This window comes from Palaemon carinicauda, chromosome 43 (genome assembly GCF_036898095.1).
Source record: "Palaemon carinicauda isolate YSFRI2023 chromosome 43, ASM3689809v2, whole genome shotgun sequence".
In the NCBI taxonomy this organism is placed as follows: domain Eukaryota; kingdom Metazoa; phylum Arthropoda; class Malacostraca; order Decapoda; family Palaemonidae; genus Palaemon; species Palaemon carinicauda.
This window is the reverse complement of record NC_090767.1, coordinates 11,339,998-11,396,683: the sequence shown is the minus strand read 5'-3', so window position 1 is coordinate 11,396,683 and position 56,686 is coordinate 11,339,998. Positions and strand designations below refer to the sequence as shown.

Sequence of the window (56,686 nt, the reverse complement as noted above, 5' to 3'; positions counted from 1 at the left end):
CGAATGACATAGTTATTGGCTCGCTATCCCATTTTCCTGTTATAAAATGACTAAAATATCCGTAAATAAGTATAAATTTAACTTTTGATAACCTATAAAAATAGTATGAATAATATACTACTTTTATATTGTATATATATTATAATTAAACTGATTATTCATTACTTTTTCATATTTTTCACTGACCAGCCAGAGACGCCTACCGGCAGCGCTCTCATTTTCAAGGTAAATTACCTCAGATTGAGTAATTTTGGTTGATTTTAAGGAAATTTCTAGATTCATGGCTCTCCAGGTAATTTTTTTCATTGGGTAATCTTTTGATTAAAGAGTAACAATGTTTATCTAAAATTTATCTTTAACATTTTTCACAAAATAGAGAGAGCTTTTGTTAATAATTATATAATTATCTTGCGTTTTATGAGTTTCTTTTTAGTATTTAAGGTATTTTTTCTAAATTTGAGGTAATTTCTGGGGTAATTTCCTAAACATCCGAGGAGAGCCCTGCATGGCGGGTTTCGGAGAAGTGTTTGAGACGAACCCAATATTATTATCAGTTTAATTCCTGCCCAGTTTATTATATTAACAGTTAATGATATGGATTAAAAACCTTAATTAACACAATTTCCCTTAATGATGTCTGCAAGATTCTTCAAATTTCCCTGTTCGAAGAAAGAGCTTCGGTTGGATATCACTCTTCAATGTGGCCAGGCTTTCAGGTATACGAGACGAGAAATATATTTAATCTTATTTATTCATTGATTTATTTATATCTATTTGTATTCACGATTAGATTGTGTTGTAATTAACGTAAATATTTATATGGCAAATTCTTGATTTATAGTTCTAGCCTATAAGCTGTGTACCTTAAGCTGGAGACGTTAGTCTGGGGTCGGTACCCTAGGTAGGCTGAAATTGCTAATCATCTTGCAGGCTAACCAGCCTATATTAATCATTACTGCAGGCTAACCAGCCTATACTAACCTTTATTGCAGGCCAACCAGCCTATATTGACCAGTATTGCAGGCTAACCAGCCTATATTAATCATTATTGCAGGCTAACCAGCCTATACCATTATTGCAGATTAACCATCCTATATTAACCATTATTGCAGGCTAACCAGCCTATATTAATCATTATTGCAGGCTAACCAGCCTATATTGACTATTATTGCAGGCTAACCAGCCTATATTAACCATTATTGCAGGCTAACTAGCCTATATTAATCATTAATGCAGGCTAACTAGCCTATATTAACCATTATTGCAGGCTAACCAGCCTATATTAACCATTATTGCAGGCTAACCATCCTATATAAACCATTATTGCTGGCTAACCAGCCTATACTAACCATTATTGCAGGCTAACCAGCCTATGTTAACCATTATTGCAGGCTAAACAGCTTATACTAACCATTATTGCAGGCTAACCAGCCTATATTAACCACTATTGCAGATTAACCAGCCTATATTAACCATTATTGCAGGCTAACCAGCCTATATTAATCATTATTGCAGGCTAATCAGCCTATACTAACCATTATTGCAGATTAACCATCATATATTAACCATTATTGCAGGCTAACCAGCCTATATTAACCACTATTGCAGGCTAACCAGCTTATACTAACCATTATTGCAGATTAACCATCATATATTAACCATTATTGCAGGCTAACCAGCCTATACTAACCATTATTGCAGGTTAACCAGCCTATATTAACCATTATTTCAGGCTAACCAGCCTATATTAATCATTATTGCAGGCTAACCAGCCTATATTAACCATTATTGCAGGCTAACCAGTCTATATTAACCATTATTGCAGATTAACCATTATTGCAGGCTAAACAGCCTATATTAACCATTATTACAGATTAACCATTATTACAGGCTAACCAGTCTATATTAACCATTATTGCAGATTAACCATCCTATACTAACCATTATTGCAGGATAACTTAGCTTTAATAACCTACTGCAGGCCAAAGGTTAAAGTTACCGATAGGTTCGCGCATATCCAGTTTGGTTAGTAAATACGTTCAATATCGCCACTCATCTTGCAATCCCGTTTTCTATATCTGCTGACTATTTGTTCGAGGCGAAAGTAAGTCGAAGGGATCGCACTACCTCGAGGCACCCCAATACCTGCCTTGACCTATGGGGTTACACCCCTGTACCCTAAGCCAATGTTTTTATTATACTCGTAAATATTCTAATAGTGAATGTAACATTGAAAAAATTCTATTATTAGTATTACCAGCTAAGCTACAACCCTAATTTGAAAAGCAGTATGCTATTAACCCAGAGACCCCAATAGGGAAAAATAGCCCAATGAGGAAAGGAAATAAGGAAATGAATGTTGGATAGAAGTAATGATTAATTAAGAATAAATATTTTAGAGACATGGAGCCTTTGTATATCAGCGGCCATTTCCTCACACATTGATTAAAAATGGACATCAACTAACCTAAACTTTCCCCCCTAACCTAACCTACAAGCTGTGTCCTTACCTACTTACCTAACGGGGGGGGGGGGGGGGGGGGGATAACGCCCCCTGCTACCCTCCTTACACTGCTGTATTCTAAGTTAGGCATACAGGTGGCTGCTATCGTACATACACCCCAGAAACATTAAAGCATATTTCATTTATAAACTATAAAGAGAGACTTATGTCAGCCTGTTCAACTTAAAAACATTTACTGCAAGTTTGAACTTTTGAAGTTTTACTGATTCAACTACCTGATTAGAAAGATCATTCCATAACCTGGACACAGCTGGAATAAAACTTTTAGAGTACTGCGAAGTATTGAGACTGCACACACTTCTCCCAGTAGTTCTGCCACTGCTGGTAACATCGTCTTGATGTTTGCAGTGTCATTTCAACATAAGATTCACCTTTTTTATATCTATTGACGTCATCGACTTCGCATTTGTATTCCGTCTTGTTAGTGATGAAGCGTTGTAATAAACGCCACACACTGTCAGGGTAACTGGAGTGGTTTGGAGGACTGACCCACAATGTTTTTCTTTTCTAAAGCTAATTCTTTGGTATTATTACATGATTTTATTAAGGAAAAGTTTATTATTTCATTGATATTTTATTTACTTTTTTATAAAATATTTTGTGTTTATAGGATAAGAAAATGTAATTAAAAAGGGTACAGAACCTAACAAACCCACCTAACCTAACCTAGAAGTTCCCAGGTGCCAAGCCCCCGGACCCCCTTCCCAGGTCACAACCCCTATCCAAGGTTTTAAATATATAAAATTTACCAATGACATAAAAGTTTTTATTACAACATATGTGTTATATGGAATCCATATGTTATTATATTTAATCAAATAACTTTAATATTAAATGCGCTATAGTATAAATAAACATTGTGGGTCAGTTCTCCAAACCACTGGGTCAGTTTTACCAGAGATTATGGGTCAATCCTCCGCCTGGGTCAGTCCTCCTGTTACCGTGACGAAGCGTTGTAATAAACACGACATTGTCAGTATCTGCTCGCTATTATATACCCCAAAATACTTTAAAGTTGTATTCACGAGCCCTTAAGACTAACCTGTTTGTGTTGTTTGATAAAAATAAAGTATATTCACTTGAACAGTCTCATTACTGCTCAAGTTTTTGAAGGGAAACTTCCCGAAAACTCTTGGGATTTTTAAGGTACTGTATTACAAAGTTGTTTTTTCATGTTGTAGCTTAAAGTATGGCAATTTAGGTTAGGGTGAAATTATAGAATAGTATAGTAATCCTTGCTCCCCCGGCTAGGGCTTGTGACCTGGGAACTATTAGGTAAGGTTAGGTGAGCTTTTTAGGTTCTGTACCATTTTACAAATCTCAAAAGAGTTTAATGATGACGTTTTGTTTTCGCACATGCAGAATCACAAGTTCTCATTTGTTTCCATTCAACCATGACAGTAGAACGGCTTATTTGCGGTAGAAATAAATGTCAGATTCATCGAAAGCGCATCATTTACTGTAGATAAAGTTATTTTTTTTCTCTTAGAAGTGTTGACCTGTGTTTTTCTGTAAATTTACCGGTTTCTGATGAGAGTAACTATTCCTCAACCCCTTCTTATACGAAGTTAGTGCTCTCTCGATCTTCTAAGAGGGCCATGCGCTTGCTGGGAGACTGGTTGGAAACCAAGAGAAGTCTGGGAAAGTCATCCTTTGCTTTACCTCCTTCTAAGCTAGCTTCTCGTTCGAGCGTCTGGTATGACACGGGAGAAGTTCTCGTCTTGGGAGTGCCTGCCTCTGCCCAGGGAGACTTCTCAAGCCTGGTAGACTCTCCTCGTCGTCTAGCCATGAGACGCTCCAAGATTTTGTGGACTTCTTCAGAGCTTGATCATCTACTTAAAAGGAGTCTTTCGTGCTTTTGAAGTTTTTCATTTTTTGGATTGGTCGTTGGGGGCCTTGAGTAAGAAGGTGTCTCCTCCTAACCAGATCATTTCGTAAAAAAATGCGCAAACAGGTCGCCTCATCGATCAGTTACTGCTTTGGGTTCGGCCCTTCAAGGATGAATATACTAAGATCCCCATGGTACCTTGAGTGCGCTGAAGAAGTCTCCTGTGACATAGAAGTTCAATCTTCTCTTCCAGGCTCTTCTTCTCCCCTGGAAAGGTTCAGACATTGCTCCATCCTTTCACCTACAACCTGTCTTTCCAGGTAGAGAAGAAAAGGCAGAGAGCATCACAGAATTCAGGGACCTCCTGTACCTTCTGTGAACAGGGACGTTCCTGTCGGTACTTTGAGTGACTCGCCAACAATGTTCCAAACCTGCTTGCTGATATCGCCTGTGATCGGCCAATTGAAATTCACCCCCTAAAGGTAGGAGCTCTTTCAAGAAGGTTTTTACAGACTCCTACTGTCTACTTATACGGATGGAATACTGTACTCTCGTCGACGAGAAAAGCAGACCAGTCATTGGCCTCTATGCATGATTCCCCTAAAGCCATTCAGGATAGGTACAGATAGCAGCATACAGTCCATCATAAGAATGAAGTGTGCTTCCATTGACCTGGAGGACACTCTTACCCTCACGGATACATTCTCTTTCTTACAGGAGGTTCTCTCCATTGCATCCTTGGGATAAGAGGTTACCACTCTAAGTGTTCATGTTAGTCTCTTGAGCACTTTATATCTGCATTCATCCACTAACGGGTCTCTACCCTCCTTCAGAGGAATCACTTCAGCATCGAGACAGACTTACTTCCTCCTGTCTCGGTCTGCGGATTGAGATGTATCGGAAGAAACTCTTTAGGAGACGGAATATCCGAAAGCTACAGGGAAACTCCTTGGCAAATTATCGCAGCAAGAGAGTCGATGTAACTGTTGCGAGACTCAACGTCGACAAGAAAGCTACTGCACGGACGCCTTCTAAGTTTTTGCTCCAACAGCTCCTGAAGCTTCTACTGGGTATCAACCAGCGTTCCTCTTACCCTCAGGTGGGGTGGCATCAAGAATACTGGATTTTCTACCCTGGTAGCCTTATGACAAATCTCATTGCGAGTCCTCCTCTCCTTTGAGAAGCTGCTGTCCACAGTAGATTCATAGTAGGGATGAGTTGTCAACTTGAATTTCCTTCCATCTAGAGGATGTGATATACGTAAGGACTGCAGCTGCCTTTCAACCTACCAGGAATGCTTTCATAGAGCACTACAAGCCTTGGAATCTTTCCAAAGAGTTTGATAGAACACTTGGTATGGATAATGATAGACAATGCATGTGTGCTTGATCAAAGTTACAAAGGGTTCCCAGTCACAAACCCTTCTCAAAGAGGTGCAGTATTGGGAGTAGGAGATACGATAGAGCTCTGCGCTGTTTGATTGAAAATGTGCTTAATTGACAGCCTCTGTGTTACCTGTACTGTACATCATCTCGTTGCAGGAAGGCTTTGTTACTCGCCATCGCTCGACCTGCACCCCATGCAGTTGAACAAGAAACTTTCTGATTTCTCCTTGTCGGCAAAGTTCGAAGATGTCTTCCAACATCACTGGGGATCCTAGATGCTTGCGTCTTTCCTACCCTCTTTTCCCTGTTCGTCGATTTCTCGACAGGTGGTTGAAAACATCAGGATTTAATTGGACCCTGATGGGTCCCAAGCGACGGCACGTGAAATGTTCCCTGATCTGCTGTTTGTCTCATTCCTTCGTGGGAGAAGCTCCCCGATTCCAGCGGTAAATCTGCCACTCAGTCCCCAACTTGGATTCAGACTTGAGATGCGATAGGACGCTTGAGGTAACCTCGACCTCCGTGTGAATTCAAGCCGCACGTAGTGTTTCACGAGTTCTCAGATCTATAGGGAACTGCTCGAGCCCGTGGTAGCCCTGGCGAAGCGAGTAGGAAATGGTATATCTTATCTTGTGTGAGAAGTCAATTTGGTTCAAGAGCTTGTGGCAACAAGGACGCCGAGTCCAGTTGTTCACGACTTCAATATTCTTCATCTCGTCCCTTCAAAAGAGGCGACTAGCGGTTGGCCAGATTAGGAAAGATACCCTGAAACTGTGTCTTCTTTCTGGCTGCAACAGTCGGACACAAGGGGATGACAGGACTGCTCCGGATTCGCTCATACAAAGACTGAATATCATCAGATCCTGTCAGAGGTGGTTTTCATGAAGACATTGATCTGTTAGTAATTGAAGACCTCCGCTGCCCAGCACCTACGGGAGTACCCACAGGTTTATGGGTACGTTTATCCTCGAACCATTGATAGGGGCTCAGGTAGCAAACCTTTCTCCTTCACGACACGAGAAACGTCCGAAAGTCCAGAATGAGATGTAACATTTACTGGGATTTTCTTTGTTTTCTCCTCTTCCTTTGGGGCACAGTAGTCAGCCTGTTGTTTGTTGGACCGGAAGATAGATGCAGCTAGGCCGTATGATTGGGGAGGATGGGAAGATGTATGCAACCCATGTTCTCTTACGAACACATTCAGACAACGTATAATCCACACGGATGTAGTTTCTTCCCTGATCGTCTGACAGTCCCTGGTAGTGGCTTATCCCATCATCTTCCTCATCTTCACGTCCAAGTCGTTGGGAGGTTGATAGGCAGGAGCCGTCACTTCCGCTCCTCCACAGGACCAAAGTGCTTTGGCATTTCCCGGGAAAGTAAACCGTCCGGTTTAATCAGAGGGAATTCCTCCCTCCTAAGGATAATAAGTCTCCTATTGAAGAACGGTGGTTTATATAGTTAGGGAAAATATAAATTACTTTTAAAACCTGGGAATTTTATTTGAGGTAACTCTGCGAGACAGTTGAGATCTATTTGATAGACTGCCATCTCTTTGATGTTTTGATTATGAGCAATAATGTCTTATACATTTTTTTTATATTCTTCAATGGTTAAGAAATGTAAAGCAAAAGTACTGCCACTTAACATACTGCCACATATTTTGTACTTTTTAAAATGTATGATTTTATTAGGAAGAAGGAATGACTATATACAGTGTTAGCAAAGATGTGGGGTTCCTTTTTGGGGTTTATAGTGTCTAAGAGGTTTTGCAACTCTCTGGAAAACAGTAATGAATAAATAAGTGTGAGGTTTGATGGTGATGAATGAGAAGAGGCAGTTTTAATAATACAGTACTGTAGTGTCATTTCTGGTGTCATAAATTGATGAAAATGTCAATACTTTACACAACATTTGGCGTTTCAGATGGAGGGAAGCCGTCTCTGGGAAATGACACGGCATCATTGGAAACCACGTTTGGACTCTGCCAAGATGACACCGGCATCCTCTATCAGACCCACGATGCACCGGAGCTTCCGCTGCGCGACGGCGAAGAGCCAGCGCCGAAAGCGAAGAGACAAAAGACCGAAAGAAGCAAAGTTAACGGTAACTCTGATTACCAGTCCGGTGTGATCAGCGAGACAAAATGCCAGAGACTCCTGAGGGACTACTTTCAACTGGACTTCTGTCTGGAGGAGATGTACGCCCTCTGGTAAAAGGCTGACACCAACTTTGCGGCCGTGTGTGTCCCAGCTTCCCGGGCGTGCGTATGCTAAACCAGGATCCCGTCGAGAATGTCTTCTTTTTCATATGCTCGTCCAACAATAATATAAAAAGGTGATTATTCCTGTTACTTGTAGAAGGTAATGGAATCTTTAAATTAATAATTTTATGAATAGTACTTAGCCTACCTGGCAGTTATATATATATATAGCTGAGTCTCCGACTGCGGCAGAATTTAATCGAAAATCGCAGCAACCGCCTTATGGTGGTTGTGTGGTTAGATGGTTAACAACCCTTACAGGGTGGTACTTGAAATCATTCCCGTTTTCTGTTCCTCAGATTTTTTCTGCTGGCCGGATTGACAACATCGTTGGTCCGCCATTTAGAGTTTTTTCGGATCGCTTTCCCTTCATCGCCTTTTTGGACTTCGTTTTTGGTGAAGTACACTGTGTTGGGATTTGGCAATCGTGTTTGTTTTTTGTTTTTTGTCTTTTTTCCTTTCTTATCATGAGTGAGAAAATTCATTTTCGTATTTGTGTGAATGATATTTGCAAGGTGAGGTTGCCGATTGTGTCGGTTGACCCTCACACTATCTGTATGGGTTGCAGGGGGTTTGAATGTGCTCTAGATAATAGGTGTAAGAAATGCGAGGTTTTAAATGATGATAATTGGTTAGCTATGAAGCGCTATGTGCGCAAACTAGAGGTTGATAGAGTTAGAAGAGCTAAATCAAAGTCAAAGTCTGCGAGTGAGCCTAGCTTAGATTTATCTATTGACCCTTTGCTTGTAACCCCTTTGGAAGTTATTCCTTCCCCGAATGAAGTAACTCCTGCCCCTTCTACAGGATCTGTGCCTACGGATGACCCTGGGTATGCTAAATTAGCTGCTGAATTAGAGGCCATTAAAGCACAATTGGAGGCCTTTAAAGGTAAGGGTGTAAGTGAAATTAGTGCTTGTGAAAGTGCAGTGGAGGTGGCGACTGATCGAATCTGTCATACCCCTAGGTCTAGACCTCTACCAAGCTCCCAGGACCAAGGGAGAAGGTACGTTGAAAGCTGAAAGGGGGTGAGAGGTGCTTATCCTCGGTCAGTCGTCGCCTCAGACAGTCCTGTTGCGATCTCCCAGGCTGCTCTTGACCGCCGTAGAAAAGGCGTGTCGGATACGATTGTGTCTTCGCCTGATCGTTCTCCCAGACGTAATTGGCGTTACGAATCAAGACCAATGAAGAGAGGGTGGAATCGGGATGTGCAGTCTCGCTCTCCCTCTCCCGGTTCGAGTAGCCGAGATCCTGATCCTTCGGAAGACGATTTCGATGTTGTTCCTGTTAAGAGGGCGAAACAGAGAGTCCTTAGCCCAGTTAATCCTGCTAAACTCCCTGCTTCTTCTGCCAGTCAAGCTGTACGACAACTGCCGTCTTCGGCACCGCGAGAACCAGCGGAGGTTGCTAAAGCTTTCATGGTTGTTATGCAGGAACAACTTTCATCGTTAGTTCAAGCTTCCAGCCACCCTTCTCAGTCCGTCAGACGTAAGGACGTCTCTTTGCCTGTTAAGAGATCTTCTAAGAGAGATCTTAGTATCTCTCCCAAGAAACCTCTGCGCACTTCATCGGCCGTACGACAACGCACACCCTCTTCATCGGCACGCTGCCAGGATTTTCCTTCCCCCCTCTCGGCACCAGGACGATACTGCCTCTCGTTCTCGGCGCCGTGACGATTCCGTTTCTCTTTCGAAATGCCAGGACGTTACCGCCTCGTTTCTTAAGAAACAGGATGAATGCAGTCTGCATTTTCAAGGCGAAGGCAGCCTGCATCTTCAGGACGATTCCGTTTCTCGTCATCGTGACGATACTGCTTCTCATCATCGTGACGATACCGCTTCTCGTCATTGTGACGAAACCGCTTCTCGCCGACTGGATGTTAGCGGCGCTCGGCGCCAGGATTCAAACAGCTCTCGGTGCCAGACTGCTGGCAGCCCAACTCTTCAGTATGTTATCCTTGAGCAGGACCTCGAAGATATTTCGGAAGAGGAAGAAAAACCTGCCGACTTCTAGTGATTATAAGGTTCTTTCTCGCTCTCTTTTGGAACTTTATGGGGAGGAATTTCAACCTTCGGCCCCTCGTTCTCCTCAGTCTCAATTTACCAGGAAGAAAGCTACTAAGTCTTCGGCCTTCATCAAAATGAAACTTTCAATTTCGGCCAGGAAAGCTCTCGTTAAGGTGGATGATTGGATGAAGGAATGGAGACAAGCTGTCAAGACCTCCTTTTCTTTTCCACCGTCTCGGCTCGCTTCCAAGGCTGGTATGTGGTATGAGACAGGGGAACCTTTGGGGTTAGGAGTGCCTGCCTCCTCCCAAGGTGACTTCTCGGCTCTTGTGGACTCGGCAAGAAGGCATGCTTTAAACTCTGCCAAGGTGATGTGGTCCATGTCGGAGCTTGATCACCTCGTCAAGGGAATTTTCAGGGTTTTCGAGGTTTTCAGCTTCCTGGACTGGTCTCTCGGGACTCTGGCCAGGAAGTCTGAACTCCTGGAGGACACGAAGGACCTGACGAGTATCATGTCCTGCATGGACAAAGCTCTAAGGGATGGAGCGAATGAATTGGCTTCCCTTTTCTCAGCAGGGGTCTTAAAGAAGAGGGCCCTTTTGTGCTCCTTCACCTCTAGATCTGTGACTGTTGCCCAGAAGTCGGAGCTGCTTTACGCCCCTTTTTCACGTCATCTTTTTCCAGAAGCTCTGATCAAAGATATCTCCCTTTCTCTGGCACAGAAGGCTACTCAGGACCTTTTGTCTCGGTCTGCTAGGAAGACCTTACCTGTTGCTCCTGCTCCTCTGAAGAAGGAAGAGAAGAAGTTTCAACAGCCCTTTTGGTTTAGGGGGAGAAGACAAGAGTCAGGGCCAAGGACCAGCAGAGGTGCGTTTAGGCCCCGGTCCAAAAAATGAGATGGAAGTCCTCCAGACACCAGTAGGGGCAAGACTGTCTCGTTTTTGGCAGTCTTGGGAAAGGAGAGGGGCGGACACCTGGTCCCTCTCAGTCGTCAAGGAAGGTTACAAGATCCCCTTTTTAAAGAAACCACCTCTCTCAGACACTCCCCTAGCCTTAGTGGCTCAGTACACCAACGCGGGGAAACGAGAGGCTCTTCTGGAGCTAGTCGACCAGATGTTGGTCAAGGGAGCAATAGAGCCGGTTCAAGACCTCGCCTCCCCAGGCTTTTACAATCGCCTGTTTCTGGTTTCCAAGAACTCGGGTGGATGGAGACCAGTCCTAGATGTCAGCTCTCTGAACGCCTTCGTGGAGAAAACAAAGTTCTTCATGGAGACGACTCAGTCAGTGCTGGCTGCAGTTCGTCCAGGCGACTGGATGGTTTCTCTCGACCTGCAGGACGCTTATTTTCACGTCCCCATTCATCCGTCTTTGAGGAGATATCTGAGATTTGTGTTCCAGGGCAAGTGCTTCCAGTTCAGGGCACTTTGCTTCGGTCTCAGCACAGCTCCCCAAGTTTTCACCAGACTTATGGCGAATGTGGCAGGCTGGTTACACCAGGAGGGGATAAGGGTCTCCTTCTATCTAGATGACTGGCTGATCTGGTCACAGTCGAAAGAAAAATGTCTGGAGGACCTAATGAAGACGTATACTACGACTCAGGACCTGGGACTCATCGTCAACTGGGGGAAGTATCAGACCGAGCCGAATCAGACTATTCTCTATTTGGGGATAGTTCTGAATTCAGTTCTTTTTCAGGCTTCTCCCTCCCAGGAGAGGCAGACAAGGTGCCTGGACAAAGTCAAAGATTTTTTGAGGAAGCAGGAATGCTCAGCGAAGGAGTGGATGAGTCTGCTGGGAACTCTATCCTCCATGGAGCAGTTTGTCCCGTTGGGGAGACTGCACCTAAGGCTTCTGCAACACTTCCTCGCAAAGGTTTGGAACAGAAAGATCCAGGAGGACACTTTCTTTTCCCATTCCGACAAAGATCAAGGATCTTTTGATGTGGTGGCTGGACCCAGCTCTGTTGGGAAAAGGGATCTCCTTGTTCAAGAAGAACCCCGACCTAGTGTTATTCTCAGACGCGCCCGAGTCAGGCTGGAGAGCAACACTAGGGAACAAAGAGGTCTCAGGTATTTGGGAAGGGAGTCAGATCAGTTGGCATATCAACAGGAAGGAATTGATGGCCATTTTGTTAGGGCTAAAGGCCTTCAAAACCTCGGTGTCAGGAAAGACTGTGGAGATCAATTCCGACAACACCACAGCTCTCGCGTACATAAGGAAGCAAGGGGGAACTCACTCCCTCTCTCTGTTCACAACTGCGAGAGAGCTTCTCCTTTGGGCGAACGAGAACGAGATTCAGCTGTTGACAAGGTTTGTTCAAGGGCAGAGAAACTTCAGGGCAGACATGCTCAGCAGGAGGGGACAAGTCCTTCCTACAGAGTGGACTCTCAACCCACATGTCTGTCGGAGCCTCTGGAAGTTGTGGGGCAGACCTGTAATAGACCTTTTTGCCTCCAGTCTAAACAAGAGGATCCCCAACTACTGCTCCCTAGTCCCGGACGAGGAAGAAGCTGTTGCAGTGGACGCCTTCTTGATGGATTGGACGGGGCTGGACATGTATGCCTTTCCCCCGTTCAAGATCATCAATCTGGTTGTCAGGAAATTCGCTCTCCTCGATTCGAGACGAATGATCCTAGTGGCTCCATTCTGGCCTGCGAGGGAATGGTTCACCGAAGTGGTAGGGTTGCTGATGGACTTTCCAAGAAGACTCCCGGCAAGTCCAGATCTTCTCAGACAACCCCACTTCGAGAGATTTCATCAAAACCCCCTCGCTCTCAATCTGACTGCCTTCAGACTGTCGAGAAGCTCGTTAGATCTCGAGGCTTTTCGGCACAAGCGGCGAAAGCTATTGCCAGAGCAAGGAGGATCTCTTCACAAAGAGTTTACCAATCAAAGTGGGAGACCTTTAGAGCTTGGTGCAGGAGACACAAGGTTTCCTCGTCCTCTACCTCGCTAAGCCAGATTGCAGACTTTCTTTTGTACCTCAGGCAGGATGCTAAGCTGACTGTATCTACCATTAAAGGATACAGGAGCATGCTCTAAACTGTCTTTAGGCATAGAGGCTTAGAGTTATCTCAGAATAAGGACTTGCAGGACCTCATTAGGTCTTTTGAGACAACGAAGCAGGTGCAGTTAAGACCCCCTTCTTGGAACCTGGATGTGGTGTTTAAGTTTTTGTGCTCCAAGAAGTTTGAGCCTATCTCGCAAGCCTCTCTGCGAGATGTGACTAAGAAAACCCTCTTCCTTTTGACTCTAGCGACTGCCAGGAGGATCAGCAAGGTCCAGGCAATCGAGAAGCGTGTAGGCTTCACCCAAAATGGAGCGGTTTGTGCCTTGAGGTTCGACTTTCTCGCCAAGAATGAGAACCCTTCGAAACCCTGGCCTAGGACTTTTGAAGTCCCTAACCTCACGAATCTAGTAGGTCAGGAACAGGAAAGTCTCCTCTGCCCGGTTAGGGCTCTCAAGGCTTATTTGGCCCACACTAAGAACGTGAGGGGTGCTTCCAACTCCTTATGGTGTTCAGTGAAGGATCCTCAAAAACCCCTGTCAAAGAATGCTTTGTCCTTTTTCCTGAGGGAAACTATTAGGGAAGCCCACCTCTATTGTGAGGAAGAAAACTTCGCCCTGTTAAAAGTACGGGCTCACGAAGTAAGAGCCATTGCTGCCTCACTGGCATACCGGAAAAATATGTCAGTTAGGCAGGTCATGGACGCAACGTTCTGGTGGAGCAACTCTGTCTTCGCTTCTCATTACCTCAGAGAGGTAAGAGTGGACTATGACAAGTGTTATACCTTGGGCCCATACGTAGCTGCGGCTTCTGTATTAGGCAAAGGAGTTACTACCCCCACTCAACCTTAGTTTATGTACTTGTATATGGGTTTGTGTTTTTTATGGTTGTCTGAGGTCCTCGTCTTGTGGTACGGTTCCCTCAGTCCAGATAGATAGTTTATATCTATTTCTGCAAGGTTAGGTGGTTAGCTTTAGTAAGGTTGCAGGTTTTTTATAAGGGAAGGTAGTTTTCTGAAGTCTAGTCAAGTTATTGGTCCTACCCCTTTGACAGACTCGATTGAGTTGTTGCAGCGTAGCAGGTCTACTCCTGGCTGAACACTCCTAAGGGAAAGCGACTCTAGAGGCAGTTACCTTTGAAGTCAGCTACCTTTGAAGTCAGCTACCTTAGCAGGTAAGGAATCAAGGTGTTTGTTCTCCTACAACTCTTTTGTTGTTTCCCCAACTATGTTTTTCTGTCTGTTTCCCTCCTCCAAATGTGTGAATCAGCTATATATATATATAACTGCCAGGTAAGTACTATTCATAAAAATGGAGTTTTTATGATAAAACAAAGTTTTATGAATACTTACCTGGCAGTTATATATATATTTTAAAGCCCACCCACCTCCCCTCAGGAGACAGGTCGGGCAAAGATAATCTGAGGAACAGAAAACGGGAGTGATTCCAAGTACCACCCTGTAAGGGTTGTTAACCATCTAACCACACAACCACCACAAGGCGGTTGCCGCGATTTTCGATTAAATTCTGCCGCAGTCGGAGACTCAGCTATATATACATAACTGCCAGGTAAGTATTCATAAAACTTTGTTTTATCATAAAAACTCCATTTCTCTTAGATATTGAAGAGACCTATACAATTTGCTTACTCAGAAAACTAGGTATGCAGTTCTAAGCCTTGATTTCTCCATATGGTTCATTACTACACAATATTCTAGTCGTTTTATTCCAGCTATGACCAGATTGTGGAATGGTCGTCCTAATCAGACAGTTGAATTATTGGAACTTCAAAAGGGAAGTTTTTTATGTTGAAGAGGCTGACATGAGTCTCTCTCCGTAGTTTTTATATGGCAGGGTTGTGGTGACCGATGTGGTAATGTCCCTGACTGGTAAACACCAGACTGGGGATCGAGTCCCGCTCAAACTCTTTAGTTACTTTGGTCGCTGAAACCTCACCATCCTTGTGAGCTAAGGATGGGGAGTTTGGAGAAGCCTTTAGGTCTATCTGCTGAGTCATCAGCAGCCATTGCCTGCCCATTCTTGGTCCTAGCTTGGGCAGAGAGGGTGCTTGGGCGCTGATCATATGTATATGTGGTCAGTCTCTAGGGCTTTGTCCTGCTTGATAGGGCAATGTCACTGTCCCTTGCCTCTGCCATTCATGAGTAGCCTTTAAACCTTTAAAACAGATCTAGTTTAACATTGTTACTAATCTTAAGATATTAATTATTCATTACTTCTCGTATAGTTATTATCTTATTTCCTTTCCTCATAGGGTTATATTCCCTGTTGGAGCCCTTGGGCTTATAGTGACCTCCCTTTTCAACTAGGGTTGTAGCTTAGTAAGTAATAATAAGAATAATAATAATATTTACTTATTTATCAGCTTAATTTTCTACCTAAAATTATTGATAATATTTGTTTCTGTAATTTCCTTTAATTAAATCATGAAATCTCCTGTAACTCCTTAACCCTAATTTGCATCTCTTTTGCAGGATAACGATGCTAGTCGAAAAGTTGTGTACCCTTTACGGCCCTCCCCTAGCCGAGGTCGACGGCACAGTCTGGCACGCCTTTCCAAGCGTGTCCGCCCTGGCAGCCCCCGGAGTAGAGGCCACGCTTCGGAACAACGGCTTTGGATACAGGTAAGAGGAGTGTGGAACGAAGGCTATATTCTTTTGGTCCCGGGGTGGTAGCTTATAGGGTGGCATCCCAGACCATTGAGATGCGATACATGAGATACTGACTGTAAATACCAGACTTGTAACCTGTGGAACTGACTGTGCAGAAAATATGTCACTGGTAAAATTAAGGTGAAAATTTCCAACACTTTTAGGTTTAAACCAATCTGTCACCCATCTTCCTTTCATCTTGCACCTGACTCGTGTTTCATCATATATAGAAGCTGGCTTTGACGACCATTATTCTTTTAATTTTCTCCTCGAGATTATTTTTTTCTGGGGCGTGATTGAACCATGCCCATAGATCCCTCACCAGACATCTCCTTCATCAACATACCCTCTCTCTACCCCTACATCTCCCCACCCCCCATCCTCGTTCCTCCTCAACACTTGCGTTTGGTCAGACGCGTTTTGTTTTTCTCGTGTGCTTTGTGTTTTTTTTGGAAGATGTCCGACGTTTCAGAGATCCCTGCGTCCAAGTTGAGTATTATATTTGTCTGTTTGGGATTTCTAGGTAGCGACACTTTTTATTTTTAACCGTGTTCGGTCTGCTATTGCTTTGTAAAAAGAAGACAGTATTTACATCAGTATGTTACCGTGTGACGTACAGGAAGTCGTGAACAAATTGCAAAACTGTATAGGTTCTAAGAAGTTTGTAAATCAAATGTTAGATTTTCAACTGTCAACAAATAGTCGCGTTTCATATTGCAAATGTTGTCTTACTTACTGCGTTAAATTTTACAATATTGTTTTATCACATTTCATTATGAACTTTGATGCAATATCTGAAATTTCTGATTACAGTTTGATTTGAGTTTGTATCCGCGAATGTTTGTAACAGGACCTTCTGTATTTTGTTTTTATTGTGTGACGAAGAGACTGTTTTCCATGTTGGATCCCTTAATAGGGCTTAAAGCATCCTGCTTTTCCAACTAGGGTTGTAGCTTAGCTGGTAATAAAAATTTTGATAATATTAATGTTCATGTTTCTAACAGTAGTATCAAGCTGTTTATTTATAGGAAAAGAAAAATTTAGTAATTAGAGTCGTTTAAATTCGATTTTTTCCAATGTGGATCCGCGTGTTATTGTTGGAAGAGCAGGATAGTATAAGCCCTATAGTGGCTTCATCAGGGAAAATACCTCAGTGAGGAAAGGAAATGAGGAAACACATATAAAAGTGTGCCTGTGTGTACCCTGAATGTTGTAATTATAGAAGGTGGGCATCGGCTAACTGGTGTACAGTATGAACAGTGAGTGTAGTATATATTGGGTCAGAATATTAGAATAACTAGCTCTCTTTTTCATTATCCCTCCTCCATTAGTGTGTGGGAGTCAGCCATATGAACCTCGGGTGAAAGACATTGAAATAATCAGAATTTTGATGATGAAACTAAGATATTCACCTGAGGTTCTTATCGTACACTTTGCTTCTCCACAGATTAAGGGAAGTCTCCATCTATCTTTCACCAACACTCGATCTCTATCAATCTTCATACAACAAAATCTTCCTCCTCATCTCGAACAGTGTGCCAATGAGTCTTTCTCCAACACTGTCCCTCAAACTATTTCTCAGAGTTTCTGTTTCCCCAACAATCTATTTCCAACATTCAGTGTCTTCCAATCTTCCAACACTCCAATAATATACAACATAATATCCAACAATCTTATTATTGTCTCCAACATTACTTCAACACTCTATCTTTCAGTCTTTCCCCGATACTTATCACCAACACACATGTTCTATTGCTTGTTCTTCATCCATCTATATCCATCTCTCCAAATAAGCTTTATCATACCAAAGCTTTCTTATTGCCACACACCGCTGTATAAACTCAATTCTATTTATTAAAAGGAACGAAAATAGAATTCTTTTTATAGATTTTCGCAATGTCGAAAAGAAAGCAATTTTTGGTCTCTCTCTCTCTCTCTCTCTCTCTCTCTCTCTCTCTCTCTCTCTCTCTCCTCTCTCTCTCTCTCTCTCTCCTCTCTCTCTCTCTCTCATTCAAGGAAATTTTGAGTCCTACTCCACACGTCACCATAAGCTGGCTCATGTACTCTCAAAGCCACATGTTCTCTCTCTCTCTCTCTCTCTCTCTCTCTCTCTCTCTCTCTCTCTCTCTCTCTCTCTCTCTCTCTCTCTCTCTCTCTCTCTCTCTCTCTCTCTCTCGTTAGGTCCTCCCAATTAGGATGTATCGTTATATGGGACTCATTCTCCAATTCTACTTTCCACTGAAATCCCCTGACAGTTTATTAATCTCTCTTGGTAAAGCTATTAACACCAGAATCATTGCAAACACAGGAAGTGTTGTATCCTCATGAAACCTCAGGGAATGGTGGTAGTAAAGATCGTTACACAAAATCTTCAAAAGAAAAATAATGATATATATTCTGTTAATTTTGAGACGTACCGTGAATAGCATTTTGCAATTGCTTTAGCTATTTTTCAACTGGGATAGATATAGTTTATTTTTAAGGCTATTTTAGGACCTCAGAAACCATATCGCTCGCTTGCAATAACAAGGTCATAACTCAAAAAAATTTATTTTTGAGTTATCCATATAGACATATTCATCTTCAAATGCTGATTTTTTTGGCAAAAGTTTCATAATTGTAGCTAAAAAATTCATTGCTAGAGGCGCTAAATGTCCTAACGACATACATTAATATGAGAGTGTTTTAATTGATTAAAATGGCTCTCCTGAAAAATAGCTATTTTTGAGTTATGACGCCGTTGTCGCAAACGAGCGGTATGCTCTTAGCTCCAAGGTGATGTCTCAAATGATTCTTGAAATCTAATCAAGAATCATTTTAATCTGAGAAACCTGTTTTCATAACATTTAGTATCTATGAAACATGAAAATTGATTAAAAAGATTTCTCGTAGGTGTTTTGTAATGCCCACTTTTCCCTTTCAGAGCGAAGTACATCCAGAAGTCGGCTGAGATGATAGCGGCAAAGGGCGGGGAAGCCTGGTTGTATTCTCTGAAGAAGCTTCCTTACCCCGAGTGCCACGCACAGCTTTCCAGTCTTTGCGGCATCGGAGCCAAAGTAAGTCCATCGCTGATGCCTTATTTAGGGTCGATAAGCTCGTTTTTCTTTCGTTTCAAAATTGTTTGATTGTTTTCACCCGCTGTTGACTAAGTTCCCTTCAGAAGAACCTCCATTTTGAGAACTTACAAAAATGAATCACCTGTGTAATCAATGATATTAAAATTAAGTGATTGTAAAGGGAAATACAAATTAATACAAATAATTTTATTATGTAGAAACAGCTACATGAACTGTTGGTACATTTGTAGGCAGATGTCACGTCTACTGACGAGATGATGCAGGATGATTTGAGCTAATTATGTTCATCTTGAGAACCAATTTTGATTGTATTCATAGAGAAATAGGAATGTCTCGTTAGGACGAGACCAGAATATGTTTAGATTGCTTATCATGTTTATTATTTCTTAACCCTTTTACCCCCAAAGGATGTACTGGTACGTTTCACAAAACTCATCCCTTTACCCCCATGGACGTACCGGTATGTCCTTGCGAAAAAATGCTATTTAAATTTTTTTTTGCAATTTTTTGATAATTTTTTGAGAAACTTCAGGCATTTTCCAAAAGAATGAGACCAGCCTGACCTCTCTAGGACAAAAATTAAGCCTATTAGAGCAATTTGAAAAAAATATGCTGCAAAATGTGCTTGAAAAAAAAAATAACCCCCTGGGGGTTAAGGGTTGGAAATTTCCAAATAGCCTGGGGGTAAAAGGGTTAACTAACCTTTCTTCTTCCGAAATAAACTATAAGAATACTTATTAGTTATGTAATTACCTGTAATTTTAATAAAAATTTTTCCCTAGGGCTGTACCTTCGCTTGTAATAATGATGATAGCCATAACAAAGATCACTCGAAAATAGAAAAGTTCAGATATAGACTAATTGAAGCAATGAAGACTAAAGCCTTTCTCCTCCCCTTCAGATAGCTGATTGCATCTGCCTGATGTCCATGGGACACCTCGGGGCCATCCCAGTGGACACGCACGTGTTCCAGATCGCCGCCAGAGATTATCTGCCGCACCTGTCGGCCAACAAGTCTGTGACCGACAGAGTTTACAAGGAGATCGGGGACCACTTCAGGGGAGTGTTTGGCGAACACGCCGGGTGGGCCCATTCCGTAAGTGTGGCAACGCGAGGAGATTATCAATTTGAGTTACTTGCAATTGTGATATGTTAATCAGAATTATTTTGGCTGTCCGTTTAACCCTTTTACCCCCAGGCAATTTGAAACTTTCCAACCCTTAACCCCTAGGGGTTATTTTTTTTCCAAGCACGTCTTGCAGTACTGTATATATTTTTTTTAAATTGTTCTAACAGCCTTAATTTTTGCCATAAAGAGGTCAGGTTGGTCTCATTCTCTTGGAAAATGCCTGAAGTTTCTCGAAAAATTATCAAAAATATGCAAAAAAAAATGTAAACAGCAGTTTTTTGCAAGGACGTACCGGTACGTCCATGGGGGTAAAGGGATGAGTTTAGTGAAACGTACCAGTACGTCCTTTTGGGGGTAAAAGGGTTAAACTGCAAAGAAACATGATAAAAAAAACAAGTTGTTTTTATTCTCTTCTTTTGTCTTTGAGAAGTGTGCATGCTGTGTGAACAGCAATGGTTTTAAGACAACATATTCCTCTAATTGTGTTTCAACAGCTTTGCTGTAATCTGCAAATTTGAAAATTAAACCTTGAGGGTCCAATGATGCTCTTGGTACATCATCTGTTCGTGTGGCTGCATAGAAGATTTATTCAGCTTTCCAATGTAATTTCCTGTTTCTTTGTATCTTTATTCATTTATAAGTTACGTTACAAAACGTCGACGTAAATAGGGCGACGCAGGACGTCATTTCTCCCTGGCCAGAAGTCATGAGCCTGACAGTCATTTTGTCAGGGCCGAGGTCACCATAGGGTTAAAACAATTCTAAAAAGATGCAAACTTCTTCTGAGTCAATTATGTGGGTTATTCTTAGTCTCGTTTCCTACGATCAGACATTCGAAAGAAAAAGGAATTTGATTGCATCACATTACAATTGCTAATCAACCACAGTGCATGATGCACTTCACTACTCTCCTGGTTGTTACGTTAAGAGGACATATCCCTTACTCTCTCTACGATCTAGACATCCGCATTCACAATATACTATAAAAAAACTTATGTCAGCGTATTCAACACAAAAAACGTTTGCTGTAAGTTTGGACCTTTGAAGTTCTATAAAAAAAACTGATCTGTAACTCAGGTCCTCAAAGCTGGTGTATGAAAGAGACAAACCATTTTTACGGACCATTACCTTAGAGAGATTGTACTCGCAGGTCTCTGGGCACTTTCTCCTCAGGCCCTATTGTTGCAGCGCAACTAATAATTTAATCTTACACTCTTATGTACCTGTTTTTATCAATGGCACCAGTTATTCTCTGCGCTAGAAGATTATGTAAAGTGGATGAAGGCAGATGGACCTGAAGCCTTCATTTTTATATCGCCCTAATGCAAGTCAGAATCCCACATTTTTCAGTTATTTTTTATTATATATTGCACATATCGTTTATGTGACACATAATGTTCATATATCTTAACCCCCCGGCACAAGACACATCCTCTCGGATTGAACATACGGCCTTGCCTCTTTACGAGTTGGCAACAGTTCCAATTCATCCAGTTTTGACATTTCGCTATTACTTATTAGTAGTTGTATGTATTAGTCTGTCTTTTTTTGTTTCATTTGTTTGATGTCAGCTTCCCCCCAAAATTTGTTCCAACACGAATACTTACCTCAAACTACTTTCTTAGGAGTATCTGGGATCTCCTCTCCTCCCAACCGACCAGAGTTTTGTGTAGTTTACCCCTAGTTCCGTTTTCTATGAGGGGTAACCTCAGGTGGGTGAAACATGCCCTGAGGCTATCCCCCAGGTCAGAGAGCATGCTTGCTCAGGTCTCGATCTCCAGTAAGTTCTCTGGTCGCGCCGTGATAACATCTCGGCGCTCTCTCTTACCCAGTGCGACCCTGTGTCCCCGACCCCCCTTTTTGTGTCTTTCGAGGTCCCCACGTGGACTTATTATTATTATTATTATTACTACTATCCTAGCTTCAGCCCTTTTTGGAAAAGCAAGATGCTTTAGGCCAGGGGCTTCAATAACAGTGAGGAAATGAAATAGGAATTAATAGCTGAAGAGAACAATTTAACAATAAATCATCCTTCCTCCCCTTATCCTCTGTGTTCGTCGTGTAGGGGCAGCTTATGTTCTCCTACAGCCACGTGTCCGGAGTGCTAGTCCTGGAACGTAGTGCAGTGGGTGCGCTTCGGCACCAAGAGGAAGAATGCATCCAAGAGGTCTCATAGGAAGACGAGCCTCTCCTCGCCGCTTACTTCTCCCGATGCCTCGTCGATTGGAGCTTCTTTATACAGCCATCTTCCCCTACCCAGAGTAGGGGACGAGGTAAGTCAGTTGTGGGGAAGTGCCCATTGCTCTTCCCCAGGAGTTTGAGTGGGTGCGGTATAGCACCAAGAAGAAGTAGGCGACGAAGAGGTCGCCTAAGAAGACTAGCGCCCCTTCCCCCCTTGCTTCGCCGGGCGTCTCGTCTGACAGAGCTTCCCTACCACCCTCCCCTACCCAGAGTAGGAGACAAGGTAGGTCCGTTGTGGGGAAGGTAACTCCTAAGAAAGTAGTTCGAGGTAAGTATTCGGGTTGGAACAAATAAAAAATTTTAAGTAATTTTTATTTTTCCTAACATACTTACCGAGAACTACTTTCGGGAGTGTATTGGGAGACGGAGTCCTGGTGCAAGCAGGCCACGTCTCCTCTGATGACCCCATGTGGGGGAAAAATGTCCCTAATGCTTCTCCAGTCTCTTTGGCGTATTTTTCAGTCACTTCTGCAGCCGAGGACGTCGCCGAGAAGGAGCCTCCCAAGTCTGAATTGCAGCGTTCCCCGGACCGGCAGTCCAGGGATTTCTCGCCACGAAGGCCATCCTCCAGACGCAGACATGACCCTCGCACCCTGGCCGAATCAGCACAGCTGGTTCGGCCCTCGGACTTAAAGGAACGGTTCCCTCCGTCGGGGCAGCCCACGGGGATCCGCGTCCTCGTCCCCCCAGAGAGAATACGCGAACGGTAGTCCTCGCCGGCACGGCGATGCCAGTTCTGACCCTCGAACCTGGTGCGGAGGCTCCCGCCGGGGAAGACCGGTACCTCCGCAAGGGAGTGCCTGGTATTCCAGAACCGAATCGCCCGGTGGGGAGTGCCCTGTGACCCGGCTCCTCGGGATCAGGCCGTAGGTTCTGCGGACGGTAGAGAAGGTTCGTTCGTTACGACGGGGATGCCCGCCCTTCGACGTGAACCGGCATAAGCCCTCCAAAGGCCACCTAGCTCGGCACGAGCGCAGTGGACCTAGGACGGAGGCCCCCGTTCCGACGGTGATGCCAGTCGACAGGCGTAAGTCCGCGAAGAGTCCGGCTCCATCCGCCTAGCGGAGAGAGTCGGCCCTTCGGTCTGGCAGTCGAGTCCTGACCTCCGAAGGCCACCTAGCTCGGCACGAGCGCTGTGGACCCAGGACAGAGGCCCCCGTTCCGACAGGCATAAGCCCGCAAAGGTTCCGACTTCTCCCGCCCAGCGGAGAGAGTCGCCTCTTCGGACTGGCCGCCTTGTCCCAGCCTCCGGTCCTTCGATGGCCAGCCCTGAACGGAGGAACCAACCAGCCAGCACGGGGAAGCCCGTGGCTCCATGGACATCCGCAGGAGCTCCATCCTTCCAGCGGAGGTAGCCGCTGGATCGGCCCGGCAGCATGGCTTCCATACCCGGTACCACGACTGCTCCATGCAGGATTCATGTTCAACCGCTGGTAGGCCAGAGTACTCACACCCCACGGATTTCCCGGGAGGGGGTAGACCCATGATCCAAGCATTGGAGGTGGCCACTGACACACCCATGATGGCTCCCTCCGCTCCAGGCGGCTCCATCCGTCATAGAGCCAGGCGTGCCATCGTCCTGGTCAGTCCCATCCAAGCATTGGAGGTAGCCGCTGACACTCCCACCGGCTTCAAGACGGACACTCCGAAGTCGGTCCTAGCGACCTTGAAGGAGGAGGATGGCTGAGGTCCATAGGCCTCAAAGCCGTCTACTTCCAAGTCCCTGTTCATCCCTCCAACAGGAGGTTCCTAAGGGAAAATTGGAGTACCAAAACATGGCAGTTCAAAACCCTATGCTTCAGACTGTCGACAGTCCTCAGGGCTTCACGAAGGTCTTCCCAACAGTTTCAGGCTGGGCGTACGAACAGGACGTCCGCCAGATTCGGTACTTAGGTGACTGGTTGTTGCTTTCAGTCCCAGAGGAAGTACTGAGGGAACAAGAGGAGAAGCTCCTGCAGTTCCACAACGTCTTGAGTATCATCATCAACCTGGAGAAGTCCCGGCTGATTTCCTCCACCAGGATGACCTACCTAGGGTTGGTTCTAGACTCCCGGATGGCGAGGGCCTTCCCCTCCGCGGAGAAACTGGACACCCTGAAACAGATACTCCGACCCTTCCTGTCGGGCCAACCCAGGAGAGCCAGGGTCTGGCAAAGACTGAGAGGACTCCCCGCGCTAGATAGTCCTGGTGTCCCCAGAGACGAAGGAGGTCCTGGGGTGGTAGCAATCGGAACGAACACCCTCAAGGGAAGGCCCTTTTCTGCCGACCCTCCAGAGATGCTCCTGTTCACTGGCGTATCCAAGGAGAGATGAGGTGCTCATCTTCTCAACAAAATGGCAAAAGGTAATTGGGAAGTCGAGGAGACGAACCTGCACATATACGTGCTGGAGATGAGGTTCGTCCATCTACCCCAGAGAAGCTCCGGGTATCCGGGGTGCGACAACGCCACGGTGGTGGCCTACGTGAAAGAGCAAGGAGGACTACAGTCGAAGGAACGGTGCAGTCTCACGATGGAGTTCCTAGGATGGACTGAAGTGGAACAAATTAAATTTTTCAGCCAGGTTCTCTCCGGGGAAGAGGAACGTCCTGGCCGGTGGCCTCAACTGGAAGGGTCGAGTGGTAGGGCCCGAGTGGTCCCTACTCCCAGAAGTGGTCAAAACCCTCTCCCTGAAGTGGGGCTCGCCGGGTTTCGACCTCTTCTCCACGAGACTAAATGCACAGCTCCCCGTGTTCAATTTTCCTGTGCCAGATCCATCGGCAGCGTTCGAGGGTGCCTTCCAATGAGAGGGACGGCCAACCTGTGGGTGACTTTGGTAGCGCCCTGGTGGCCAGAAAGAGAGTCGTTCGCGGATCTAAAGGAACTGGCATGCCTTACACCTGGGACACTTCCAGACAGACCAGACCTTCTCCGGCAGCCTCACTTCCAGAGGTTCCACGAAAACCCTTGATCCCTCCTTCACATGTGGAGGTTATCGAGCGTCTCCTGAAAAAGGATTTCCGTCGAGGCCAGCATCAAGGATGGCAGGGTACCTGAAGAGTTCGTCAGTCGAGGTGTACCTGGCGTAGTGGGCTACCTTTTCTAAGGGGTGCTCCTCGAAGAACATCAGGCCATTAGGGGCCTCCATTCACGAGACAGCAGACTGCCTGGTCTATCTCAGGGACGAAGTGGGCATGTCCATCCCAAGTCTTCCTCCTGAAGGACATAGGCCTGGGTGCCTCCAGGTACATCTCGACGCTCTTCAGGAGCTTCGAGCAGTCGTTTTTCCCTCAAGCCGTTTGAGTGCCCCAGGGGGATGTGGCTAGAGTACTTGAAGTTGATTTTGGAACCTCCCTTCGAGCCTCTAAAAGACATTCTAGACAAGGAGCTCACCCTCAAGGCAGTCTTTCGTTTAGCTCTGGCATCAGCAAAGAATAGGTGAGATTCCGGGCCTGTCGTACGAGATCTCACACTCGAAGGGTTGGCGAGATCCTACTTTCAGATTCTTACCCTCCTTCGTAGCCAAGACTCAGAATCCAGTTGTTTGGGACCCCAAAATGAAATTGTTCCCAGTACCAGCTATCCCTCGCTCGGACAACCCGAGGGACTTGCAGTATGGCAGTATTTAGAAAAGACAGCTAGACTTCATCCCGAGATCAAGAGTCTGTTCATTTTCCTCAGGACTGTGAAGGACCCAGTCTCCAGGAACACTTTCTTCTTCTGGATAAGGCAAGTGATCGTCAGGCCCTACAGTAGTGCAGGGGTCCCCTTTCCAAGAAAGCCCAGACCCCACAGCATTAGGAGTCTAAATGCTTCTTTGACATTTGAGAAGAACATGGCAGTGGGCCAAAGACTGCGGGCAGGTACTTGGTCTACCAGTCGACCTTTACGGCTCACTACTTGAAGGACTACTCGAGAAAGTCCCTGGGCAGTTTCTCGCGCGGTCCCGTCTTTTCCGCGCTCCAAATGGTTTAAGGGCGTAGCCCCAGTGGTAACTGCGGGTAGCGAGTCCAAGAGACACAGGTTCCTTCCTGAGCCCTTGTTCTTCCTTCCCCTATTTCCTTACTGGAAATGGCTCTTGTAGCCCCCTGAAACTGCCATGGGATACACTATCATTAGAAGGACATGTCTCCTAGGATTTTTGCAGAAGTGAGTTATATAGACACTAAGATGGTTTTTTTTGCGTAGTTTTCCCTTGTTCTCGTGTTTTCTTTGAGGTCAGCAGAACCTAATCTCCTACCTAGGTTCCTCTTCTATTCTCGTCACGGTCTCTAGATCCTGAAGGACACTCCCACCTCCTAAGGTATAAGTCTCCTAAGAAAGTAGTTCGAGGTAAGTATTCGTGTTGGAACAAATCAAAAATTTTAAGTAATTTTTATTTTTCCTAACATACTTACCTCGAACTACTTTCGGGTAATGGCCCGCCCATCCTACCCCGAGTGCCTTGCTGGACTTCATAGATACCTAAGCTATCAAGAACTTACTGGAGATCGAGACCTGAGCAAGCATGCTCTCTGACCTGGGGGATAGCCTCAGGGCATGTTTCACCCACCTAAGGTTACCCCTCATAGAAAACGGGACTAGGGGTAAACTACACAAAACTCTGGTCAGTTGGGAGGAGAGGAGATCCCAGATACTCCTAAGAAAGTAGTTCGAGGTAAGTATGTTAGGAAAAATAAAAATTACTTGAAATTTTTTGATGTTTGGACTTCAGGTGTTTTAAAGATCGATTAGATTCAAAGAACAGAAGAGAGTGAATCACGTCACGCGATGGCCCCCCCCCCAATCAAATCCCTTTCTCTTTTGATTGTCAGGCTATTGAAAATATTAGGAGTAACCCATTTAAATGACTCATGTTTTTGTAGCTAGGAAAAATAAATTATTTAAAAAATTTGTAGTATCCAGTGTTTTCACGCCTTATCTCTATTGCAGGTTCTCTTTAGCGCCGACCTGCGGAAATTCGACAACCTCAAGAAGGAAGGAAAGGAAGAAAAGAACCAAGTCCCGAAACGTAAGAAGAAGTCGAGATGAAGAATGAATTTGCATTGAATGGGAAAAAGAAATGCGGAAATGGAGTGACATTTATTTTTAATTTTCAGTTGCTGAGTTGATGCATACTTTGATTCATTTTCTCTTAATGTTCTTTTATCTGTTTTTTATCTTTGAACTCTTTATTTGAGTGTTGGAATGTTTGAGTGAAATGCTAGAGTGAGAAAGAGAGATAGAGATAGAGAGAGGGAAAGCTTTATAATATATGAGGCAGCCATTGATTTAGTATGGACAGTACAAATGCAAAGTGCTCTCTCTCTCTCTCTCTCTCTCTCTCTCTCTCTCTCTCTCTCTCTCTCTCTCTCTCTCTCTCTCTCTCTCTCTTTTTTTCTTTTTTTTTTATAATTTCCCTTTGCTCACCAGATTCCTTAATAATCTAATTCTATTTTAGAAAACATATTTTGTAAACTTGAAGATTGTGCCTTACTTCCTCGAATTGATTCAAAGGACTTGTGTCTCTGAGTTTTGAACATTTTATTACGTATTACTTAACCATCTGAAAAGAATTTTTTATATTTGTCTCATATGTATTGTGTTATTTAATATATGGTTGATAATGTAAATGTATGTACAGGATATTTGAGTGATGATCTTTTGCCAGAAAATGTCTTAATTTGTTGTTAGAAGTCCTTGTGACTTTTTTGTTAACCCTTTTACCCCCGGGGGTTTTGGAAATTTCCAACACTTAACCCCCAAGGGGTTATTTTTTTCCCAGCACATTTTGCAGTATATTTTTTTTAAATTGCTCTAACAGCCTTAATTTTTGTCATAGAGAGGTCAGGTTGGTCTCATTCTCTTGGAAAATGCCTGAATTTTCTCAAAAAATTATCAAAAAAATGAAAAACAAATTTTTATAGCATTTATTTGCAAGGACGTACCGGTACGTCCATGGGGGTAAAGGGATGGCTTTTGTGAAACGTACCAGTACGTCCTTTGGGCGTAAAAGGGTTAATTGGCTTTTAATTGCATTTTATTTCTGGCAACAGGCATCTCTGAATAGTCCAGATAATTGAATCCAACAACAGATATTATATTAGTTGCTAGGGAAGAAGACCAGAAACTCAAAAGGTATTCTACTACACACGCACACGTAGTATTAATTTTAGTTCTTTTAATATATTTTATTTTTACTTTCAGTTCTTTTAAAATGACACTTTGAACTTGGACACGATTGCATGGATAAGAGGTGTGAATGATGTTTGTTAAAATGATGGAGTTTGTCAGTGACTCAACTTTTTTGGTGTTCTCTTAAGCCACCCTTACTGTGAGGAAATAACTGTGAATGTATTGTAAGTTAACCCTTATTTTATTTTAGATATGCCAGTAAATAGTCTTTTAAGATTATATATTTTTATATAGAATAAATAATTGTTAAATAATTTTTCATTGTTAATTCAACCTTATTGTTCCATTCAATAATTTATTTTCTTTATTGCAAACAGGCTGAAAAAAGTAAAAATTCCTAATGATTAAGTCCAAAGAATGTGGAATTATTATGTTGTTCTATGAGATTCTAAGTTAACACTCCTAACTCTAGATTTAAACATTTAAACTTACCCGCTGGTTATATATAATAGCTTTATGCTTCTGCCCAGCAGAAAAAATCAAAACTCGCAGCAATCGCATAGATATGCCAGGTATACACTAGCGCCACCACGGAGTTAGGTCGAACTATCCCTCCTAGTATCAGAGTTCCTTCTGCCGCCATACTGGCTACGTAGAGATGGAATTTGCTCGTGTTAACCCTTTTACCCCCAAAGGACGTACTGGTACGTTTCACAAAAGCCATCCCTTTACCCCCATGGACGTACCGGTACGTCCTTGCAAAAAAATGCTATTTAAATTTTTTTTTCATATTTTTGATAATTTTTTGAGAAAATTCAGGCATTTTCCAAGAGAATGAAACTAACCTGACCTCTCTATGACAAAAATTAAGGCTGTTAGAGCAATTTAAAAAAAAATATACTGCAAAATGTGCTGGGAAAAAAATAACCCCCTAGGGGTTAAGGGTTGGAAATTTCCAAATAGTCTGGGGGTGAAAGGGTTAAGGGTTTGAGCATTCGCTTATTGGGTGTTTGTTTGATATTTTATCGCTATGTTATAGCAGTACCAGCTGAACTCGGTTGAGTCCCTTGTTAGGCTGGGAGGAATGTAGAGAGTAGAGGTCCCCTTTTTTGTTTGTTTCATCGTTGATGTCGGCTACCCCCCAAAATTGGGGAAAGTGCCTTGGTATATGTATGTATGTTATAGCGTAAAAGATAGGATTGGAAATTTTTTCAACCTATTTTTAACTAACGAAAGCATATGGCAATAGGTAAACAACTCCCCTCATCGATGACGTCAGTCATTTGACGTAAGCCTGAGTACGACTTGCATTTTCTTTCTTTTTCTACAAAGAATGATAAGTTAATACTATCTTGCAAAATATTTAGTTATATAAAATAAAAGGATTATGTTATTTTAAGAAAATTTTTGTCCTTTTGGTATGCTTTCTTTGGATAATCTTCGATCTGTTTTAAAGATTATCTAGCGTTCAGTTTATTTATGCTACACAGTCCTCAGTCTATCGTTACAGTAATACTCTTTGTATCGATATTTATGAAAAGTATATTTGTTCCGTAACTGAAATACAAACCACGCTATTTAATATGGTTTATTACTTTCGGCATAGCTAAAATGACAAGCCATTAGAATTTTAACGAGGGTTTACTACCCCACCGCTAGTTAGTGGGGGGTAGGGAGGGTAGCCTGCTACCCAACCCCTCACACACACCTGTGATGAGCTCACTTTGCTATCGGCTCGGGTGGTAGTCAGACGTGTCCGCTCTCACCCTCGCCTCTTTGACAGCCATATTAATGCTTTTGTCTTTTTTACTTACTTTTTCTTATATTTGGAATATATATACAGTACAGTATAAACATTCTTTATGTTTATGTATATATTTCTGTATAGACATGTAGTAAGTTTTCATTTCAGTGTTTGTGCTGTGTGTGTGATGTACGACAACGACACTTGCGTAGTGCAAGGCCACCACAGTTCCACTTCGTGGGGAACGACCTCTCCCTCTGGTCCTTCGGTCTTCCCTTCGGCTTATTTCCGTTAACTCGGCCGCCGCGGGGGAACCGTCACGCCTGGACTCTCTTCATTCATCTATTATCTTCGCTTTGCCTCTTTTCCTATGGGAAACTTGGATTCTCAGCGAAGGGAATGTGGCCTTTTTTTAGATTGACTACGGTCTCTCTCTACTCGAGGTCGTTCACCCCTTATTACAACTACTGTACGTACTATTACGATAGCTCCTTTCCCGTTGCGGGTTAGGTTGCTATTTCCGTTGTTTGTCTCAATACAGTAATATTTTTAGTGAAATCTAATTGTGTTTCAACTTTTCAGCTTCACTGTGGGGAACACTTCCCTTCGGGGGGTCACTGGTTCTCATTTTTAGTGTATATTCTTAGATGATTTAGATAATTATAATTCTGTTTTTATTACAGCTCTCCCCCCCCCTTCTACCTTTGGATGTCATCTGGGGAAGGAGGACGCATACTTAATTCTTATTTTATGTTATTCCCCCGGGGTTTCTCATTGGAGTTCCTCCCTGGGGAATTTGTTAAAATAATTATTTAATTTTATTTTCCCAGTTAACTATGCAGTTCTTCTTCGTTCGACTAAAGAGTGCCAAGGCAGCAGAGCCTGCTGTCTCTGCCGAACTGTCCTGTTCATGACTGGGGAATCTGCTGTCGTTGCCGTCCCTCAGAGGACGTCGTCATGGGCGTTATCCCTTCTCTTAGAAGTACTCCCGTGACAACGTGCCAGCACTTCAGATCATCTTAGAACGCTAAAGGAGGTTCGCCTCCAGGGGTTGGACAACTTCCCTTCCGAGGGAGGTTTCCTCCCCAGGTGTGAGGTTTTCTCCCTTCAGAGGGAGAACTTCTCATACCTTAATAAATTCATCGCCTTCGACTACTGTTGCTGCCCTTTGGCCAGACTTTTCTCCCCCCTTGCTGAGTTTCTCCTCCTTCAGGGGTGGAGCACAGTCTTGGCAAGTCTCTTCTACGAAGTGTCACCTCTCTCGTTCGCGAGAGAGGCCACTCATAGAGACTCCTCTTTTGAGGATTGTTCCTGTTAAAGTCAGCTTGTTGATACTACGGCCCTAAGGGGCGTCACCACGAGTGTCTTCAGGTCTCTTATACGAAGTGTCACCTCTCTGGTTCGCGAGAGAGGCCAGCCATAGAGACTCCTCTTCGGAGGATCGTTCCTGATAAGATCAGTTTGCTGATACAACGGCCCCAAGGGGATTCAACACGTGTCTTCAAGTCTCTTCTACGAAGGGCACCTCTCTCGTTCGCGAGAGAGGCCAGTCATAGAGACTCCTCTTCGGAGGATCGTTCCTGATAAGATCAGTTTGCTGATCCAACGGCCCCAAGGGGATTCAACACGCGTGTCTTCAAGTCTCTTTTACGAAGGGCACCTCTCTCGTTCGCGGGAGATATCCCTCATAGAGACTAAAGCAGACCTGCTTACGGTCCTCATCGGGGGATACCCGCCCTTTTTTAAGGACACATCCCAGTTCCTGATCGTCCTGCTAGCTGACCCTTCAACCTAGCGCGTAAACGCGCTCGCTCGCCGATCTTCTTACGCGCGCGGGTACCGATGGTCTCCCGCGCGCAAGCGCCGACAATCTTCTTACGCGCATGGGTACCGATGGTCTCCCGCGCACAAGCCAATAGTCTTGTGCGCGGGCCGATGGTCTTCCGCGCGCGCGCTCGCGCCGATAGCCACGCGTGACAACATTCTGGCCCGCACGGGCTCTTCATTCTGATCCTGCACGTCAATCTGATTCCTGCATACTTTATGAAGTCTCGTGCCTGCACGTCCGAGCGCTCCAGCAGTCTCCCGCTCGCGAGCCCCGGGTATTCCCCATCGCGCGAGCGCCAGCGCAATCACAAAGACCCTCCCACTCGCAAGGCTGCCGGACAACACGCGGTAAGGGCGCCATCACCGCATTCCTCCCCTCTCTCTCTCTCTCTCTCTCTCTCTCTCTCTCTCTCTCTCTCTCTCTCTCTCTCTCTCTCTCTCTCTCCCCCCGCAGGCACAGAACAGCGCGCTTGCCGGTAGGGGGGAAGGTTCCAGAAAGGTCGAGGGACATTTCTTCCTTATCTTCCATCTTCTTACAGGCGACTCCTCCAGGGGGAGTGTCTGACAGCGCAGCCGACAGCCCTGGTTTGGGGCTCTAATCAGAGCGGTAGCACAAGCTTTCAAGCCTGTTCTCTCTGAGTTGGGCCACAAATCCTTGGCTGCATCTACTCCCCTGAAGAGGGAAAGAGGAGTTTCGGACGCGGTAACTTCTCCGAGGACGAAGCTGTCTCCTCGTAAGTCTTCGAGGCAGGCACCCTCCCCCCTCAGACTTTTCTCCCTCCCCTTCGGACGAAGATTTCCTGTCCTCAGGAGAGTCACGTGAGGTGAGAAGTTCCCCCATCACACCATTGAGGTAAACCCCACCTCGCGCGGTAAAGTCTTCTCGAATAAGGGTGGAGAAAAGCCTGCCTCCGTCGTTGTTGATGTCCTGCATCCCTCCCAGGAGGGAGTCAAAGGACTCCAAGACAACACCGGGAGGCCCCTAGCACCAGAATCTACAGGCTCAGACATTCCTCTGTTATGAAAACGAACCGGTTTGAGCCTAAGGACGTGGAGCAGGCTGCTGAGAGGTGAAGGAAGTCACCAAGACTCCCTCCTACATAGGGCTTTGACATTCAAGCCCTATAAACCTCCAGCACCCCAGCAGCCACGTCCCACCAAAATAACGAAAGTGAAGACAGTGGTGTCTAAGCCCTTTCTGGTCAAGGACAAGAAAGGCAAGAAGTTCTCCAGGGGAGGGAAGAATCCTAGAGGGAGCAGCCGAGGCCGCAAACGCTAGGATTGGCAGTCCCCCTGCAGGTCTGCAGTGGGAGGATGCCTACAAGGTTCCGCAGACAGGTGGCAGCAACTCGGGGCCGATTCCTGGACGATTTCCGTAATCAGTCAGGGATATCGCGTCCCATTCACAACGTCTCTACCTCCCCTGAGGATGAATCCAGTGTCATTTAGCTCCCTTGCCATGGGATCAGCAAGGGGCGGGCCTTTAGGGCAGAGGTCCAGATTAAAGCAAACTCCGTTCAGCATGGCGACTGCAAACACGGTCAGTTTTGCAGTGAAGCCACAAGACTTCATGTGTATACTGGATCTGAAGGACAGGTGCTTCCAGATCCCAGTCAATCCGACTTCAAGGAAGTACTTAGGATTCAGCCTAGACCACAAGGGGTACCAGTTCAAGGTGCTGTGTTTTGGTCTCTCCACAGCACCACAAGGTTTTACCAGAAGTGTTCACCCTGATATCATCATGGGCACACAGGATCGGCATCCGTATCCTCCGTTAACTGGAGCAGACTCGGAGTCATCCCTTCTTCGACTCCGAGACAAACTTCTACGACTTTGCCAGGATCTGGAGATCATGGTAAATCTCGAGAAGTCCTCTCTGCTTCCCACTCAAAGACTGGTTTACCTAGGCATGATTATAGACACCAATCTCCACAAAGCCTTCCCATCAGACGACAGGATAGCAAGGCTGAGAAGGGTCGCAAGCCCTTTCATCAGTCGAGAAGAGCTTCCAACCCAATCGTGGTTACGTCTCCTCGGTCACCTTTCATCCTTGGCTCGTCTAGTTCCCAACGATTGCCTCAGGATGAGATCTCTCCAGTGGTGGCTCGAGTCCCGATGGAATCAAGGTTGCGATTCCCCGGACGTCATGATCCCATTGGGTCCTGCGGAATGGACGGACCTCCAGTGGTGGGTGACAGACGAGAACCTACGAAGAGGAGAGGATCTTCTCGTCCTTCCCCCGGATTTAATGCTGTTTCCGGACGCCTCAAAGAAAGGGGGGGGGGCCCACGTTGTGTACCACAGAAAAGTGCCTCCATATAAATCATCTAGAGATGAAGGCCGGTTTGTTGGCCCTTCAGCAGTTCCAACAATACCTGGCAGGTCACTCTGTGGTGGTAATGAGCGACAACACCACAGTAGTGGCTTACATCAACAAGCAAGGAGGTACCTTTTCGAAGCAGTTATCCCATCCTGCAGTAGAAATACTGAGATGGACCGGAGTCCGCTCGATTCTACTATCGGCGCGTTTCATTCCAGACAAGAGGAATGTGCTCGCCGACAATCTGAGCAGAGCGTCTCAGATAGTGAGTACCGAGTGGTCTTTGGATCCTCAAGTAGCCAACAAAGTCCTGACTTTGTGGGGTTCCCCGACTATGGACCTGTTCGTGACAGCGCTGATCTTCAAGATTCCACCATACTTCCCCCCAGTCCCGGATCCTAAGGCAATCTGACAAGATGCCTCCCAACAACGGGGGGACGGCATCACCGTGTACGCCTTTTCCCCGTTCTGTCTGATGAGGAGGGTACTCAACAAGACCAGAATATCGGTCAATTTTTCAATGACCCTCATAAGTCTGCTATGGCATCACGCGGAATGGTTTCCGGTCCTTCTGCAATTCCTAACGGAACTTCCGAGAGAATTCCTTCCATGACACGATCTACTCAGACAACTACATGCCAGCATCTTCCACGAAGCTGTAGCTTCGCTACGACTTTGAGCGTGGTGACTATCCTGCATCTCCTCTCTGAGAGAGGAATTTTCGCAACAAGTTGCGATTAGGATGGCTAGACATCTGCGCAAATCATCCGCATCTGTCTATCTGGCAAAGTGGAAAGTTTTCGGTGGTTTGTATCTTGGAAGGGGTATCTCTCTACTGGATGCCACTATTCCAGCAATAGTGGAGTTCCTCGTGTATTTGCGGGAAGAAAAGGCGGCTTTCTGTCTCGCCGCTGAAAGGCTATCGCTCGGCCTTAAGTCTAGCCTTAGGTTCAAAGGAATGACCTTTTCTTCCTCGCTGGAACTTTCCCTACTCATACGAGCTTATGAATTTAGCTGCCCTCCGTCGGATGTGAGACCTCCTTCATGGAACGTAGTTCGGGTTCTCAGGTCTCTTAAGAGACCTCACTATGAACCATTACGCAAGCTTCAGTTCGCCACCTAACTTGGGAGACGGTGTTCTTACTAGCTTTGGCTTTGGCCAAGCGAGTCAGTGAACTTTCATGGTCTCATATGACATCGCCCATGCAAGGGTATGGAGGGGAGGGAACGTTTAAACTCGTCCCTGGGTTTGGTGCTAAGACTCAAAATCAGGGGGGGCCGGGCGCTTGGTTGGACCCCTTCCGGATTCGAGTCTCCGTTCTGTAACAGATGTCCCAGACCTTCTCCTGTGCCCAGTAAGGAGTCGGAGGTTATATCTCAGAAGAAGTAACTCTCCATTCAACATGACATTCAACTTTGCACCACCTTCCCTTCTCGTACATCTCATAACCTTACGCTTACCCACATTAACTCTCAACTTCCTTCTCTCACACACACTTCCAAATTCTGTCACTAATCGGCCAAGCTTCTCTTCTGTGTCTGCAACCAGTACAGTATCATCCGCAAACAACAACAGATTTACCTCCCATTCATGGTCATTCTCGTTTACCAGTTTTAATCCTCGTCCAAGCACTCGAGGATTCACCTCTCTCACCATTCCATCAACATACAAGTTAAACAACCATGGCGACATCACACATCCCTGTCTCAGCCCCACTCTCACCGGAAACCAATCACTCACTTCATTTCCTATCCTAACACATGCTTTACTACCTTTGTAGAAACTTTTCACTGCTTGCAACAACCTTCCACCAACTCCATATAACCTCATCACATTCCACATTGCTTCCCTATCAACTCTATCATACGCTTTCCAGATCCATAAATGCAACATACACCTCCTTACCTTTTGCTAAATATTTCTCGTATATCTGCCTTACTGTAAAAATCTGATTCATACAACCTCTACCTCTTCTAAAACCACCCTGTACTTCCAAGATTGCATTCTCTGTTTTGTCCTTGATCCTATTAATCAGTACTCTACCATACACTTTTCCAACTACGCTTAACAAACTAATACCTCTTGAATTACAACACTCATGCACATCTCCCTTACCCTTATATAGTGGTACAATACATGCACAGACCCAATCTACTGGTACCATTGACAACACAAAACACACATTAAACAATCTCACCAACCATTCAGGTACAGTCACACCCCCTTCCTTCAAAATCTCAGCTCTCACACCATCCATACCAGATGCTTTTCCTACTCTCGTTTCATCTAGTGCTCTCCTCACTTCCTCTATTGTAATCTCTCTCTCATTCTCATCTCCCATCACCGGCACCTCAACACCTGCAACAGCAATTATATCTGCCTCCCTATTATCCTCAACATTCAGTAAACTTTCAAAATATTCCGCCCATCTTTTCCTTGCCTCATCTCCTTTTAACAACTTTCCATTTCCATCTTTCACTGTCTCTTCAATTCTTGAGCCAGCCTTCCTTACTCTCTTCACTTCTTTCCAAAACTTCTTCTTATTCTCTTCATATGAATGACCCAATCCCTGAGAGAATAAAGTGGATAAATAATGTACAAATGTATGACGAGCATATTTGAAAACTACAGGAAACAATATGGAGAGAGAGAGAGAGAGAGAGAGAGCGGGGGGGGACTTGTCCCTTTGCTTTTGTTGCTTATCCAGGCATAAGATTGACGATTGAAGATAAAAAGAACCCATTAGAATATTCAGTATTATGTAGCCATTTGAAATGAAATAATAGTAGTATTAATTGTTTTTTTTACTCCACCATTTGATTAATATCCCTACTTTTAACTATAAATACGAATTATAAGTATAAAGAAATGATATTAACTTTGAAAAATTGTCATTAGTGAAATGACCACTCAGGGCCAAAAAAGCGTGACGGTACGTTAGCAGCAACCTGGTCCAGGGGGGACGCTTAACAGGTTAAGTAGTGTTTGAAAAACACTCTTGAAGATTTCCATCCAGTATAGGCTTGTAAACCCTCAGAAGACATATACTGGAAGAAATTTAAGAAAGAGGAACCTTTTCTAGGATCATGACCTGATGGCTTACCATCCGGATCTGCCCTTCTGATAAAATAGGTGTTTGGACTTCAGGTTTTTTAAAGATCGATTAGATTCAAAGAACAGAAGAGAGTGAATCACGTCACGCGACGGTGGCCTGCAATCAAATCCCTTTCTCTTTTGTCCGGCTGTAGAAAACGAGATTAGGAGTAACCCATTTAAATGACTTGTTTTTCTAGCTAGGAAAAATACAAATTATTTGAAAATTTATAGTATCCAGTGTTTTCACGCCTTACCTCTATTGCAGGTTCTCTTTAGCGCCGACCTGCGGAAATTCGACAACCTCAAGAAGGAAGGAAAGGAAGAAGAAAACCAAGTCCCGAAACTTAAGAAGAAGTCGAGATGAAGAGAAGAATGAATTTGCATTGAATGGGAAAAAGAAATGCGGAAATGGAGTGACATTTATTTTTAATTATCAGTTGTTGAGTTGATGCATACTTTGATTCATTTTCTCTTTATTATGTTCTTTTATCTGTTTTTTATCTTTGAACTCTTTATTTGAGTGTTGGATTGTTTGAATGAAATGCTAGAGTGAGAAAGTGAGAGAGATAGAGAGAGGGAAAGCTTTATAATATATGAGGCAGCCATTGATTTAATATGGACAGTGCAAATGCAAAGTGCTCTCTCTCTCTCTCTCTCTCTCTCTCTCTCTCTCTCTCTCTCTCTCTCTCTCTCTCTCTCTCTCTCTCTCTCTCTCTCTCTCTCACCAGATTCCTTAATAATCTGATTTTATTTTAGAAAACATAATTTGTAAACTTGAAGATTGTGCCTTACTTCCTCGAATTGATTCAAAGGACTTGTTGCTCTGAGTCTTGAACATTTTATTAGTATTACTTAACCATCTGGAAAGGATTTTTTATATTTGTCTCTTATGTATTGTGTTATTTAATATATGGTTGCTAATGTAAATGTGTGTACAGGATATTTGAGCGATGATCTTTTGCCAGAAAATGTCTTAATTTGTTGTTAGAAGTCCTTGTGACTTTTTTGTTAACCCTTTTACCCCCGGGGGTTTTGGAAATTTCCAACACTTAACCCCCAAGGGGTTATTTTTTTCCCAGCACATTTTGCAGTATATTTTTTTTGAATTGCTCTAACAGCCTTAATTTTTGTCATAGAGAGGTCAGGTTGGTCTCATTCTCTTGGAAAATGCCTGAATTTTCTCAAAAAATTATCAAAAAAATGAAAAACAAATTTTTATAGCATTTATTTGCAAGGACGTACCGTTACGTCCATGGGGGTAAAGGGATGGCTTTTGTGAAACGTACCAGTACGTCCTTTGGGCGTAAAAGGGTTAATTGGCTTTTAATTGCATTTTATTTCTGGCAACAGGCATCTCTGAATAGTCCAGATAATTGAATCCAACAACAGATATTATATTAGTTGCTAGGGAAAAAGACCAGAAACTCAGACACACGTAGTATTATTTTTAGTTTTTTTAATATATTTTATTTTTACTTTCAGTTCTTTTAAAATGACACTTTGATCTTGGACACGATCGCATGGATAAGAGTTGTAAAGGATATTTGTTAAAATGATGGAGTTTGTCAGTGACTCAACTTGTTTGGTGTTCTCTTAAGCCACCCTTACTGTGAGGAAATAACTGTGAATGTATTGTAAGTTAACCCTTATTTTATTTTAGATATTCCAGTAAATAGTCTTAAGATTATATATTTTTATATAGAATAAATAATTGTTAAATAATTTTTCATTGTTAATTCAACCTTATTGTTCCATTCAATAATTTAATTTTCTTTATTGCAAACAGGCTGAAAAAAGTAAAAATTCCTAATGATTAAGTCCAAAGAATGTGGAATTATTATGTTGTTCTATGAGATTCTAAGTTAACACTCCTAACTAGATTTAAACATTTAAACTTACCCGCTGGTTTATATAATAGCTTTATGCTTCTGCCCGGCAGAAAAAATCTAAACTCGCAGCAATCACATAGATATGCCAGGTATACGCTAGCGCCACCACGGAGTTAGGTCGAACTATCCCTCCTAGTATCAGAGTTCCTTCTGCCGCCATACTGGCTACATAGAGATGGAATTTGCTCGTGTTAACCCTTTTACCCCCAAAGGACGTACTGGTACGTCTTTGCACAAAAATGCTATTTAAATTTTTTTTTCGTGTTTTTGATAATTTTTTGAGAAAATTCAGGCATTTTCCAAGAGAATGAGACCAACCTGACCTCTCTATGACAAAAATTAAGGCTGTTAGAGCAATTCAAAAAAATATACTGCTAAATGTGTTGGGAAAAAAATAACCCCCTAGGGGTTAAGGGTTGGAAATTTCCAAATAGTCTGGGGGTGAAAGGGTTAAGGGTTTGAGCATTCGCTTATTGGGTGTTTGTTTGATATTTTATCGCTATGTTATAGCAGTACCAGCTGAACTCGGTTGAGTCCCTTGTTAGGCTGGGAGGAATGTAGAGAGTAGAGGTCCCCTTTTTTGTTTTTGTTTCATTTGTTGATGTCGGCTACCCCCCAAAATTGGGGAAAGTCCCTTGGTATATGTATGTATGTTATAGCGTAAAAGATAGGATTGGAAATTTTTTCAACCTATTTTTAACTAACGAAAGCATATGGCAATAGGTAAACAACTCCCCTCATCGATGACGTCACAGTCATTTGACGTATGCTTGAGTATGACTTGCATTTTCTTTCTTTTTCTACAAAGAATGATAAGTTAATACTATCTTGCAAAATATTTAGTGATATAAAATAAAAGGATTATGTTATTTTAAGAAAATTTTTGTCCTTTTGGTATGCTTTCTTTGGATAATATTCGATCTGTTTTAAAGATTATCTAGCGTTCATTTTTATTTATGCTACGCAGTCCTCAGTCTATCGTTACATTAATACTCTTTGTATCGATATTTATGAAAAGTACATTTGTTCCGTAACTGAAATACAAACCACGCTATTTAATATGGGTTATTACTTTCGGCATAGCTAAAATGACGAGCCATTAGAATTTTAACGAGGGTTTACTACCCCACCGCTAGTTAGTGGGGGGTAGGGAGGGTAGCCTGCTACCCAACCCCTCACACACACCTGTGATGAGCTCACTTTGCTATCGGCTCGGGTGGTAGTCAGACGTGTCCGCTCTCACCCTCGCCTCTTTGACAGCCATATTAATGCTTTTATCTTTTTTACTTTTTCTTATATTTGGAATATATATACAGTACAGTATAAACATTCTTTATGTTTATGTATATATTTCTGTATAGACATGTAGTAAGTTTTCGTTTCAGTGTTTGTGCTGTGTGTGTGATGTACGACAACGACACTTGCGTAGTGCAAGGCCACCACAGTTCCACTTCGTGGGGAACGACCTCTCCCTCTGGTCCTTCGGTCTTCCCGTCGGCTTATTTCCGTTAACTCGGCCGCCGCGGGGGAACCGTCACGCCTGGACTCTCTTCATTCATCTATTATCTTCGCTTTGCCTCTTTTCCTATGGGAAACTTGGATTCTCAGCGAAGGGAATGTGGCCTTTTTTTAGATTGACTACGGTCTCTCTCTACTCGAGGTCGTTCACCCCTTACTACAACTACGTACAGTACTACAGTATTACGATAGCTCCTTTCTCGTTGCGGGTTAGGTTGCTATTTCCGTTGTTTGTCTCAATTATGTTTAGTGAAATCTAATTGTGTTTTAACTTTTTAGCTTCACTGTGGGGAACACTTCCCTTCGGGGGGTCACTGGTTCTCACTTTTAGTGTATATTCTTAGATGATTTAGATAATTATAATTCTGTTTTTATTACAGCTCTCCCCCCCCCCTTCTACCTTTGGATGTCATCTGGGGAAGGAGGACGCATACTTAATTCTTATTTTATGTTATTCCCCCGGGGTTTCTCTTTGGAGTTCCTCCCTGGGGAATTTGTTAAAATAATTTTTTCAATATTAAACTTACCCGATAATCATGTAGCTGTCAACTCCGTTGCCCGACAGAATTCTATGGAGGGATACGCCAGCTATCACAATACTAGAAGGGGGTGTACTTACCAGCGCCACCTGTGGCCAGGTACTCAAGTACTTCTTGTTGACACCTCCTCAATTATTCCTATGTCGTGCTTCCGGCAAGACGTTCTGGGATACGCTTATGGTCTTCGAGTATTTTCACGGCTAATTGGTGAAGTATTCTCTCAGATTAACGGCTGTCGCTTTACTGGAAACCTTCTTATATTAGCTAGATAGCTTTTATATAGTCCTGATTAACGGTTAACGAATTTTTGCTTGATTTTGGAACCCCCTTTGGCTAACTCTTTGGATTCAAGATGTCTGACATTTCGCAAGCCCCCTCCCATAGACGATGTAGGTCTTGCAATAGGCGTATTCCGAAGGCCTCGGTAGATCCTCACACCGCTTGTTCTGACTGTAGGGACAGACCCTGTCAGTTAGAAAATCGATGTGAGGAATGCGCCGGACTTTCGGAATTGGAATTTGTCCGTCTTTTGAAATATTCAACTAAGTTAGAGAGAGGTAGAGTTAGGAGGAGTTCTTCTCACTCTTCACTGTTTTCCTCACCTCATGATCCCCTACCTTTTCCTACCCCTGTAGTGGCTACCCCCGAACCTACTGTTTGCCCTCCGCCTGATATGTCTGTTGTTTTGCGTGCTATTCAGGCCTTAGGCGATAAAGTAGAGTCAGTGGTAAGTGACCATAAGTCTCTGATGGCCGAAGTAAAGGAACTTAAGGTCAAGAGTGCAGTGGGTGGAATTAGTGCCAGTGCTGTGACGAGTGCTAGTGTCAGTGCAGTGCCAAGTGCTAGTGTCAGTGCCAGTGTGGTGCGTGAGGATATTTCTGTGCGAGCCAGTCGTCCTCCCAGTCCGGGACCTCTTGCAAGCTCCCAAGCCCAGGGGAGAAGCAATGTCGAAGGGCATAAGGGTTCGGCAGGCCTTGTTAGGCGCACAGAAGTATCCTCGGTGGTTGCGGGCGTGTCTTCCAAAGACCGTCACTCCCACCTGCAGACGATTGAGCCCGTCTTTATCTCGTCCGCTGATCAACTGTCTGGGAAGAAACGTTGGTCTCAGGTCTCGAGACCGCTTAAACGCAGAGTCCAGTCCGCGAGTGCTCAGCCAGGTTGCAGTCATTGGCTCAGCTCTGACTCGCCTCAGTCATCTGTCGACTGCACTCCGCCCAAGAGGAGTAAGGTTCTGCCACAACAGAGCTCGACTGTTAAGGCTTTTCCTCAGTCTGCTGTCGTTTCTGCCGATCCCAAGTGGACTCTTCTTCAGTCCATGCAAGCACAGCTTTCGGACTTGATGCGTGAGTGTCGGGCTGAGAGTGTTGCGCCTCCGCCTCCGCCTACACTCCCTCCGCCTGCTCTCGCTCCGCCTGCGTTCGCTCCGCCTACGCTCGCTCCGCCTACGCTCGCTCCGCCTGATCGCAGTACCACCTGCCAGGCGTACGATGTTGAGCCACATTCTGAGTTTGCTGTTCCCAGTGGTGTTCAGCCTACGCCTTCGTTAAGGCAACCTTTGCTTTGGGATCAGGAGGATTATTCCTCTCTTCCTCCGCCTCCCCTTGCTGCTCCACCAGTGGTGCAACTCTCGGTTGAGGTACAACAACCTCTCCCGTCCATGAGTCAGTCTCCTCAGCTCTCGCTGCAGCGAGCTCAACCCTCCACCAGGCAAGCACCACTACACCTTGGCCCTGCGCCTCAGGAGCCTCAGCTTGCGAGACAATTACCTTGTTCTGCGCAGCCTCAACCTCATCCGCTCATACCACAGGAACAGGAACTTGCTACTCCGCTTCCGCCAACCGCTCAGCAAGCGCTTTCCTTGGGTTCAACCTCTCATGCTAGGAGTCAGCCTCCTCCACCCATGCGCCTTCCTTCTGCTTCGTCTGTTATTCAGCCTTTGCAGTCTGAGCCTCAGGTTTTCCCTCAACAGTCACTTGAAGAGGAAACCACTATTATTGTTCCTTCTCGTTCTGACTCTGCAGTTCAGCATTCTTGTCCGATCTCTTCGCTACACTCTGGTGATGAGGCTTCGGATGATGAGGAGGCACACCTGGATCCCTCATCAGACGTGGATGAATCCAAGCTTTCTCCACAGTCTATTGATTTTTGTAAGGTCTTGGCTCTACTTTGGGAGGTTTACCCAGACCACTTTGTCTCTGCTATTCCCCGCTCTCCGCCATCTGAGTTTTCGCTGGGCGTACAACAAGCTAAGTCCACCTATACTAAGCTAGTCCTAGCTAGATCCTCTAAGAGGGCTTTAAGGATCTTAGGGGAATGGCTGCAGTCTAAACAACACCTTGGCAAGACTTCTTTCATGTTCCCTCCAACGAAGCTCACTTCGAAAGCGAGCGTTTGGTATGCCACAGGAGAAGCACCAGGCTTGGGAGTACCTGCCTCTGCCCATGCTGACTTCTCAAGTCTGGTAGACTCGCCTCGGAGAACTGCAATGAGACGCTCGAAGGTTTGTTGGACCTTCTCAGACCTGGATCACTTACTGAAAGGAATGTTTAGAGCATTTGAAATGTTCAACTTTCTAGACTGGTGCCTGGGGGCCCTCAGCAAGAAGACCTCTCCTGCGGACAAAGATTCTGCCATGCTTTTAATGTCCTGCATGGATAAGGCCATTAGGGATGGTTCGGGTGAGCTTGCGTCGATGTTTGTATCAGGGGTTTTGAAGAAAAGGGAACAACTGTGTACCTTCCTTTCCGCCAGCATTACACCTTGCCAACGGTCCCAACTCCTTTTTGCTCCGCTCTCGAAGTTCCTCTTCCCCGAAGAGCTGGTTAAGGACTTGTCTGCTGCCCTGATACAAAAGGATACACACGATCTTGTAGCCTCATCGGCTCGTAAGTCTAAGGTTGCTACCTCAGTCCCCAAGACTTATCGCTCCCCAGTGGATGATACCCCTGCTACGAGGTTCATACCGCCCTTTCGTGGTAGAGCCCCCAGCCGAGGAAGCTCCCGTCCAGACTCTCACAGGAGCAAGTCTAGGAAAGGATCCAGGACATCTAAAGGAAAAAACTGACTCTGCGCATCTCCAGACAGCAGTAGGAGCCAGACTCAAGATCTTCTGGCGAGCCTGGGAGAAGAGAGGTGCAGACGCCCAGTCTGTCAGTTGGCTGAGGAACGGTTACAGGATTCCATTCTGCCTCAAACCACCTCTGACCACATCGCCCATCAACCTCTCTCCCAACTACAAAGAAGAGGACAAGAGGCTAGCATTGCACCAGGAGGTGTCGCTACTTGTGCAGAAGAAGGCAGTGGTTATAGTCCGGGACCATCAATCCCCGGGCTTCTACAACCGTCTCTTTCTTGTGGCCAAGAAGACAGGAGGTTGGAGACCGGTGCTGGACGTCAGCGCTCTCAACGAGTATGTCACCAAGCAGACGTTCACGATGGAGACGACGAAGTCGGTCTTAGCAGCGATCAGACAGGAGGACTGGATGGTCTCGTTGGACTTGAAAGATGCATACTTTCACGTTCCTATTCATCCAGACTCCCAACCTTTCCTGAGATTCGTTTTTGGAAAGGATGTCTACCAATTCCAAGCCCTGTGTTTTGGCCTAAGCACAGCTCCTATGGTCTTTACTCATCTGATGAGGAATGTAGCAAAATTCCTACACTTGTCGAACATCAGAGCCTCCCTCTACTTAGACGACTGGCTGTTGAGAGCCTCCACGAGTCGTCGTTGTCTGGAGAATCTCAATTGGACTTTAGACTTAATCAGAGACCTAGGTCTATTAGTCAACATAGAGAAGTCTCAACTCATTCCCTCCCAATCCATTGTGTACCTGGGAATGGAGATTCGGAGTCAGGATTTTCGGGCTTTTCCATCGGCCCCCAGGATAAGCCAGGCCCTAGAGTGCATCATGAGCATGCTGAAGAGGAGCAGTTGCTCAGTGAGACAGTGGATGAGTCTCACAGGGACCCTCTCATCACTGGCCCTGTTTGTCGAGCTAGGGAGACTCCACCTCCGCCCTCTTCAATTCCATCTTGCAACTCATTGGGACAAGGGTTCGACTCTCGAAGCAGTCTCTATCCCTATCAACCAAGAGATGAAGACCACTCTCCTGTGGTGGAAGCACAACCTCCTTCTCAAGGAGGGTCTATCGTTGGCCATTCAGACCCCCAATCTTCATCTCTTCTCAGATGCATCGGACTCGGGCTGGGGTGCAACCTTGGACGGACGGGAATGCTCGGGAACGTGGAACGAGGAACAAGGATTACTCCACATCAACTGCAAGGAGCTGCTAGCAGTTCATCTAGCCCTGTTGAACTTCAAGTCCCTCCTGCTAGGCAAAGTGGTGGAGGTGAACTAAGACAATACCACAGCCTTGGCTTACATCTCCAAGCAAGGAGGGACCCATTCGAGGAGCCTATACGAGATCGCAAGGGACCTCCTCATTTGGTCAAGAGGTCTAAACCTCACTCTGGTCACGAGGTTCATTCAGGGCGATATGAACGTCTCAGCAGATCGCCTAAGCAGAAGGAATCAGGTCATTCCCACGGAATGGACCCTCCACAAGAGTGTGTGCAACAGACTTTGGACCTTGTGGGGTCAACCTACCATAGATCTGTTTGCCACCTCCATAACCAAGAGACTTCCGCTGTATTGTTCCCCTGTTCCAGACCCTGCAGCAGTTCATGTGGATGCTTTTCTACTGAACTGGTCCCATCTCGACCTGTACGCATTCCCACCGTTCAAGATAATAAACAAAGTTCTGCAGAAATTCGTCTCGCACGAAGGGACACGGCTGACGCTGGTTGCTCCCCTTTGGCCTGCAAGAGAATGGTTCACAGAGGTACTTCAATGGCTAGTCGACTTCCCCAGGACTCTACCTCTAAGAGTGGACCTTCTACGTCAACCTCACGTAGACAGGTTGCACCCAAACCTCCACGCTCTTCGGCTGACTGCCTTCAGACTGTCGAAAGATTCGCTAGAGCTAGAGGCTTTTCGAAGGAGGCAGCCAGTGCGATTGCCAGAGCAAGAAGGGTTTCCACTCGTAGAGTCTACCAGTCTAAGTGGGAGGTCTTCCGAAGCTGGTGTAGAGCCAATTCAATATCCTCTACCAATACCTCTGTGACCCAAATAGCTGACTTCCTTCTACATCTTAGGAATGAGAGATCCCTTTCAGCACCTACGATTAAAGGATATAGGAGTATGTTGGCTTCAGTTCTCCGCCACAGAGGTTTGGACCTGTCTTCCAACAAGGACCTTCAAGACATTCTTAAGTCTTTTGAGACGTCTAAAGAACGTCGTCTTTCCACTCCAGGCTGGAATCTAGACGTAGTCTTAAGGTTCCTTATGTCATCTAGGTTCGAACCTCTCCAGTCAGCTTCCTTCAAGGACCTTACCCTCAAGACTCTTTTTCTCGTTTGCCTTGCAACAGCTAAGAGAGTCAGTGAGGTTCATGCCTTCAGCAAGAACATTGGTTTCACAACCGAATCTGCAACATGTTCTTTTCAGCTTGGATTCCTAGCAAAGAACGAGCTTCCTTCACGTCCTTGGCCTAGATCGTTCGAAATACCTAGCCTCTCCAACATGGTAGGTAACGAACTAGAGAGAGTTCTTTGCCCTGTCAGAGCTCTCAAATATTATCTTAAGAGGTCTAAACCTATTCGAGGACAGTCAGAAGCCTTATGGTGTGCCATCAAGAAACCTTCGAGACCCATGTCCAAGAATGGGCTTTCGTATTATATAAGGCTTCTGATCAGAGAAGCACATTCTCACTTAAAGGAGAAAGACCTTGCATTGCTGAAGGTAAGGACCCACGAAGTAAGAGCCGTAGCTACTTCGATGGCCTTTAATAAAAACCGTTCTCTGCAGAGCATAATGGATGCAACCTATTGGAGGAGCAAGTCAGTGTTTGCATCATTTTATCTGAAAGATGTCCAGTCTCTTTACGAGAACTGCTACACCCTGGGACCATTCGTAGCAGCGAGTGCAGTAGTAGGTGAGGGCTCAGCCACTACATTCCCTTAATCCCATAACCTTTTTTAACCTTTCTCTTGAATACTTTTATTGTTGTTTTTATGGTTGTTACGGTAGGCTAAGAAGCCTTCCGCATCCTTTGATTTGGCGGGTGGTCTATTCATTCTTGAGAAGCGCCTGGGTTAAAGGTTTGGTAGAGGTCCTTTAGTAGGGGTTGCAACCCCGTGTACTTTGGCACCTTTGGGTTGATTCAGCCTCCAAGAGGAACGCTGCGCTCAGTAAGGAAGACGAACTTTAAATAAAGAGGCAGAGTAACGGTTCTATTCGACTTCCTTACCAGGTACTTATTATTTCATTGTTATTTGAGATAACTGTTATATGAAATATGGGATACTTAGCTATCCTTTAATCTTGTACACTGGTTTTCACCCACCTCCCTGGGTGTGAATCAGCTACATGATTATCGGGTAAGTTTAATATTGAAAAATGTTATTTTTATTAGTAAAATAAATTTTTGAATATACTTACCCGATAATCATGATTTAATCGACCCTCCCTTCCTCCCCAGAGAGAACCAGTGGACCGAGGAATAATTGAGGAGGTGTCAACAAGAAGTACTTGAGTACCTGGCCACAGGTGGCGCTGGTAAGTACACCCCCTTCTAGTATTGTGATAGCTGGCGTATCCCTCCATAGAATTCTGTCGGGCAACGGAGTTGACAGCTACATGATTATCGGGTAAGTATATTCAAAAATTTATTTTACTAATAAAAATAACATATTTAATTTTATTTTCCCAGTTTACTATGCAGTTCTTCTTCGTTCGACTAAAGAGTGCCAAGGAAGCAGAGCCTGCTGTCTCTGCCGAACTGTCCTGTTCATGACTGGGGAATCTGCTGTCGCGCTGCCGTCCCTCAGAGGACGTCGTCATGGGCGTTATCCCTTCTCTTAGAAGTACTCCCGTGACAACGTGCCAGCACTTCAGATCATCTTAGAACGCTAAAGGAGGTTCGCCTCCAGGGGTTGGACAACTTCCCTTCCGAGGGAGGTTTCTTCCCCAGGTGCGAGGTTTTCTCCCTTCAGAGGGAGAACTTCTCATACCTTAATAAATTCATCGCCTTCGACTACTGTTGCTGCCCTTTGGCCAGACTTTTCTCCCCCCTTGCTGAGTTTCTCCTCCTTCAGGGGTGGAGCACAGTCTTGGCAAGTCTCTTCTACGAAGTGTCACCTCTCTCGTTCGCGAGAGAGGCCACTCATAGAGACTCCTCTTTGGAGGATCGTTCCTGTTAAAGTCAGCTTGTTGATCCTACGGCCCTAAGGGGCGTCACCACGAGTGTCTTCAGGTCTCTTCTACGAAGTGTCACCCCTCTCGTTCGCGAGAGAGGCCAGTCATAGAGACTCCTCCTCGGAGGATCGTTCCTGATAAGATCAGCTTGCTGATCCAACGGCCCCAAGGGGATTCAACACGCGTGTCTTCAAGTCTCTTTTACGAAGGGCACCTCTCTCGTTCGCGGGAGATATCCCTCATAGAGACTAAAGCAGACCTGCTTACAGTCCTCATCGGGGGATACCCGCCCTTTTTTAAGGACACATCCCAGTTCCTGATCGTCCTGCTAGCTGACCCTTCAACCTAGCGCGTAAACGCGCTCGCTCGCCGATCTTCTTACGCGCGCGGGTACCGATGGTCTCCTGCGCGCAAGCGCCGACAATCTTCTTACGCGCGTGGGTACCGATGGTCTCCCGCGCGCACGCCAATAGTCTTGTGCGCGGGCCGATGGTCTTCCGCGCGCGCGCTTGCGCCGATAGCCACGCGTGGCAACATTCTGGCCCGCACGGGCTCTTCATTCTGATCCTGCACGTCAATCTGATTCCTGCATACTTTATGAAGTCTCGTGCCTGCACGTCCGAGCGCTCCAGCAGTCTCCCGCGCGCGAGCCCCGGGTATTCCCCATCGCGCGAGCGCCAGCGCAATCACCAAGACCCTCCCACGCGCAAGGCTGCCGGACAACACGCGGTAAGGGCGCCATCACCGCATTCCTCCCCTCTCTCTCTCTCTCTCTCTCTCTCTCTCTCTCTCTCTCTCTCTCTCTCTCTCTCTCTCTCTCTCTCCCGCAGGCACAGAACAGCGCGCTTGCCGGTAGGGGGGAAGGTTCCAGAAAGGTCGAGGGACATTTCTTCCTTATCTTCCATCTTCTTACAGGCGACTCCTCCAGGGGGAGTGTCTGACAGCGCAGCCGACAGCCCTGGTTTGGGGCTCTAATCAGAGCGGTAGCACAAGCTTTCAAGCCTGTTCTCTCTGAGTTGGGCCACAAATCCTTGGCTGCATCTACTCCCCTGAAGAGGGAAAGAGGAGTTTCGGACGCGGTAACTTCTCCGAGGACGAAGCTGTCTCCTCGTAAGTCTTCGAGGCAGGCACCCTCCCCCCTCAGACTTTTCTCCCTCCCCTTCGGACGAAGATTTCCTGTCCTCAGGAGAGTCACGTGAGGTGAGAAGTTCCCCCATCACACCATTGAGGTAAACCCCACCTCGCGCGGTAAAGTCTTCTCGAATAAGGGTGGAGAAAAGCCTGCCTCCGTCGTTGTTGATGTCCTGCATCCCTCCCAGGAGGGAGTCAAAGGACTCCAAGACAACACCGGGAGGCCCCTAGCACCAGAATCTACAGGCTCAGACATTCCTCTGTTATGAAAACGAACCGGTTTGAGCCTAAGGACGTGGAGCAGGCTGCTGAGAGGTGAAGGAAGTCACCAAGACTCCCTCCTACATAGGGCTTTGACATTCAAGCCCTATAAACCTCCAGCACCCCAGCAGCCACGTCCCACCAAAATAACGAAAGTGAAGACAGTGGTGTCTAAGCCCTTTCCGGTCAAGGACAAGAAAGGCAAGAACTCCTCCAGGGAAGGGAAGAATCCTAGAGGGAGCAGCCGAGGCCGCAAACGCTAGGATTGGCAGTCCCCCTGCAGGTGTGCAGTGGGAGGATGCCTACAAGGTTGCGTAGACAGGTGGCAGCAACTCGGGGCCGATTCCTGGACGATTTCCGTAATCAGTTAGGGATATCGCATCCCATTCGCAACGTCTCTACCTCCCCTGAGGATGAATCCGGTGTCATTTAGCTCCCTTGCCATGGGATCAGCAAGGGGCCGGGCCTTTAGGGCAGAGGTCCAGATTAAAGCAAACTCCGCTCAGCATGGAGACCGCAAACACGGTTAGTTTTGCAGTGAAGCCACAAGACTTCATGTGTATACTGGATCTGAAGGACAGGTACTTCCAGATCCCAGTCAATCCGACTTCAAGGAAGTACTTAGGATTCAGCCTAGACCACAAGGGGTACCAATTCAAGGTGCTGTGTTTCGGTCTCTCCACAGCACCACAAGGTTTTACCAGAAGTGTTCACCCTGATATCATCGTGGGCACACAGGATCGGCATCCGTATCCTCCGTTAACTGGATGACTGGCTGATCCTAGCAGACTCGGAGTCATCCCTTCTTCGACTCCGAGACAAACTTCTACGACTTTGCCAGGATCTGGAGATCATGGTAAATCTCGAGAAGTCCTCTCTGCTTCCCACTCAAAGACTGGTTTACCTAGGCATGATTATAGACACCAATCTCCACAAAGCCTTCCCATCAGACGACAGGATAGCAAGGCTGAGAAGGGTCGCAAGCCCTTTCATCAGTCGAGAAGAGCTTCCAACCCAATCGTGGTTACGTCTCCTCAGTCACCTTTCATCCTTGGCTCGTCTAGTTCCCAACGATCGCCTCAGGATGAGATCTCTCCAGTGGCGGCTCGAGTCCCGATGGAATCAAGGTTGCGATTCCCCGGACGTCATGATCCCTATGGGTCCTGCGGAACGGACGAACCTCCAGTGGTGGGTGACAGACGAGAACCTACGAAGAGGAGTGGATCTTCTCGTCCTTCCCCCGGATTTAATGCTGTTTCCAGACGCCTCAAAGAAAGGGGGGGGGGCACGTTCTGTACCACAGATAAGTGCCTCCATATAAATCATCTAGAGATGAAGGCCGGTTTGTTGGCCCTTCAGCAGTTCCAACAATACCTGGCAGGTCACTCTGTGGTGGTAATGAGCAACAACACTACAGTAGTGGCTTACATCAACAAGCAAGAAGGTACCTTTTCAAAGCAGCTATCCCATCCTGCAGTAGAAATACTGAGATAGACCGGAGTCCGCTCGATTCTACTATCGGCGCGTTTCATGCCAGACAAGAGGAATGTGCTCGCCGACAATCTGAGCAGAGCGTCTCAGATAGTGAGTATCGATTGGTCTTTGTGTCATCTAGTAGCCAACAAAGTCCTGACTTTGTGGGGTTCCCCAACTGTGGATCTGTTCGCGACAGCGCTGATCTTCAAGATTCCACCATACTTTCCCCCAGTCCCGGATCCCAAGGCACTCTGGCAAGATGCCTCCCAACAACGGGGGGACGACATCACCGTGTACGCCTTTCCCCCGTTCTGTCTGATGAGGAGGGTGCTCAACAAGACCAGAATATCGGTCAATTTTTCAATGACCCTCCTAGCTCTGCTATGGCATCACGCGGAATGGTTTCCGGACCTTCTGCAATTCCTAACGGAACTTCCGAGAGAATTCCTTCCACGACACGATCTACTCAGACAACCACATGCCAGCATCTTCCACAAAGCTGTGGCTTTGCTACGACTTCGAGCCTGGTGACTATCCAGCATCTCCTCTCTGAGAGAGAGGAATTTTCGCAACAAGTTGCGATTAGGATGGCTAAACATCTGCGCAAATCATCCGCATCTGTCTACCAGGCAAAGTGGAAAGTCTTCGGTGGTTTGTATCTTGGAAGGGGTATCTCTACTGGATGCCACTATTCCAGCAATAGTGGAGTTCCTCGTGTATTTGCGGGAAGAAAAGGCGGCTTTCTGTCTCGCCGGTGAAAGGCTATCGCTCGGCCTTAAGTCTAGCCTTAGGCTCAAAGGAATGACCTTTTCTTCCTCGCTGGAACTTTCCCTACTCATACGAGCTTATGAACTTAGCTGCCCTCAGTCGGATGTGAGACCTCCTCCATGGAACGTAGTTCGGGTTCTCAGGTCTCTTAAGAGACCTCACTATGAACCATTACGCAAGCTTCAGTTCGCCACCTAACCTGGGAGACGGTGTTCTTACTAGCTTTGGCTTCGGCCAAGCGAGTCAGTGAACTTCATGGTCTCATATGACATCGCCCATGCAAGGGTATGGAGGGAAGGTAACGTTTAAACTCGTCCCTGGGTTTGGTGCTAAGACTCAAAATCAGGGGGGGCCGGGCGCTTGGTTGGACCCCTTCCGGATTCGAGTCTCCGTTCTGTAACAGATGTCCCAGACCTTCTCCTACTGTTCCCAGTAAGGAGTCTGAGGTTATATCTCAGAAGAACGGCTACAGTCTGTCCCCAGGTGCAAACATTGTTAACACTGGGAGGATTAAGAGGAGGGTCACCAAGAACACCTTCTCGCCAAGGATCCGTCATGTCACCCTAGAGCACATGATGTCAGGGGCATAGCTACGTCCCTGTCTTTCAAGAGAAATTTCTCAGTGACGCAGGTCCTTCAAGCTGGGGTGTAGAAGCATCAGACGACCTTCACAGCCCACTACTTGCACGACGTGACCCACAGGAGGCTCGATACGTTTTCTATCAGCCCTGTGGTGGCTGCACAACAGCTGGTTTAAAACCTCAGGCTCCTTAATGGACAAGTAGCAGAAGGTTGAGGCCATTGTTACCCGGTCTTAGTCTGCATGAATGAAAAGGTTTGTCTGGCCCTTACTCTTTTCTTCATCCTCCCCTCTCTTGGGGAAAGCAGCATCCTGGGTTCTCTGCACAGCTGACCTCAAACCACTGCAGGTAAACCATGTTTCCTTGTGTTCCGAGTATTAAGATAATACTGTCACGTCCCCATACCCTGACGAGGTGGTATTGGGAGAGTCCTAGCCTAAAGTTGCCTTCTAAGGGACTACAGGTCAACTTCCTAGGACGAGTCACACTTCAGACCTTCACACACAGCTTACGTAGGCCGCAGCCCTTGCGCAGCAAGGTTCTAGCAGGGACTCATTATTGTTGAGTGCTGACACACTCAGATACTGAGTTCCCGGGCAAAGCCAAAAGCCAGTACTGGCTGGGACTTACCCCCTCTTCCTAAGGGGTGAGTCACCCATATTAAATAGCGTGGTTTGTATTTCAGTTACGGAACAAATGATAAATTCGTAGGTAATTTGTATTTTTCCTAACTATACAAACCTTAGCTATTTAATCAAACTTGCCCACCAGCCCTATCCCCCGTGAAGTCCTACCTCTAAGCAAAGTGAGGTCATCACAGGTGTGTGTGACAGGGGGGGGGGGGCGGTTGCTACCCTCCCTACCCCCGCTAGCTAGCGGTGGGGTAGTAAACCCTCGTTAAAATTCTAATGGCTCGTCATTTCAGCTACGCCGAAAGTAATACATACATACATACATACGTATACCAAGGCACTTCTCCCAATTTTGGGGGGTAGCTGACATCAACAAATGAAATAAAAACAAAAAAAGGGGACCTCTACTCCCTACGTTCCTCCCAGCCTAACAAGGGACTCAACCGAGTTCAGCTGGTACTGCTAGGGTGCCACAGCCCACCCTCCCACATTATCCACCACAGATGAAGCTTCATAATGCTGAATCCCCTACTGCTGCTACCTCCGCGGTCATCTAAGGCATCGGAGGAAGCAGCAGGGCCTACCGGAACTGCGTCACAATCGCTCGGCATTCATTCCTATTTCTAGCACGCTCTCTTGCCTCTCTCACATCTATCCTCCTATCACCCAGAGCTTTCTTCACTCCATCCATCCACCCAAACCTTGGCCTTCCTCTTGTACTTCTCCCATCAACTCTTGAATTTATCACCTTCTTTAGCAGACAGCCATTTTCCATTCTCTCAACATGGCCAAACCACCTCAACACATTCATATCCACTCTAGCTGCTAACTCATTTCTTACACCCGTTCTCACTCTCACCACTTCGTTCCTAACCCTATCTACTCGAGATACACCAGCCATACTCCTTAGACACTTCTTCTCAAACACATTCAATTTCTGTCTCTCCATCACTTTCATTCCCCACAACTCTGATCCATACATCAAAGTTGGTACAATCACTTTCTCATATGGAACTCTCTTTACATTCATGCCCTACCCTCTATTTTTTACTACTCCCTTAACTGCCCCCAACACTTTGCAACCTTCATTCACTCTCTGACGTACATCTGCTTCCACTCCACCATTTGCTGCAACAATAGACCCCAAGTACTTAAACTGATCCACCTCCTCAAGTAACTCTCCATTCAACATGACATTCAACCTTGCACCACCTTCCCTTCTCGTACATCTCATAACCTTACGCTTACCCACATTAACTCTCAACTTCCTTCTCTCACACACACTTCCAAATTCTGTCACTAATCGGCCAAGCTTCTCTTCTGTGTCTGCAACCAGTACAGTATCATCCGCAAACAACAACTGATTTACCTCCCATTCATGGTCATTCTCGTCTGCCAGTTTTAATCCTCGTCCAAGCACTCGAGCATTCACCTCTCTCACCACTCCATCAACATACAAGTTAAACAACCATGGCGACATCACACATCCTTGTCTCAGCCCCACTCTCACCGGAAACCAATCACTCACTTCATTTCCTATCCTAACACATGCTTTACTACCTTTGTAGAAACTTTTCACTGCTTGCAACAACCTTCCACCAACTCCATATAACCTCATCACATTCCACATTGCTTCCCTATCAACTCTATCATACGCTTTCTCCAGATCCATAAATGCAACATACACCTCCTTACCTTTTGCTCAATATTTCTCGCATATCTGCCTTACTGTAAAAATCTGATTCATACAACCCCTACCTCTTCTAAAACCACCCTGTACTTCCAAGATTGCATTCTCTGTTTTATCCTTAATCCTATTAATCATTACTCTACCATACACTTTTCCAACTACGCTTAATTAACAAACTAATACCTCTTGAATTACAACACTCATGCACATCTCCCTTACTCTTATATAGTGGTACAATACATGCACAAACCCAATCTACTGGTACCATTGACAACACAAAACACATATTAAACAATCTCACTAACCATTCAAGTACAGTCACACCCCCTTCCTTCAACATCTCAGCTCTCACACCATCCATACCAGATGCTTTTCCTACTCTCGTTTCATCTAGTGCTCTCCTCACTTCATCTATTGTAATCTCTCTCTCATTCTCATCTCCCATCACTGGCACCTCAACACCTGCAACAGCAATTATATCTGCCTCCCTATTATCCTCAACATTCAGTAAACTTTCAAAATATTCCGCCCATCTTTTCCTTGCCTCCTCTCCTTTTAACAACCTTCCATTTCCATCTTTCACTGTCCTCAATTCTTGAGCCAGCCTTCCTTACTCTCTTCACTTCTTCTTATTCTCTTCATATGAATGACCCAATCCCTGACCCCACCTCAGGTCAGCTGCCCTCTTTGCTTCACGTACCTTGCGCTTTACTTCCACATTTTTCTCTTTATATTTTTCATACTTATCTATACTATTACTCTGCAGGCATTCTTGAAAAGCCTTCTTTTTCTCTTCCACTTTTACCTTCACTCCTTCATTCCACCATTCACTGCCCTTCCTCATGCTGCCTCCAACAACCTTCTTGCCACACACATCACTTGTAATCCCAACAAAATTTTCTTTTACTATCTTCCATTCCTCCTCTAAATTGCCAGTTTCTCTTACTTTCACTTCGTCATATGTCATTTTCAACCTTTCTTGATATTTACTTTTTACCCCCGGTTTTATTAGCTCTTCAACCCTCACTAGCTCCCTTTTACATCCACCTACTCTATTCCCCCACTCTTTTGCTACAACTAATTTTCCTTCCACCAAAAAATGATCAGACATACCGTTAGCCATACCCCTAAACACGTGCACGTCTTTCAATCTTCCAAACATTCTTTTAGTTATCAACACATAATCCATTAATGCCCTTTCTACTACTCTTCCATTTGCCACTCTTACCCATGTATACTTATTTTTATCTTTCTTTTTGAAAAAGCTATTACTTATCACCATCTCTTGCTCAACACACATATCTACCAGTCTCTCACCACTCTCATTTTCACCTGGTACGCCATACTTCCCAATGACACCTTCTACCTCCCCCAGTGCCCACTCTAGCATTTAAGTCACCCATGACAACTACATAATTCCTTCTACCCAGTCCTTCTACACACCTAGTTAATTCATTCCAGAACTCATTCCGCTCTTCTTCACTTTTCTCACTACCTGGCCCGTACGCACTGACAAACGCCCAACATTCCCTACCCAACCTAACCCTTACCCACATTAACCTAGATGATAATTATCTCCTTCCATTCCACTACTTTACCCGTCATCCATTCACTCAGCAATAAAGCCACACCCTCTCTCGCTCTTCCCCTTTCAATCCCAGACATTCTACCAGACATTTCACCAAACATCACTTCACCAATCCATCCTTCTATTCCTAAACATACTTCCAATTTCACATCTT

General features: G+C 45.3%; 1 protein-coding gene across 3 annotated transcripts; it reads left to right on the top strand.

Annotated features, from left to right (window-relative positions):
• Positions 1-507: 507 nt before the first annotated feature.
• On the top strand, positions 508-37,921 carry LOC137633962 (N-glycosylase/DNA lyase-like). 3 transcript variants are annotated; one of them, XM_068366215.1, is made up of 7 exons: positions 508-716; positions 15,502-15,651; positions 18,602-18,738; positions 19,661-19,851; positions 27,035-27,113; positions 28,289-28,440; positions 37,470-37,921. In XM_068366215.1, exons 1-6 carry the CDS (start codon positions 631-633, stop codon positions 28,300-28,302), a joined length of 657 nt encoding a protein of 218 aa, XP_068222316.1. In that variant the 5' UTR covers positions 508-630; the 3' UTR covers positions 28,303-28,440; positions 37,470-37,921. The 3 variants fall into 3 exon arrangements, with proteins under 3 accessions (XP_068222316.1, XP_068222314.1, XP_068222315.1); XM_068366213.1 differs by having other exon boundaries at positions 18,602-18,734; positions 19,657-19,851; positions 27,035-28,440; XM_068366214.1 differs by lacking the exons at positions 27,035-27,113; positions 28,289-28,440.
• Positions 37,922-56,686: the final 18,765 nt, after the last annotated feature.

Bases quoted from the DNA above. Each gene is read 5' to 3' on its own strand.
- LOC137633962 (XM_068366213.1), top strand. From the start codon at position 631: ATGATGTCTGCAAGATTCTTCAAATTTCCCTGTTCGAAGAAAGAGCTT. The intron at 717-15,501 runs GTATACGAGACG...TCTCTTTTGCAG, and splicing joins CAATGTGGCCAGGCTTTCAG to GATAACGATGCTAGTCGAAA. The intron at 15,652-18,601 runs GTAAGAGGAGTG...TTTCCCTTTCAG, and splicing joins AACAACGGCTTTGGATACAG to AGCGAAGTACATCCAGAAGT.